Below are 69209 nucleotides of genomic sequence, written 5' to 3'. Positions count from 1 at the left end.
TTGATCCCTTTCTTGTTTGGGTGTTTTTGACGTGTTTTGTGGTCTCCGTTGGGTTTCGTTTGGTTTTCCGTGGTCATCCTAGTGGAAAAGAGTAAGTTGTGGGTTTTGGAGAACATCAGGTAGGTTTAGGGTGCTTTTTGGGAGGATATGTGGTATTTGGCATTTTGTTCTATTTTTTTGGGTTAATTCTGTTCTTTTTTGGGTGTTTTTGGCGTGTTTTGCGGTCTCTGTTGGGTTTCGTTAGGTTCTCGTTGGTCGTCAAGGTAAATGGGGGTGGATTGTGGGTTTTGGAGAAGATCAGGTTAGTTTACGGCGGTTTGGGGGGGAAATTCATAGTTTTTGGTGTTTTTTCTTCTGATCCCGTTCTTTTTTGGGGTGTTTTAGACGTGTTTTGGGTCTCCGTTGGGTTTCGTTGGGTTTTCCGTGGTCATCATGGTGGAAAAGGTAAGTTGCGGGTTTTGGAGAACATCAGGTAGGTTTGGGGGGACTTTGGGGGTGGATTCTTGGTATTTGGGGTTTTCTTCTGCTTTTTTTTCGGGTGATCCCTTTCTTTTTTGGGGTGTTTTTGACGTGTTTTGTGGTCTTTGTTGGGTTTCATTGGGTTCTCGTTTGACGTTAAGGTAAATGGGAGCGGATTGTGGGTTTTGGAGAAGATCATGTGAGTTTAGTGTGTTTTTTGGGGGGCAATGCATAGTTTTTGGTGTTTTATTTCTGATCCCGTTATTTTTTGGGGTGTTTTTGACTTTTTTTTGTGGTCTCCGTTGGGTTTCGTTGGGTTTTCCATGGTCATCATGGTGGAAAATGGTAAATTGTGGGTTTTGGAGAACATCAGGTAGGTTTAGGGTGGTTTTGGGGTGGATCTATGGAATTCGGGCCTTTATTCTGTTTTTTTGGGTGATCCTGTTCTTGTTTGCGGTGTTTTTGACGTGTTTTGGTGGTCTCCGTTTGGTTTCGCTGGGTTCTCGATGGTCGTTAAGTTAAATGGGAGTGGATGGTGGGTTTTGCAGAAGATCAGGTGAGTTTAGAGTGGTTTGGGGGTTGGATCCGTACTTTTTGGGGATTTTCTTCCAGTTTTGGGGGTGATCCCGTTCTTGTTTGGGGTGTTTTTGACATGTTTTGTGGTCTCCATTTGGTTTTGTTGGGTTTTCCATGGTCATCATGGTGGAAAAGTGTAAATTGTGGGTTTTGGAGAAGATCAGGTAGGTTTAGGGTGGTTTTGGGTTGGATCTATGGTTTTGCGGGATTTTCTTCCAGTTTTGTTGTTGATCCCTTTCTTGTTTGGGTGTTTTTGACGTGTTTTGTGGTCTCCGTTGGGTTTCGTTTGGTTTTCCGTGGTCATCCTAGTGGAAAAGAGTAAGTTGTGGGTTTTGGAGAACATCAGGTAGGTTTAGGGTGCTTTTTGGGAGGATATGTGGTATTTGGCATTTTGTTCTATTTTTTGGGTTAATTCTGTTCTTTTTTGGGTGTTTTTGGCGTGTTTTGCGGTCTCTGTTGGGTTTCGTTAGGTTCTCGTTGGTCGTCAAGGTAAATGGGGGTGGATTGTGGGTTTTGGAGAAGATCAGGTTAGTTTACGGCGGTTTGGGGGGGAAATTCATAGTTTTTGGTGTTTTTTCTTCTGATCCCGTTCTTTTTTGGGGTGTTTTAGACGTGTTTTGGGGTCTCCGTTGGGTTTCGTTGGGTTTTCCGTGGTCATCATGGTGGAAAAGCGTAAGTTGCGGGTTTTGGAGAACATCAGGTAGGTTTGGGGGGACTTTGGGGGTGGATTCTTGGTATTTGGGGTTTTCTTCTGCTTTTTTTTCGGGTGATCCCTTTCTTTTTTGGGGTGTTTTTGACGTGTTTTGTGGTCTTTGTTGGGTTTCATTGGGTTCTCGTTTGACGTTAAGGTAAATGGGAGCGGATTGTGGGTTTTGGAGAAGATCATGTGAGTTTAGTGTGTTTTTTGGGGGGCAATGCATAGTTTTTGGTGTTTTTTCTTCTGATCCCGTTATTTTTTGGGGTGTTTTTGACTTTTTTTTGTGGTCTCCGTTGGGTTTCGTTGGGTTTTCCGTGGTCATCATGGTGGAAAATGGTAAATTGTGGGTTTTGGAGAACATCAGGTAGGTTTAGGGTGGTTTTGGGGTGGATCTATGGAATTCGGTCCTTTATTCTGTTTTTTTGGGTGATCCCGTTCTTGTTTGGGGTGTTTTTGACGTGTTTTGGGGTCTCCGTTGGGTTTTGTTGGGTTTTTCGTGGTCATCATGGTGGAAATGCATAAATGGTGGGTTTTGGAGAACATCAGGTAGGTTTAGGATGGTTTTGGGGTGGATCTATGGTTTTGGGGGATTTTCTTCCAGTTTTTGGGTGATCCCATTCGTGTTTGCGGTTATTTTGACATGTTTTGGGGTCTCCGTTGGGTTTCGTTTGGTTTTCCATGGTCATCGTGGTGGAAAAGTGTAAATTGTGGGTTTTGGAGAAGATCAGGTAGGTTTAGGGTGGTTTGGGGGTGGATCTATGGTGTTGGGGGTTTTCTTTCGTTTTTGGGGGTGATCCTGTTCTTGTTTGCGATGTTTTTGACGTGTTTTGGGGGCTCTGTTGGGTTTCGTTGGGTTTTCCATGGTCATCATGGTGGAAAAGGGTAAATTGTGGGTTTTGGAGAAGATCAGGGTGCTTTAGGGTGGTTTTGGGGTGGATCTATGGAATTTGGGCCTTTATTCTGTTTTTTGGGTTGATCCTGTTCTTCTTTGCGGTGTTTCTGACGTGTTTTGGGGTCTCCGTTGGGTTTCGTTGGGTTCTCGTTGGTCGTTAATTTAAATGGGTGTGGATTGTGGGTTTTGCAGAAGATCAGGTGAGTTTAGAGTGGTTTGGGGGTTGGATCCGTGCTTTTTGGGGATTTTCTTCTAGTTTTGGGGGTGATCCCGTTTTTGTTTGGGGTGTTTTTGACGTGTTTTGGGGTCTCCGTTGGGTTTCGTTGGGTTTTCCATGGTCATCATGGTGGAAAAGTGTAAATTGTGGGTTTTGGAGAAGATCAGGTAGGTTTAGGGTGGTTTTGGGGTGGATCTATGGTGTTGGGGATTTTCTTCTAGTTTTGGGGGTGATCCCATTTTTGTTTGGGGTGTTTTTGACGTGTTTTGGGGTCTCCGTTGGGTTTCCTTTGGTTTTCCATGGTCATCGTGGTGGAAAAGGGTAAATTGTGCGTTTTGGAGAAGATCAGGGTGCTTTAGGGTGGTTTTGGGGTGGATCTATAGAATTTGGGCCTTTATTCTGTTTTTTGGGTTGATCCTGTTCTTCTTTGCGGTGTTTTTGACGTGTTTTGGGGTCTCCGTTGGGTTTCGTTGGGTGTTCCATGGTCATCATGGTGGAAAAGTGTAAATTGTGGGTTTTGGAGAAGATCAGGTAGGTTTAGGGTGGTTTTGGGTTGGATCTATGGTTTTGCGGGATTTTCTTCCAGTTTTGTTGTTGATCCCTTTCTTGTTTGGGTGTTTTTGACGTGTTTTGTGGTCTCCGTTGGGTTTCGTTTGGTTTTCCGTGGTCATCCTAGTGGAAAAGAGTAAGTTGTGGGTTTTGGAGAACATCAGGTAGGTTTAGGGTGCTTTTTGGGAGGATATGTGGTATTTGGCATTTTGTTCTATTTTTTGGGTTAATTCTGTTCTTTTTTGGGTGTTTTTGGCGTGTTTTGCGGTCTCTGTTGGGTTTCGTTAGGTTCTCGTTGGTCGTCAACGTAAATGGGGGTGGATTGTGGGTTTTGGAGAAGATCAGGTTAGTTTACGGCGGTTTGGGGGGGAAATTCATAGTTTTTGGTGTTTTTTCTTCTGATCCCGTTCTTTTTTGGGGTGTTTTAGACGTGTTTTGGGGTCTCCGTTGGGTTTCGTTGGGTTTTCCGTGGTCATCATGGTGGAAAAGGGTAAGTTGCGGGTTTTGGAGAACATCAGGTAGGTTTGGGGGGACTTTGGGGGTGGATTCTTGGTATTTGGGGTTTTCTTCTGCTTTTTTTTCGGGTGATCCCGTTCTTTTTTGGGGTGTTTTTGACGTGTTTTGTGGTCTTTGTTGGGTTTCATTGGGTTCTCGTTTGACGTTAAGGTAAATGGGAGCGGATTGTGGGTTTTGGAGAAGATCATGTGAGTTTAGTGTGTTTTTTGGGGGGCAATGCATAGTTTTTGGTGTTTTTTCTTCTGATCCCGTTATTTTTTGGGGTGTTTTTGACTTTTTTTTGTGGTCTCCGTTGGGTTTCGTTGGGTTTTCCGTGGTCATCATGGTGGAAAATGGTAAATTGTGGGTTTTGGAGAACATCAGGTAGGTTTAGGGTGGTTTTGGGGTGGATCTATGGAATTCGGTCCTTTATTCTGTTTTTTTGGGTGATCCCGTTCTTGTTTGGGGTGTTTTTGACGTGTTTTGGGGTCTCCGTTGGGTTTTGTTGGGTTTTCCGTGGTCATCATGGTGGAAATGCATAAATGGTGGGTTTTGGAGAACATCAGGTAGGTTTAGGATGGTTTTGGGGTGGATCTATGGTTTTGGGGGATTTTCTTCCAGTTTTTGGGTGATCCCATTCGTGTTTGCGGTTATTTTGACATGTTTTGGGGTCTCCGTTGGGTTTCGTTTGGTTTTCCGTGGTCATCATGGTGAAAAAGGGTAAATTGTGGATTTTGGAAAATATTAGGTAGGTTTAGGATGGTTTTGGGGTGGATCTATGGTGTTGGGGGTTTTCTTTCGTTTTTGGGGCTGATCCTGTTCCTTTCCGGGGTGTTTTTGACGTGTTTTGTGGGCTCTGTTGGGTTTCGTTGGGTTTTCCATGGTCATCATGGTGGAAAAGGGTCAATTGTGGGTTTTGGAGAACATCAGGTAGGTTTAGGGTGGTTTTGGGGTGGATCTATGGTTTTGGGGGTTTTCTTTCGTTTTTGGGTGTGATCCTGTTCTTGTTTGCGGTGTTTTTGACGTGTTTTGGGGTCTCCGTTGGGTTTCGTTGGGTTCTCGTTGGTCGTTAATTTAAATGGGTGTGGATTGTGGGTTTTGCAGAAGATCAGGTGAGTTTAGAGTGGTTTGGGGGTTGGATCCGTGCTTTTTTGAGATTTTCTTCTAGTTTTGGGGGTGATCCCGTTTTTGTTTGGGGTGTTTTTGACGTGTTTTGGGGTCTCCGTTGGGTTTCGTTTGGTTTTCCATGGTCATCATGGTGGAAAAGTGTAAATTGTGGGTTTTGGAGAAGATCAGGTAGGTTTAGGGTGGTTTTGGGGTGGATCTATGGTGTTGGGGATTTTCTTCTAGTTTTGGGGGTGATCCCATTTTTGTTTGGGGTGTTTTTGACGTGTTTTGGGGTCTCCGTTGGGTTTCGTTGGCTTCTCGTTGGTCGTTAAGTTAAATGGGTGTGGATTGTGGGTTTTGGAGAAGATCAGGTGAGTTTAGTGTGTTTTGGGGGGGGAAATTCATAGTTTTTGGTGTTTTTTCTTCTGATCCCGTTCTTTTTTGGGGTGTTTTTGACGTGTTTTGGGGTCTCCGTTGCGTTTCGTTGGCTTCTCGTTGGTCGTTAATTTAAATGGGTTTGGATTGTGGGTTTTGGAGAAGATCATGTCAGTTTAGAGTGGTTTGGGGGTTGGATCCGTGCTTTTTGGGGATTTTCTTCTAGTTTTGGGGGTGATCCTGTTCTTTTTTGGTGTGTTTTTGACATATTTTGGGGTCTCCGTTGGGTTTTGTTGGGTTTTCCGTGTTCATCGTGGTGGAAAAGGGTATTTTGTGGGTTTTCGAGAAGATCAGGTAGGTTTAGGGTGGTTTTGGGGTGGATCCATGGTGTTGGGGGTTTTCTTTCGTTTTCGGGGGTGATCCTGTTCCTTTCTGGGGTGTTTTTGACGTGTTTTGGGGTCTCTGTTGTGTTTCGTTGGGTTTTCCTTGGTCATCATGTTGGAAAAGGGTCAATTGTGGGTTTTGGAGAAGATCAGGTAGGTTTAGGGTGGTTTTGGGGTGGATCTATGGAATTTGGGCCTTTATTCTGTTTTTTGGGATGATCCTGGTCTTGTTTGCGGTGTTTTTGACGTGTTTTGGGGTCTCCGTTGGGTTTCGTTGGGTTCTCGTTGGTCGTTAAGTTAAATGGGAGTGGATGGTGGGTTTTGCAGAAGATCAGGTGAGTTTAGGGTGGTTTGGGGGTTGGATCCGTGCTTTTTGGGGATTTTCTTCCAGTTTTGGGGGTGATCCCGTTCTTGTTTGGGGTGTTTTTGTCGTTTTTTGGGGTCTCCATTGGGTTTCGTTGGGTTTTCCATGGTCATCATGGTTGAAAATGGTAAATTGTGGGTTTTGGAGAAGATCAGGTAGGTTTAGGGTGGTTTTGGGTTGGATCTATGGTTTTGGGTTATTTTCTTCCAGTTTTGTTGTTGATCCCGTTCTTGTTTGGGGTGTTTTTGACGTGTTTTGTGGTCTCCGTTGGGTTTCGTTTGGTTTTCCATGGTCATCGTGGTGGAAAAGTGTAAATTGTGGGTTTTGGAGAAGATCAGGTAGGTTTAGGGTGGTTTGGGGGTGGATCTATGGCTTTGGGGGTTTTCTTTCGTTTTTGGGGGTGATCCTGTTCTTGTTTGCGATGTTTTTGACGTGTTTTGGGGGCTCTGTTGGGTTTCGTTGGGTTTTCCATGGTCATCATGGTGGAAAAGGGTAAATTGTGGGTTTTGGAGAAGATCAGGGTGCTTTAGGGTGGTTTTGGGGTGGATCTATGGAATTTGGGCCTTTATTCTGTTTTTTGGGTTGATCCTGTTCTTCTTTGCGGTGTTTCTGACGTGTTTTGGGGTCTCCGTTGGGTTTCGTTGGGTTTTCCATGGTCATCATGGTGGAAAAGGGTAAATTGTTGGTTTTGGAGAACATCAGGTAGTTTTAGGGTGGTTTTGGGGTGGATCTATAGTTTTGAGGGGTTTACTTCCAGTTTTGGGGGTGATCCCTTTCTTTTTTGCGGTGTTTTTGACGTGTTTTGGGGTCTCCGTTGGGTTTCGTTGGCTTCTCGTTGGTCGTTAAGTTAAATGGGTGTGGATTGTGGGTTTTGGAGAAGATCAGGTGAGTTTAGTGTGTTTTGGGGGGGGAAATTCATAGTTTTTGGTGTTTTTTCTTCTGATCCCGTTCTTTTTTGGGGTGTTTTTGACGTGTTTTGGGGTCTCCGTTGCCTTTCGTTGGCTTCTCGTTGGTCGTTAATTTAAATGGGTTTGGATTGTGGGTTTTGGAGAAGATCATGTCAGTTTAGAGTGGTTTGGGGGTTGGATCCGTGCTTTTTGGGGATTTTCTTCTAGTTTTGGGGGTGATCCTGTTCTTTTTTGGTGTGTTTTTGACATATTTTGGGGTCTCCGTTGGGTTTTGTTGGGTTTTCCGTGTTCATCGTGGTGGAAAAGGGTATTTTGTGGGTTTTCGAGAAGATCAGGTAGGTTTAGGGTGGTTTTGGGGTGGATCCATGGTGTTGGGTGTTTTCTTTCGTTTTCGGGGGTGATCCTGTTCCTTTCTGGGGTGTTTTTGACGTGTTTTGGGGTCTCTGTTGTGTTTCGTTGGGTTTTCCTTGGTCATCATGTTGGAAAAGGGTCAATTGTGGGTTTTGGAGAAGATCAGGTAGGTTTAGGGTGGTTTTGGGGTGGATCTATGGAATTTGGGCCTTTATTCTGTTTTTTGGGATGATCCTGGTCTTGTTTGCGGTGTTTTTGACGTGTTTTGGGTTCTCCGTTGGGTTTCGTTGGGTTCTCGTTGGTCGTTAAGTTAAATGGGAGTGGATGGTGGGTTTTGCAGAAGATCAGGTGAGTTTAGAGTGGTTTGGGGGTTGGATCCGTACTTTTGGGGGATTTTCTTCCAGTTTTGGGGGTGATCCCGTTCTTGTTTGGGGTGTTTTTGACGTGTTTTGTGGTCTCCATTTGGTTTTGTTGGGTTTTCCATGGTCATCATGGTGGAAAAGTGTAAATTGTGGGTTTTGGAGAAGATCAGGTAGGTTTAGGGTGGTTTTGGGTTGGATCTATGGTTTTGCGGGATTTTCTTCCAGTTTTGTTGTTGATCCCTTTCTTGTTTGGGTGTTTTTGACGTGTTTTGTGGTCTCCGTTGGGTTTCGTTTGGTTTTCCGTGGTCATCCTAGTGGAAAAGAGTAAGTTGTGGGTTTTGGAGAACATCAGGTAGGTTTAGGGTGCTTTTTGGGAGGATATGTGGTATTTGGCATTTTGTTCTATTTTTTGGGTTAATTCTGTTCTTTTTTGGGTGTTTTTGGCGTGTTTTGCGGTCTCTGTTGGGTTTCGTTAGGTTCTCGTTGGTCGTCAAGGTAAATGGGAGTGGATTGTGGGTTTTGGAGAAGATCAGGTTAGTTTACAGCGGTTTGGGGGGGAAATTCATAGTTTTTGGTGTTTTTTCTTCTGATCCCGTTCTTTTTTGGGGTGTTTTAGACGTGTTTTGGGGTCTCCGTTGGGTTTCGTTGGGTTTTCCGTGGTCATCATGGTGGAAAAGGGTAAATTGTGGGTTTTGGAGAACATCAGGTAGGTTTAGGGTGGTTTTGAGGTGGATCTATAGTTTTGAGGGGTTTTCTTCCAGCTTTTGAGTGATCCCATTCGTGTTTGCGGTGATTTTGACGTGTTTTGGGGTCTCCGTTGGGTTTCGTTTGGTTTTCCGTGGTCATCATGGTGGAAAAGGGTAAGTTGCGGGTTTTGGAGAACATCAGGTAGGTTTGGGGGGACTTTGGGGGTGGATTCTTGGTATTTGGGGTTTTCTTTTCTTTTTTTGGGGTGATCCCTTTCTTTTTTGGAGTTTTTTTGATGTGTTTTGCGGTCTTTGTTTGGTTTCATTGGGTTCTCGTTTGACGTTAAGGTAAATGGGAGCGGATTGTGCGTTTTGGAGAAGATCATGTGAGTTTAGTGTGGTTTTTGGGGGGCAATTCATAGTTTTTGGTGTTTTTTCTTCTGATCCCGTTCTTTTTTGGGGTGTTTTAGACGTGTTTTGGGGTCTGCGTTGGGTTTCGTTGGGTTTTCCCTGGTCATCATGGTGGAAAAGGGTAAATTGTGGGTTTTGGAGAACATCAGGTAGGTTTAGGGTGGTTTTGAGGTGGATCTATAGTTTTGGGGGTTTTCTTTCGTTTTTGGGGGTGATCCTGTTCCTTTCTGGGGTGTTTTTGACGTGTTTTGGGATCTCCGTTGGGTTTCGCTTTGTTCTCGATGGTCGTTAAGTTAAATGGGAGTGGATGGTGGGTTTTGCAGAAGATCAGGTAAGTTTAGGGTGGTTTGGGGGTTGGATCCGTGCTTTTTGGGGATTTTCGTTCGTATTTGGTTGTGATCCCGTTCTTTTTTGGGGTGTTTTTAATTTTTTGTTTGTGGTCTCCGTTGGGTTTTGTTGGGTTTTCCCTGGTCATCATGGTGGAAAATGGTAAATTGTGGGTTTTGGAGAAGATCAGGTAGGTTTAGGGTGGTTTTGGGGTGGATCTATGGTTTTGGGGGTTTTCTTTCGTTTTTGGGTGTGATCCTGTTCTTGTTTGCGGTGTTTTTGACGTGTTTTGGGGTCTCCGTTGGGTTTCGTTGGGTTCTCGTTGGTCGTTAATTTAAATGGGTGTGGATTGTGGGTTTTGGAGAAGATCAGGTGAGTTTAGAGTGGTTTGGGGGTTGGATCCGTGCTTTTTGGGGATTTTCTTCCAGTTTTGGGGGTGATCCCGTTTTTGTTTGGGGTGTTTTTGACGTGTTTTGGGGTCTCCGTTGGGTTTCGTTTGGTTTTCCCTGGTCATCATGGTGGAAAAGGGTAAATTGTGGGTTTTGGAGAAGATCAGGGTGCTTTAGGGTGGTTTTGGGGTGGATCTATGGAACTTGGGCCTTTATTCTGTTTTTTGGGTTGATCCTGTTCTTCTTTGCGGTGTTTTTGACGTGTTTTGGAATCTCCGTTGGGTTTTGTTGGGTTTTGCGTGGTCAACATGTTGGAAAAAGGTCAATTGTGGGTTTTGGAGGAGGTCAGGGTGCTTTAGGGTGGTTTTGGGGTGGATCTATGGAATTCGGGCCTTTATTCTGTTTTTTTGGGTGATCCTGTTCTTGTTTCGGGTGTTTTTGACGTGTTTTGGGGTCTCCGTTGGGTTTCGCTGGGTTCTCAATGGTCGTTAAGTTAAATGGGAGTGGATGGTGGGTTTTGCAGAAGATCAGGTAAGTTTAGGGTGGTTTGGGGGTTGGATCCGTGCTTTTTGGGGATTTTCGTTCGTTTTTGGTTGTGATCCCGTTCTTTTTTGGGGTGTTTTTAATTTTTTGTTTGTGGTCTCCTTTGGGTTTTGTTGGGTTTTCCCTGGTCATCATGGTGGAAAACGGTAAATTGTGGGTTTTGGAGAAGATCAGGTAGGTTTAGGGTGGTTTTGGGGTGGATCTATGGTTTTGGGGGTTTTCTTTCGTTTTTGGGTGTGATCCTGTTCTTGTTTGCGGTGTTTTTGACGTGTTTTGGGGTCTCCGTTGGGTTTCATTGGGTTCTCGTTGGTCGTTAATTTAAATTGTTGTGGATTGTGGGTTTTGCAGAAGATCAGGTGAGTTTAGAGTGGTTTGGGGGTTGGATCCGTGCTTTTGGGGGATTTTCTCCCAGTTTTGGGGGTGATCCCGTTTTTGTTTGGGGTGTTTTTGACGTGTTTTGGGGTCTCCATTGGGTTTTGTTGGCTTTTCCATGGTCATCATGGTGGAAATGCATAAATGGTGGGTTTTGGAGAAGATCAGGTATGTTTAGGATGGTTTTGGGGTGGATCTATGGTTTTGGGGGATTTTCTTCCAGTTTTTGGGTGATCCCGTTCGTTTTTGCGGTGATTTTGACATGTTTTGTGGTCTCCGTTGGGTTTCGTTTGGTTTTCCATGGTCATCATGGTGGAAAAGGGTAAATGGTGGGTTTTGGAGAACATCAGGTAGGTTTAGGGTGGTTTTGAGGTGCATCTATAGTTTTGAGGGGTTTTCTTCCAGATTTGGGGGTGATCCCGTTCTTGTTTGGGGTGTTTTTGACGTGTTTTGGGGTCTCCGTTGGGTTTTGTTGGGTTCTCGTTGGTCGTTAATTTAAATGGGTGTGGATTGTGGGTTTTGGAGAAGATCAGGTGAGTTTAGTGTGGTTTTGGGGGGCAATTCATAGTTTTTGGTGTTTTTTCTTCTGATCCCGTTCTTTTTTGGGGTGTTTTAGACGTGTTTTCCTGTCTCCGTTGCGTTTCGTTGGGTGTTCCGTGGTCATCATGGTGGAAAAGGGTAAATTGTGGATTTTGGAGAACATCAGGTAGAATTAGGGTGGTTTTGAGGTGGATCTATGGTTTTGACGGGCTTTCTTCCAGTTTTTGGGTGATCCCATTTGTGTTTGCGGTGGTTTTGACGTGTTTTGGGGTCTCCGTTGTGTTTTGTTTGGTTTTCCGTGGTCATTATGGTGGAAAAGGGTATGTTGCGGGTTTTGGAGAACATCAGGTAGGTATAGGGTGATTTTTGGGGTGGATCTATGGTTTTGGGGGATTTTCTTCCAGTTTTGGGGGTGATCCCGTTCTTGTTTGGGGTGTTTTTGACGTGTTTTGGGGTCTCCGTTGGGTTTCGTTTGGTTTTCCGTGGTCATCATGGTGGAAAAGGGTAAATTGTGGGTTTTGGAAAAGATTAGGTAGGTTTAGGATGGTTTTGGGGTGGATCTATGGTGTTGGGGGTTTTCTTTCGTTTTCGGGGGTGATCCTGTTCCTTTCTGGGGTGTTTTTGACGTGTTTTGTGGTCTCTGTTGTGTTTTGTTGGGTTTTCCTTGGTCATCATGGTGGAAAATGGTAAATTGTGGGTTTTGGAGAAGATCAGGTAGGTTTAGGGTGGTTTTGGGGTGGATCTATTGCTTTGGGGGTTTTCTTTCGTTTTTGGGTGTGATCCTGTTCTTGTTTGGGGTGTTTTTGACGTGTTTTGGGGTCTCCATTTGGTTTCGTTGTGTTCTCGTTGGTCGTTAAGTTAAATGGGAGTGGATGGTGGGTTTTGCAGAAGATCAGGTGAGTTTAGAGTGGTTTGGGGGTTGGATCCGTACTTTTGGGGGATTTTCTTCCAGTTTTGGGGGTGATCCCGTTCTTGTTTGGGGTGTTTTTGACGTGTTTTGTGGTCTCCATTTGGTTTTGTTGGGTTTTCCATGGTCATCATGGTGGAAAAGTGTAAATTGTGGGTTTTGGAGAAGATCAGGTAGGTTTAGGGTGGTTTTGGGTTGGATCTATGGTTTTGCGGGATTTTCTTCCAGTTTTGTTGTTGATCCCTTTCTTGTTTGGGTGTTTTTGACGTGTTTTGTGGTCTCCGTTGGGTTTCGTTTGGTTTTCCGTGGTCATCCTAGTGGAAAAGAGTAAGTTGTGGGTTTTGGAGAACATCAGGTAGGTTTAGGGTGCTTTTTGGGAGGATATGTGGTATTTGGCATTTTGTTCTATTTTTTGGGTTAATTCTGTTCTTTTTTGGGTGTTTTTGGCGTGTTTTGCGGTCTCTGTTGGGTTTCGTTAGGTTCTCGTTGGTCGTCAACGTAAATGGGGGTGGATTGTGGGTTTTGGAGAAGATCAGGTTAGTTTACGGCGGTTTGGGGGGGAAATTCATAGTTTTTGGTGTTTTTTCTTCTGATCCCGTTCTTTTTTGGGGTGTTTTAGACGTGTTTTGGGGTCTCCGTTGGGTTTCGTTGGGTTTTCCGTGGTCATCATGGTGGAAAAGGGTAAGTTGCGGGTTTTGGAGAACATCAGGTAGGTTTGGGGGGACTTTGGGGGTGGATTCTTGGTATTTGGGGTTTTCTTCTGCTTTTTTTTCGGGTGATCCCTTTCTTTTTTGGGGTGTTTTTGACGTGTTTTGTGGTCTTTGTTGGGTTTCATTGGGTTCTCGTTTGACGTTAAGGTAAATGGGAGCGGATTGTGGGTTTTGGAGAAGATCATGTGAGTTTAGTGTGTTTTTTGGGGGGCAATGCATAGTTTTTGGTGTTTTATTTCTGATCCCGTTATTTTTTGGGGTGTTTTTGACTTTTTTTTGTGGTCTCCGTTGGGTTTCGTTGGGTTTTCCATGGTCATCATGGTGGAAAATGGTAAATTGTGGGTTTTGGAGAACATCAGGTAGGTTTAGGGTGGTTTTGGGGTGGATCTATGGAATTCGGGCCTTTATTCTGTTTTTTTGGGTGATCCTGTTCTTGTTTGCGGTGTTTTTGACGTGTTTTGGTGGTCTCCGTTTGGTTTCGCTGGGTTCTCGATGGTCGTTATGTTAAATGGGAGTGGATGGTGGGTTTTGCAGAAGATCAGGTGAGTTTAGAGTGGTTTGGGGGTTGGATCCGTACTTTTTGGGGATTTTCTTCCAGTTTTGGGGGTGATCCCGTTCTTGTTTGGGGTGTTTTTGACGTGTTTTGTGGTCTCCATTTGGTTTTGTTGGGTTTTCCATGGTCATCATGGTGGAAAAGTGTAAATTGTGGGTTTTGGAGAAGATCAGGTAGGTTTAGGGTGGTTTTGGGTTGGATCTATGGTTTTGCGGGATTTTCTTCCAGTTTTGTTGTTGATCCCTTTCTTGTTTGGGTGTTTTTGACGTGTTTTGTGGTCTCCGTTGGGTTTCGTTTGGTTTTCCGTGGTCATCCTAGTGGAAAAGAGTAAGTTGTGGGTTTTGGAGAACATCAGGTAGGTTTAGGGTGCTTTTTGGGAGGATATGTGGTATTTGGCATTTTGTTCTATTTTTTGGGTTAATTCTGTTCTTTTTTGGGTGTTTTTGGCGTGTTTTGCGGTCTCTGTTGGGTTTCGTTAGGTTCTCGTTGGTCGTCAACGTAAATGGGGGTGGATTGTGGGTTTTGGAGAAGATCAGGTTAGTTTACGGCGGTTTGGGGGGGAAATTCATAGTTTTTGGTGTTTTTTCTTCTGATCCCGTTCTTTTTTGGGGTGTTTTAGACGTGTTTTGGGGTCTCCGTTGGGTTTCGTTGGGTTTTCCGTGGTCATCATGGTGGAAAAGGGTAAGTTGCGGGTTTTGGAGAACATCAGGTAGGTTTGGGGGGACTTTGGGGGTGGATTCTTGGTATTTGGGGTTTTCTTCTGCTTTTTTTTCGGGTGATCCCGTTCTTTTTTGGGGTGTTTTTGACGTGTTTTGTGGTCTTTGTTGGGTTTCATTGGGTTCTCGTTTGACGTTAAGGTAAATGGGAGCGGATTGTGGGTTTTGGAGAAGATCATGTGAGTTTAGTGTGTTTTTTGGGGGGCAATGCATAGTTTTTGGTGTTTTATTTCTGATCCCGTTATTTTTTGGGGTGTTTTTGACTTTTTTTTGTGGTCTCCGTTGGGTTTCGTTGGGTTTTCCGTGGTCATCATGGTGGAAAATGGTAAATTGTGGGTTTTGGAGAACATCAGGTAGGTTTAGGGTGGTTTTGGGGTGGATCTATGGAATTCGGGCCTTTATTCTGTTTTTTTGGGTGATCCTGTTCTTGTTTGCGGTGTTTTTGACGTGTTTTGGTGGTCTCCGTTTGGTTTCGCTGGGTTCTCGATGGTCGTTAAGTTAAATGGGAGTGGATGGTGGGTTTTGCAGAAGATCAGGTGAGTTTAGAGTGGTTTGGGGGTTGGATCCGTACTTTTTGGGGATTTTCTTCCAGTTTTGGGGGTGATCCCGTTCTTGTTTGGGGTGTTTTTGACGTGTTTTGTGGTCTCCATTTGGTTTTGTTGGGTTTTCCATGGTCATCATGGTGGAAAAGTGTAAATTGTGGGTTTTGGAGAAGATCAGGTAGGTTTAGGGTGGTTTTGGGTTGGATCTATGGTTTTGCGGGATTTTCTTCCAGTTTTGTTGTTGATCCCTTTCTTGTTTGGGTGTTTTTGACGTGTTTTGTGGTCTCCGTTGGGTTTCGTTTGGTTTTCCGTGGTCATCCTAGTGGAAAAGAGTAAGTTGTGGGTTTTGGAGAACATCAGGTAGGTTTAGGGTGCTTTTTGGGAGGATATGTGGTATTTGGCATTTTGTTCTATTTTTTGGGTTAATTCTGTTCTTTTTTGGGTGTTTTTGGCGTGTTTTGCGGTCTCTGTTGGGTTTCGTTAGGTTCTCGTTGGTCGTCAAGGTAAATGGGGGTGGATTGTGGGTTTTGGAGAAGATCAGGTTAGTTTACGGCGGTTTGGGGGGGAAATTCATAGTTTTTGGTGTTTTTTCTTCTGATCCCGTTCTTTTTTGGGGTGTTTTAGACGTGTTTTGGGGTCTCCGTTGGGTTTCGTTGGGTTTTCCGTGGTCATCATGGTGGAAAAGGGTAAGTTGCGGGTTTTGGAGAACATCAGGTAGGTTTGGGGGGACTTTGGGGGTGGATTCTTGGTATTTGGGGTTTTCTTCTGCTTTTTTTTCGGGTGATCCCTTTCTTTTTTGGGGTGTTTTTGACGTGTTTTGTGGTCTTTGTTGGGTTTCATTGGGTTCTCGTTTGACGTTAAGGTAAATGGGAGCGGATTGTGGGTTTTGGAGAAGATCATGTGAGTTTAGTGTGTTTTTTGGGGGGCAATGCATAGTTTTTGGTGTTTTATTTCTGATCCCGTTATTTTTTGGGGTGTTTTTGACTTTTTTTTGTGGTCTCCGTTGGGTTTCGTTGGGTTTTCCATGGTCATCATGGTGGAAAATGGTAAATTGTGGGTTTTGGAGAACATCAGGTAGGTTTAGGGTGGTTTTGGGGTGGATCTATGGAATTCGGGCCTTTATTCTGTTTTTTTGGGTGATCCTGTTCTTGTTTGCGGTGTTTTTGACGTGTTTTGGTGGTCTCCGTTTGGTTTCGCTGGGTTCTCGATGGTCGTTAAGTTAAATGGGAGTGGATGGTGGGTTTTGCAGAAGATCAGGTGAGTTTAGAGTGGTTTGGGGGTTGGATCCGTACTTTTTGGGGATTTTCTTCCAGTTTTGGGGGTGATCCCGTTCTTGTTTGGGGTGTTTTTGACGTGTTTTGTGGTCTCCATTTGGTTTTGTTGGGTTTTCCATGGTCATCATGGTGGAAAAGGGTAAATTGTGGGTTTTGGAGAAGATCAGGTAGGTTTAGGGTGGTTTTGGGTTGGATCTATGGTTTTGCGGGATTTTCTTCCAGTTTTGTTGTTGATCCCTTTCTTGTTTGGGTGTTTTTGACGTGTTTTGTGGTCTCCGTTGGGTTTCGTTTGGTTTTCCGTGGTCATCCTAGTGGAAAAGAGTAAGTTGTGGGTTTTGGAGAACATCAGGTAGGTTTAGGGTGCTTTTTGGGAGGATATGTGGTATTTGGCATTTTGTTCTATTTTTTGGGTTAATTCTGTTCTTTTTTGGGTGTTTTTGGCATGTTTTGCGGTCTCTGTTGGGTTTCGTTAGGTTCTCGTTGGTCGTCAACGTAAATGGGGGTGGATTGTGGGTTTTGGAGAAGATCAGGTTAGTTTACGGCGGTTTGGGGGGGAAATTCATAGTTTTTGGTGTTTTTTCTTCTGATCCCGTTCTTTTTTGGGGTGTTTTAGACGTGTTTTGGGGTCTCCGTTGGGTTTCGTTGGGTTTTCCGTGGTCATCATGGTGGAAAAGGGTAAGTTGCGGGTTTTGGAGAACATCAGGTAGGTTTGGGGGGACTTTGGGGGTGGATTCTTGGTATTTGGGGTTTTCTTCTGCTTTTTTTTCGGGTGATCCCGTTCTTTTTTGGGGTGTTTTTGACGTGTTTTGTGGTCTTTGTTGGGTTTCATTGGGTTCTCGTTTGACGTTAAGGTAAATGGGAGCGGATTGTGGGTTTTGGAGAAGATCATGTGAGTTTAGTGTGTTTTTTGGGGGGCAATGCATAGTTTTTGGTGTTTTTTCTTCTGATCCCGTTATTTTTTGGGGTGTTTTTGACTTTTTTTTGTGGTCTCCATTGGGTTTCGTTGGGTTTTCCGTGGTCATCATGGTGGAAAATGGTAAATTGTGGGTTTTGGAGAACATCAGGTAGGTTTAGGGTGGTTTTGGGGTGGATCTATGGAATTCGGGCCTTTATTCTGTTTTTTTGGGTGATCCCGTTCTTGTTTGGGGTGTTTTTGACGTGTTTTGGGGTCTCCGTTGGGTTTTGTTGGGTTTTCCGTGGTCATCATGGTGGAAATGCATAAATGGTGGGTTTTGGAGAACATCAGGTAGGTTTAGGATGGTTTTGGGGTGGATCTATGGTTTTGGGGGATTTTCTTCCAGTTTTTGGGTGATCCCATTCGTGTTTGCGGTTATTTTGACATGTTTTGGGGTCTCCGTTGGGTTTCGTTTGGTTTTCCGTGGTCATCATGGTGAAAAAGGGTAAATTGTGGGTTTTGGAAAAGATTAGGTAGGTTTAGGATGGTTTTGGGGTGGATCTATGGTGTTGGGGGTTTTCTTTCGTTTTTGGGGCTGATCCTGTTCCTTTCCGGGGTGTTTTTGACGTGTTTTGTGGGCTCTGTTGGGTTTCGTTGGGTTTTCCATGGTCATCATGGTGGAAAAGGGTCAATTGTGGGTTTTGGAGAACATCAGGTAGGTTTAGGGTGGTTTTGGGGTGGATCTATGGTTTTGGGGGTTTTCTTTCGTTTTTGGGTGTGATCCTGTTCTTGTTTGCGGTGTTTTTGACGTGTTTTGGGGTCTCCGTTGGGTTTCGTTGGGTTCTCGTTGGTCGTTAATTTAAATGGGTGTGGATTGTGGGTTTTGCAGAAGATCAGGTGAGTTTAGAGTGGTTTGGGGGTTGGATCCGTGCTTTTTGGAGATTTTCTTCTAGTTTTGGGGGTGATCCCGTTTTTGTTTGGGGTGTTTTTGACGTGTTTTGGGGTCTCCGTTGGGTTTCGTTTGGTTTTCCATGGTCATCATGGTGGAAAAGTGTAAATTGTGGGTTTTGGAGAAGATCAGGTAGGTTTAGGGTGGTTTTGGGGTGGATCTATGGTGTTGGGGATTTTCTTCTAGTTTTGGGGGTGATCCCATTTTTGTTTGGGGTGTTTTTGACGTGTTTTGGGGTCTCCGTTGGGTTTCCTTTGGTTTTCCATGGTCATCGTGGTGGAAAAGGGTAAATTGTGCGTTTTGGAGAAGATCAGGGTGCTTTAGGGTGGTTTTGGGGTGGATCTATGGAATTTGGGCCTTTATTCTGTTTTTTGGGTTGATCCTGTTCTTCTTTGCGGTGTTTTTGACGTGTTTTGGGGTCTCCGTTGGGTTTCGTTGGGTGTTCCATGGTCATCATGGTGGAAAAGTGTAAATTGTGGGTTTTGGAGAAGATCAGGTAGGTTTAGGGTGGTTTTGGGTTGGATCTATGGTTTTGCGGGATTTTCTTCCAGTTTTGTTGTTGATCCCTTTCTTGTTTGGGTGTTTTTGACGTGTTTTGTGGTCTCCGTTGGGTTTCGTTTGGTTTTCCGTGGTCATCCTAGTGGAAAAGAGTAAGTTGTGGGTTTTGGAGAACATCAGGTAGGTTTAGGGTGCTTTTTGGGAGGATATGTGGTATTTGGCATTTTGTTCTATTTTTTGGGTTAATTCTGTTCTTTTTTGGGTGTTTTTGGCGTGTTTTGCGGTCTCTGTTGGGTTTCGTTAGGTTCTCGTTGGTCGTCAAGGTAAATGGGGGTGGATTGTGGGTTTTGGAGAAGATCAGGTTAGTTTACGGCGGTTTGGGGGGGAAATTCATAGTTTTTGGTGTTTTTTCTTCTGATCCCGTTCTTTTTTGGGGTGTTTTAGACGTGTTTTGGGGTCTCCGTTGGGTTTCGTTGGGTTTTCCGTGGTCATCATGGTGGAAAAGGGTAAGTTGCGGGTTTTGGAGAACATCAGGTAGGTTTGGGGGGACTTTGGGGGTGGATTCTTGGTATTTGGGGTTTTCTTCTGCTTTTTTTTCGGGTGATCCCTTTCTTTTTTGGGGTGTTTTTGACGTGTTTTGTGGTCTTTGTTGGGTTTCATTGGGTTCTCGTTTGACGTTAAGGTAAATGGGAGCGGATTGTGGGTTTTGGAGAAGATCATGTGAGTTTAGTGTGTTTTTTGGGGGGCAATGCATAGTTTTTGGTGTTTTTTCTTCTGATCCCGTTATTTTTTGGGGTGTTTTTGACTTTTTTTTGTGGTCTCCGTTGGGTTTCGTTGGGTTTTCCGTGGTCATCATGGTGGAAAATGGTAAATTGTGGGTTTTGGAGAACATCAGGTAGGTTTAGGGTGGTTTTGGGGTGGATCTATGGAATTCGGTCCTTTATTCTGTTTTTTTGGGTGATCCCGTTCTTGTTTGGGGTGTTTTTGACGTGTTTTGGGGTCTCCGTTGGGTTTTGTTGGGTTTTCCGTGGTCATCATGGTGGAAATGCATAAATGGTGGGTTTTGGAGAACATCAGGTAGGTTTAGGATGGTTTTGGGGTGGATCTATGGTTTTGGGGGATTTTCTTCCAGTTTTTGGGTGATCCCATTCGTGTTTGCGGTTATTTTGACATGTTTTGGGGTCTCCGTTGGGTTTCGTTTGGTTTTCCATGGTCATCATGGTGGAAAAGGGTCAATTGTGGGTTTTGGAGAACATCAGGTAGGTTTAGGGTGGTTTTGGGGTGGATCTATGGTTTTGGGGGTTTTCTTTCGTTTTTGGGTGTGATCCTGTTCTTGTTTGCGGTGTTTTTGACGTGTTTTGGGGTCTCCGTTGGGTTTCGTTGGGTTCTCGTTGGTCGTTAATTTAAATGGGTGTGGATTGTGGGTTTTGCAGAAGATCAGGTGAGTTTAGAGTGGTTTGGGGGTTGGATCCGTGCTTTTTGGAGATTTTCTTCTAGTTTTGGGGGTGATCCCGTTTTTGTTTGGGGTGTTTTTGACGTGTTTTGGGGTCTCCGTTGGGTTTCGTTTGGTTTTCCATGGTCATCATGGTGGAAAAGTGTAAATTGTGGGTTTTGGAGAAGATCAGGTAGGTTTAGGGTGGTTTTGGGGTGGATCTATGGTGTTGGGGATTTTCTTCTAGTTTTGGGGGTGATCCCATTTTTGTTTGGGGTGTTTTTGACGTGTTTTGGGGTCTCCGTTGGGTTTCCTTTGGTTTTCCATGGTCATCGTGGTGGAAAAGGGTAAATTGTGCGTTTTGGAGAAGATCAGGGTGCTTTAGGGTGGTTTTGGGGTGGATCTATGGAATTTGGGCCTTTATTCTGTTTTTTGGGTTGATCCTGTTCTTCTTTGCGGTGTTTTTGACGTGTTTTGGGGTCTCCGTTGGGTTTCGTTGGGTGTTCCATGGTCATCATGGTGGAAAAGTGTAAATTGTGGGTTTTGGAGAACATCAGGTAGGTTTAGGGTGGTTTTGGGGTGGATCTATGGCTTTGGGGGTTTTCTTTCGTTTTTGAGTGTGATCCTGTTCTTGTTTGGGGTGTTTTTGACGTGTTTTGGGGTCTCCATTGGGTTTTGTTGGGTTTTCCGTGGTCATCATGGTGGAAATGCATAAATGGTGGGTTTTGGAGAACATCAGGTATGTTTAGGATGGTTTTGGGGTGGATCTATGGTTTTGGGGGATTTTCTTCCAGTTTTTGGGTGATCGCATTCATGTTTGTGGTGATTTTGACGTGTTTTGGGGTCTCCGTTGGGTTTCGTTGGGTTTTCCGTGGTCATCATGGTGGAAAAGGGTAAATTGTGGGTTTTGGAGAACATCAGGTAGGTTTGGGGTGGTTTTGAGGTGCATCTGTAGTTTTGAGGGGTTTTCTTCCAGATTTGAGTGTGATCCCGTTATTGTTTGCGGTGTTTTTGACGTGTTTTGGGGTCTCCGTTGGGTTTCGTTGGGTTCTCGTTGGTCGTTAATTTAAATGGGTGTGGATTGTGGGTTTTGCAGAAGATCAGGTGAGTTTAGAGTGGTTTGGGGGTTGGATCCGTGCTTTTTGGGGATTTTCTTCCAGTTTTGGGGGTGATCCCGTTCTTGTTTGGGGTGTTTTTGACATGTTTTGGGGTCTCCATTGGGTTTTGTTGGGTTTTCCGTGGTCATCATGGTGGAAAAGTGTAAATTGTGGGTTTTGGAGAAGATCAGGTAGGCTTAGGGTGGTTTTGGGGTGGGTCTATGGTTTTGGGGGTTTTTCTTCCAGTTTTTGGGTGATCCTGTTCGTGTTTGCGGTGGTTTTGACGTGTTTTGAGTTCTCCGTTGGGTTTCTTTTGGTTTTCCCTTGTCATCATGGTGGAAAAGGGTAAGTTGCGGGTTTTGGAGAACATCAGGTAGGTTTGGGGGGACTTTGGGGGTGGATTCTTGGTATTTGGGGTTTTCTTCTCTTTTTTTGGGGTGATCCCTTTCTTTTTTGGGGTGTTTTAGACGTGTTTTGCGGTCTTTGTTGGGTTTCATTGGGTTCTTGTTTGACGTTAATGTAAATGGGAGCGGATTGTGGGTTTTGGAGAAGATCATGTCAGTTTAGTGTGGTTTTGGGGGGCAATTCATAGTTTTTGGTGTTTTTTCTTCTGATCCCGTTCTTTTTTGGGGTGTTTTAGACGTGTTTTGTGGTCTCTGTTGTGTTTCGTTGGGTTTTTCTTGGTCATCATGGTGGAAAAGGTTCAATTGTGGGTTTTGGAGAACATCAGGTAGGTTTGGGGTGGTTTTGGGGTGGATCTATGGAATTTGGGCCTTTATTCTGTTTTTTGGGATGATCCTGTTCTTGTTTAGGGTGTTTTTGACGTGTTTTGGGGTCTCCTTTGGGTTTCATTGGGTTCTCGTTTGTCGTTAAGGTAAATGGTAGTAGATTGTGGGTTTTAGAAAAGATCAGGTGAGTTTAGGGTGGTTTTGGGGGGAAATTCATAGTTTTTGGTGTTTTTTCTTCTGATCCGGTTCTTTTTTGGGGTGTTTTTGATGTGTTTTGGGGTCTTTGTTGTGTTTCGTTGGGTTTTCCGTGGTCATCATGGTGGAAAAGTGTAAATTGTGGGTTTTGGAGAACATCAGGTAGGTTTAGGGTGGTTTTGAGGTGGATCTATGGTTTTGGGGGTTTTCTTTCGTTTTTGCTTGTGATCCTGTTCTTGTTTGCGGTGTTTTTGACGTGTTTTGGGGTCTCTGTTGGGTTTTGTTGGGTTTTCCATGGTCACCATGGTGGAAAAGTTTAAATTGTGGGTTTTGCAGAAGATCAGGTAGGTTTAGAGTGGTTTTGGGGTTGATCTATGGTTTTGGGGGTTTTCTTTCATTTTTGGTGGTGATCCCATTCTTGTTTGGTGTGTTTTTGACGTGTTTTGGCGTCTCCGTTGGGTTTTAGTGTGGTTCTTGTTGGTCATCATGTTGAAAAAGGGTAAACTGTGGGTTTTGGAGAACATCAGGTAGCTTAGGGGGCCTTTTGGGGTGGATCTATGGCTTTTTTGGTTTTCTTTCCTTTTTGGTGTGATCCTGTTTATTTTTGTGCTGTTATTGACGTGTTTTGGGGTCTCCGTTGGGTTTTGTTGGGTTTCCATTGGATTTTCTCGTGGTTGGGAGTGGATTGTACATTTAGGAGAACATCAGGTAGGTTTAAGGGTTTGGGGGGGTTAAATCACGTTTTTTCTTCTGATCCAGTTTACTTTTGGGGTGTTTTTGACGTGTTTTGGGGTTTCCGTTGTGTTTCGTTGAGATCCTAATGGATTTTATGGTGGTTGGGAGTGGACTTTGGGATTTGGAGAACATCACGTAAGTTTAGGGTGGTTTTCGGATTGGATCCGTGCTTTTTCGGGATTTTCTTCCAGTTTTGGGGGTGATGTCGTTTTTCTTAGGGGTGTTTTTGACGTGTTTTGGGGTCTCCATTGGGTTTCGTTGGGTTTTCCGTGGTCATCGTGATGGAAAAGGGTAAATTGTGGAATTTGGAGAACATCAGGTAGGTTTACGGTGGTTTTTGGGTGGATCTATGGTTTCTGGGGGTTTTCTTTTTTTGTTTTTTTTTTTTTTTTTTTTTTTTTTTTCTCCCAAGAACCATATAAATTACATGCAAAACATTGTACATAGAGATTAATATCAAAATGCAATACACATCACGTGCACTTTAAGCTGGACTCTAGTATATGGCAAACACACCAGGGTACATATTGCTTTGAAACCACCATTTTTTTTTAATGTCATGCATACCACATAATATTCAGTCTTTTGTTTTGTATTTCTCTGATTTTATACAAATATACCAGTGCTTATTATACTATTTACTGGAAAAGAATAAAAAAATCAGATCTGTGTGCCCTCTTCAAATCAAAATTTTGTTCTGAGAGCACTGGATAAATATATATACACACACCAACAAGTGTCATAAGCTTTGCCTTTGCTGAAGGAAGATGAATAGTACAAAGAAAGTCTGTCTAGTTTGTTTTACAGACTTGTCTTTCTCAGTACGGAACAAACTGACCTCCCTGGTCTAACTTTGCAGTTGCCTATTCTGCCTTTGTCCTGCAGAGAAGAGCAAGAAAGGAACAAATCTATTTTTGCACCCCAAAAACGCATTAGAGGAGGATTATCACACCCACCTAAGGGTACTTCCTTGTTTGTTTATAAAGCACAAAGCATTTCTCTTGGACAGTCTCTGTTGCTGGCCTCTTTTGTGCCTTCCATTTATAATAAAGATATTAAGATGCTTACCTCTTGCTTGTGTTTTTTTTTTTTTTTTATTTGTTTGTTTGTTTGTTTTTGTTTTTTTTTAAAGAACAGTGGAAGTGGAGAGTCGGATGACAAGCAAGAACAAACACTAGAAACTCCTTGTTCTGCCCCTGCTTTTTAATCACCCAGCATCACCCCGGCTGCAAAACAGCCTCTGCTGATTTACCTGCTTGTTAAAGCACCCCACAGGCTGCAAGTGCGGTGTGCTAGGTGTCAAGTTATATTTAACGGTGCACACGTAACCATTCATCTTCCCACAGTCGAAGCACAGAACAGCCTCTTGCTAACACAACTCATCCCTGCTGCTGCAAGAAACCCTAAGGCCTGCAGGAAAACCTCAAGCTAAGAGTTCCAAAGCAAAAGCAGAAAACGCATCATTTGTACTCTTTCTATTTGAGGGAATTCTAGCTGCTAAATGCTGCCTACATCTGAGGGCACGTTCTGAGGCTGCCGGGAAGGACACTCAACACCCACTGACAGCAGGAGTGCAAAGATGCCAGCCAAGAAGGCAAAGGTTAGAGCTGAACGCTGCCTCAGCTTCCTCCAGCAGCCAGCTGGGGGTCACCTTTCACCACGCTCTCTGAGACTCGGAGCACCGAGTTACCGCAGCCGCCACGTACAGCTGCTCCTTGCTGGCCCAAACTATTTGAAGAGTCTTCAGACTTCAGGGACCTGTTTTACGACAGCCTCAAGATCAAATTCATCTGTTCCTGAAGGCGCTGATCGTCCTGCTGTTTCTGTAGCTGTCAAAGAACAATCCTGAACTGAGGCACTCGTCTGATCAAACAGTGCTTCGGCACAGATTTCTCTTTAGCTTGACACATCAAGGTGAAGAGGAATCGATTCTTGCAAGCAACCTCTCAAGCAGGGATCTAATAAGGTGACCAAAACGACAGATCTGTTGTGCAGATCTGAGCACGTCACTCTGCAGGGAATCACTTTCAAGCCTAAGATGTTTCACCCATCTCCCTGCCCCAGAGCGACACAAGGAAAGCTCTTAAGCAATTGCTAGCCTCTCCTCAGTGCTCACGAGTCCCAAATCACTAATTTTACAATATATAAACCATGGCAGCTGGCACCTAGTTGGCACACGGTGACACTGCACACGTTGGCAGTGCTGTCAGGAGCTGGAAAGTCAGGGGTGAGGGGGTTAAGGGAAAACCACACATCAGTTTAGCAACTTGGCTCCCGTAGGATACTTCCTACGGCAGGAGTTTTAGCAAAGTCCCTCCCTCAGAGGGACCTGCTGGCTAATTAAAACGGGACTTCTGCTGGAGCAGTCAGAAGGCAGCAGGGTATCAGGAGATATCCAGTGGGCATCACCGTCAGCCTGTGGCAGTTTGGGGTCCAGGTATCAGTGGTTATGCGTGGTTTTCTCTGCTTCACTTTCTCCAAAGCTGTGAAAAAATAGTTCTTTTACAGCACTGTACAGTCACACGTTACGGATGGAACCAGCTGCATCAACTTCCAGTACGACGGTGTTGGAAAAAAGGTGCCTTTGGTGGTCAGGAGCACAACAGCTCTGGTGAGGTGTTATTTAAGTGTGTTCTTACATCTGAGTTTCCTCATAGCAGTATGTAGCTGAGGGGGTCCAGGTTTCCCAGGTAAGATTGATGTTTTTTCTCCTACCAAGCACCAGCTCAGTATACAAAGCTCTGTTAATAACACCCAAGCGTGTAGATGTTAAACTGAAACTGCTTTTAAACCTATTTGTTGTTACGAAAATAGCTTAATACACCATCTTCACAGGGTAAAAATTCACATGGAAGGACAAAAAAACCCAGAAGCGCTTCCTGAGCTTCAGTTTACCAACAGCACCATCGGATTTAGATCCTGGCCTGGCAGCCAGGATGCAGGGTCTGTAAGCATTGCTGCGATGTGCAAGTGCCAAGGCAGGTTTCTGGCCTGCCCTGAATAAAATACCTTTTTTTTTTAATACAAACAGCGTGCCAGGTACGCTGTAATGCCAATGTGCCAGCTCAATAGAGGATGTCAAACAACAGAGGCGTTTATCCTAATTTCTGGCATGAAAACACTTTTAACAGCATTCTTTTCATGAAGAAAACCCTCTCTATCTTCTCCAATGCTCCAGGATCTGCTGCAGCTGCAGCAGCCGCGCTGGTACAACCCACATCTTTGCCAAATCTTTTCAATAATTGTGCTTTACCTCGGCAATGTTGAGGTCACTCCTCTTCCTCCTCCAGCTGAGCAAGCAGCTCGCTGGCTCTGCCACACCGCAGGTGCGGAAGCGAAAGCTGGGAACACAGGAGTCAAACTCTCAGTGCTCACAAAGCCACCAGGGCAGAGGGCTGACACAGAGGCACCCCGGATCCGCTCTCCCTCCCCGCTGCGAGGCTCGCAGCAGCCCCAACCCGAAGCACACACAATGCTTCGCATGGTGATGTCACCGCTGATTCTGAGTCCCCACGTGAGGATCTGCTTCACCACTCTCAACGTTGGTGTTGGTTTTTGATTTTTGTTTTTTTTTTTTTTTTTTCTTTTAATCATTCTCAGCTTATGGGAAACCATCAGGTAAACCACAGATCGCTAGGGAAGAAGGCCCACACGAGGGAAGTCCGTGCTTTTCTTCCAGGCAGTGGCACGTGCTTTAACACGCCGCGTTCGACAAAGCAGCTCTCCCCGTTTTGCTCAGTGGCAACAGGCACGACTGCAACGCACACAGGTGTAGGCAGCACCTGCAGGTCCCAAACCCTTAACCCGTTTTTAGAGAGCACCAATTTTTTAAGTAGTGCTTTTCCCTTAATCCATGACCCCTTCTTTCCTTTATTTCTATCGGGTGGCTCTCCTCCATTTTCCTCCTCAGTGTCTGAGCAGACACTGGGAATCGTTTCCGGAGGAAGGGCACGGCTGAAGCTCCTCCATCTACTCTCCGAGAAAAGAGAGTATGTTAAAGAATACATCTTTCCTTTCTTTTCCCTTTTTTAAATACAATTTCTGAAATCAACGCTGCGGCCTGGCAGCAAATACCTACGGGACTAAAGGTGATTCCTCATCCTCACTGTAACGTTGTAGTTAACCTCCCAACGAACCCATCTCCCCAGGAAGCGGCCATTTGAGATGGGAAGGGGCAGAGCAAGAGGAAGCTCTCCTTAGCCTAGCTCTTCCCCCAACACCACCTCGCCACCCAGCACCAAATTCAACTCACCTGCTCCGCCCGATCACTCGAACGGGCGTCCGACGCTGGCACACGCCGCAGCGGTGGTTCTGACGTGCCTTAAATCACCTCTCCGCAGAATATCTCGGGTCTGTACGCTCAAATAACGCAGTATTTGAGAAATAACGCCCAGAGCTCACACTCTGAGTGCAGCCCAACAGCACCGAAGCACCGGTAGGCTAAACATTCCAAACCTGGCAACAAGGCTGACCCAAGCAACAGCACGGAACCCTTCTGCACCTTCAGCGTGGACATCAGCGTAAGGAAACACAGACCTCCTCGATCCAAATTTTAAGCGAGAAACGCAAAAGGTCACCCAACCGGCTTGTTTTCAGCAAGCTAAAGGAGAAATTAAGGCGACAACCGGGTGCATCCAGAGTTAGTCAGATCCTGAAGGCAGTTCCTTGGGGGAACGGAGGAGCAACGCGCCAGATGAGGGCTGCCTTACAGCGCACCCCTTAGAAGCACTGCTACGGAAGGAAGGCAGAAGGCTGGAACTCGAAAGAACTCGCAAGGCGCCCGTTAAGGGGGAAATCTTTCATTTTTTTCTCAGCAGAACCTCCCCTCTCCCTCCCCCCTCGCCCCCCCCATGAAGGCAGACCGGGGACTCTTTGCTTCCTTAGGGAGAGGGCAGGGACGGGGCAGGGTGGTGGGACAGATGGCCAGAGGTTCGGATGGACGGACAGACAGCCGGACAGAGGGCCCAGCAAGGCCTGACGAAGGGCTCAGGAGCGGGAGGGAAGGGCAGGGCGAGGGGAAAGGCAGAGAAGTACAAATCTCTTTTTCCTTGTGATAACTTTTCTTGACCAAAAAACACGATTGTGAATGAGGCAAAATGAAAGATGTAACATGGGGACGTGCGGATACTCACGATGATGCAGCCTTCTATCCGCATGTTCGCTGTGCTGCTGGGATAGCAGCTGCGGGAGCCTGGCAGCAGAGGGCAGTGAAGCCAAGCAGCTGGGATCCGTCTCTGGGGAAGGGGGCACTGAGAAAGCGCTTGCAAACGGGGCACAAGCCCTCAGCCTCTGGAGGCGGCGCCTGTCAGGCGTGAAGGAAAGGGATCCCTTCTGGGAAGATGCTGTGGGCTTGCTGAGGCTCGAAGAACAGACGGTGCTGGCTGCTACCAGCGTGCTGCAGCAGCGGCAAGACAGAGCCGTGGTGGTTTTCCTCAGCTGGGCAGCTGAGCTCCAGCACAAGCGCTCTCTCCCTGCCCCTCCTCCAACGCCAAGGGGAGAAAAGAGGCTGGCAAGGGCTCAAGGGCTGCCAGAAGGACAGGGAGATCACTCCACAAGGAGCGTCACGGGCAAAGCAGGCTCAGCACAGCCTGTTCCAGTCCAGCCCGGGGCCTGCTCCTGCGGGGGCTCTCCACAGGCCGCGGCCTCCACCAGGCCACAGCCACCTGCTCCACCGGGGGCTCCTCCACCCGCAGGGGGGCTGCAGCGTGGAGATCTGCTCCACGGGGGACCCATGGGCTGCAGGGGGACAGCCTGCTCCACCAGGGGCCTCTCCCTGCACAGGCCGCAGGGGAACTGCTGCTGTGAGCCTGGAGCACCTCCTGCCTCCTGCTGCACGGACCTTGGGGACTGCACAGAGCTTTCTCACTCCTCCCTGAGCCAGACGCTGCTGGGCAGCAGCTTTTGTTCCCTTTCTTAGATGCAAGATCTTCTTAAATTCATCAGCGTAAGGAAACACAGACCTCCTCGATCCAAATTTTAAGCGAGAAACGCAAAAGGTCACCCAACCGGCTTGTTTTCAGCAAGCTAAAGGAGAAATTAAGGCGACAACCGGGTGCATCCAGAGTTAGTCAGATCCTGAAGGCAGTTCCTTGGGGGAACGGAGGAGCAACGCGCCAGATGAGGGCTGCCTTACAGCGCACCCCTTAGAGGCACTGCTACGGAAGGAAGGCAGAAGGCTGGAACTCGAAAGAACTAGCAAGGCGCCCGTTAAGGGGGAAATCTTTCATTTTTTTCTCAGCAGAACCTCCCCTCTCCCTCCCCCCCCCCCCCCCCCCCCATGAAGGCAGACCGGGGACTCTTTGCTTCCTTAGGGAGAGGGCAGGGACGGGGCAGGGTGGTGGGACAGATGGCCAGAGGTTCGGATGGACGGACAGACAGCCGGACAGAGGGCCCAGCAAGGCCTGACGAAGGGCTCAGGAGCGGGAGGGAAGGGCAGGGCGAGGGGAAAGGCAGAGAAGTACAAATCTCTTTTTCCTTGTGATAACTTTTCTTGACCAAAAAACACGACTGTGAATGAGGCAAAATGAAAGATGTAACATGGGGACGTGCGGATACTCACGATGATGCAGCCTTCTATCCGCATGTTCACCTGCTCATAGAGCCACACCTGGATCCTCGACCTCTGCAGAACGAAGGAGGAGAGTAAGTCGGGCCACAAACACTGAGCACTTTTGTTCTCTCATGTGTTCAGAAATACCTGCTAGCCACAGCCACGACAGCTCCCAAACGCTCCGAGGAGCAACTCTCAGGGGCAGTTCCAATGTGCAATCTGACATTTGAGCGTTATACCATCGGGTGAATACTACACGTTTGGTGAAGAACACGTTTCCAGTCACAAGGGAACACCCCTGCATGCCCGGCTACACGAGGGGGAAATGCCGGGCTCCTTGTGCCCACCAGCACACCGCACAGCTCTCCATCCCCCACAAACCCGTCCCGGGACACAGCCAGGAGCCGAAAACTCACCGAGGGGAATCCCCAGACCCTCCCCACTCCCCCCACACTCCCCAAATCCCCATCCCCGCCCCCTCCCCGCGGTACTCACGTTCTGCAGGTAGCGGAAGATGAGGTTCTGGGGCGCTGCGTTAAGGGCTCAGCACGGGGACGACAGTTCCGGGCTCGGGACAAGGCCCCAAACCCCACAGCGAGGCCTCAGGGCCCCGCGACAAGGCCTCAAGGCCCGGGCCGAGCCCCCTGAGGTCCGAGCCGCCCCCCACCCACCTCCCCGGCACCCCCCAGCCGCAGGAAGGATACGATGGGCTGCACCATCACCTTCTGCACCTTCTGGCCCTGCCCGCGGTACGCCATGGCTGCTGCCGCCTCGCCGCTCCCGCTCCCAGCACCGCAGCCAGAAGAGGCGAAGGCTGATGGTAGAACAGGGCTTCTTGGGGTGAAGGGAAAGCGAGGGCAGGTGGGCGCAGTCTCTGAGCTCTCCTCCTCCTGATTTGGCTTTTTCTCCCCCATTTCTGAGCCGCCAGAAGTCCCCGTGAAGTCCTTCGGCACGATGAAGGCCTGCGTGAGCTCCAGCAGCAGTTTCGTCGGCGGAGGTTTTCCCTGGTGGGGCCGGGGCGTCACAGCACACACACACACACACACACACACAGAGACGCGTGGTTTTGTCCAAACATTAAGTATTTACAACAAATTCGACAAGCGCTTTTCCTCTGCCAGCAGCAAATGCCTGAGGGCCCCCACAGCTTCACAAATCATAGCGGGAAGTGCCTACCGTGCCGCGAAAAGTTCGGAAAATAATTCAAAATTGATCTGCTAGGGGAAAAAAAACGATGGCTGGTGGCAGGGTACACAATACACCCGAATCTCAGCTCTGTCCTCCGCAGGGTCAGTGCCCACGCCCAAGTGCGATGCTGATGGCACCCGAACATTTGCTGTAGCAGGCAGCAGAGCCAGCAGCTCAGGGGAGCAAGTTTTAAAACCAAGAGGCACTTAAACAACCCTTCATCGACCCTGTGACTGTGGCAGAGTCCCGACTGCTCGCCCCGGAGTCCTCACACAGGCAAAAAGCACCAACCAAAGCCTGGGGGAACTTTGGTATAGCACAAGAGAAGGGAGTGGGGGTAGTGGAGCCGCATGGCAGAGCTGCTGCTTTTCACCATTTGATCCTCCCTGATAATTGAAAGGAAGGCTGGGTGGGCTGACCCCCACCCCCATTCCTGGCAGCAAGTTTGGTCCACAACACACTGGAATAACGATTCTGCTCCCTCCCACCCCTACAGCTTCATCATCTGACACGGGTACAGTCAAAACAATGGCATACACGAGTAAAAGTCAAGAGTTGACATAGTAACTCCAGGATTTGGCTATCAACTGTCCGAGAAATCAGAACACCGAAGCTTCACAATGTGCCCAACATCGAGTTGTGCCAAGGGCGGAGGAAGGAAGAAGCTTTACATTTAAGCCTTCAGAGCATCGCTCCATCAGAAGATCGATTTGCAGCCACCATGGCGTGCCAATGGAGATCTTTCTGTGCCAAAAGAAGTGCTTTGTCCTCTCGATATCGAAGGTAACCACCTATAGTTACAGAACGGATGCACAAGACCTTAACTCTGACCAGCAGGGAAATTTAGGACAACTGAGCGCAGATTCTGCCAATTTCTACCACTTCGGACTGTGCTTTAAGTCTCATTGCAAAGCCTCAGTTAGAAAAAGGATCACCTCGGGGTATCCAACAAGAAGAATAGTTTTAATTTTTATTTTTTTTTTTTAATTATACCCTAGGACTACGCAGTTCAACTGTCAATCATCTCAGAGAGTTCAAGGAGGAGGTCATCCTCGTCCTTCCCTGGGTCTAAGTCGATTTCAGCTTCCAGTCTGCCTCCTGAGATTTCCCAAAGTAGCTTCTCAAAATCTTCATCCGCAGATAAGGGCACGTTCCCTGTGGAACTCAGCCAGCGTGTCCGTGCCTCTTCTGGCTGGGAAGAAGCTGAGGTCGAGGTCTCGAGATCCATCTCCATCTGCTCCTCAAATCGTTCCGGGCTTCCAAGACGCACTTCAGGTCTTGGGAGAGCAAGAAAGAACAATCAGGATATGCCATTTCTTAACGGGAAATCCTTTTCCTGCAAACCGGCTCTTAAAACTGTAGGCAAGCCCTCCTATGCTTCAATCTTACACAGGGATTGTTATCAATCAACCCAGGGCTACATTTAGAGCCCGATGTGTTACCAGGTACATTTTTCAGTCTGGGGGTTTATCTGTGAAGCCAGGGCACCTGGAGTTGAGGTGGCATTCTTGAGGACCAAAAGGCAGAGGACACTACTCATCATCTATCACCTCACGAGGAAGTAGAACTTCACCTCATCCTCGTTCAGGTATTCAGACAACCCAAGAAGTCACCGGAAAGCTGTGCTGACTTGCAGCATTTCAAGAAAGCCTAATTAAGCAATCCTGCTAGCTGCTAGAAAGTGGTTTCAGGTGACTTATTCCTTTGATGGATTTTGGCTTCAATTATCTCAGAACCCTCATTTTTTCCCACATGTGACAGAACTTATGTTTCCCTGGGGATATACACTGATTAAGAAAAAGAACAAGTTGGGGTTGTCACCTGTTTTGGGGATTTTCTTCAAGTCTGATGGCTGGGACGTGCTCCGGCACGTCTGAAACACCCTAGAAAGCAGCAAAACAGTATTTATGACACATGGGTAAAAGATTCCTTAATAGCTTTTTCCTCCACACTGCTTCTCCTCTGGCATTGCGGAGCCGTGGCCAAAATACAAAACCAAGGTGCTCCTGAAGAAAGTTCACATTCACCTGGAGGTTACTCACGATCTGGTGTCTTTTAAGAACATGGCATTAATGGACAAAATCCCCCACACCAGAGAAATCACAGCATCAGAGTACCGGTTAAAGAGTGCCATTCATCTCATAAATACAGAAGGGTTCTACAAGCATCCTGGAGACAGCTACTGGATTTCTAAGGAAACAGAAGGCCTGCAGAACGTTTGAGTTTTCCACCTTTTCAAACAGAGGAGGGTAGAAATTTAACAAGGGATCCATCGCTGCATTAGCCCCTGGCCTTACCATGGCTGCTTTTCTGGCTGGAGGTCCCATCATGTCAGCATCAAAGGCAGTCTGTAGTTCCACAGCTGCTATGGCAGACGGGTAACTCCCAGGTGCCTTACGTTTCAGTGCCTTCTTCTTGGGGAAAGTGACTTTCCCACGCGAAGGCTTCGCAGATGTCATAAAGTTGGCTAGAGTAAAAGGAAGAGAGAACTGATACAGTCTTGCTCTGCCTCAGGAAAAATCCAGGTTCTCTTAATCATTTCCACAGTCCTTCTACACACTTAAATGCATTTGGCCAGCACAATTACACCGCCATTGCCTGGATTCTCAGGAATCTTTTCCACATAGTAAACTCTGTCTACCAACAAGCCATACAAAGGAACAAAGAAACCGAAGAGCTACAGTAAATAATAATCCAGGACAAGGGAAACCTCAGACACATAGCAATCCTAAGTGCAAGCTAGGTTCACAAATATAGACAGCTTTTATATTTAAAGTCCTGCTCCCGCTAGGAAAGGAAAAAGCAGCAGTTATAGTAGGACAAGAGTGTATGCAACTCTTGTACCAGCTTCCTCTCCCTTGCAGTGATGTCCCACAGTTAAGTTGTTCTACAAAGTCCACATTTGTAGTGGCATTTTCTAGTCTCCCGTTCCTTACCTAACATCTGGCTGGCAGGAAAAGAAGCAAACTAAGAAAAAGAAAGTACACCCTTCGCTTCGTAGCACTGCGTGGCAAAATGCACCCAGCCAGAGTTACAGCATGAGAATTGTCATCTTCTGTCTGTATTTCAGAAGACAACCTAAGTAACTCTTAACCTTCAACACTTACTTTTAGCTTCCTGGCCCTGAAATTGAGCTGCCACTTTCCCTGCTGGTTCAGTATTAAAGAAGCCAGCAGTAGATTTGACAGCAGCTTCCTCCTGCCGAAGCTTCTCTTGTTGTTCTCTCTGTTGCCACTTCTCCCACCGTCTCTCTTCAAAGCTCTTCTCTGGACATTTACGAGTTCCACTCTGCTGAGTGGGCTAGAAGGAAAGAAAAGTAGTGCATGAGTAGGACAAAAAAAATAAATAAAATCCGTGGAGATTTCGTTAAGAAAATCTGATCAGCAATCCCTCCAAAATGGTCTTGATGTGGAACAGCATATTAATCTCGTTCAGGTTACTGTTGGTTTTTTTGTTTGTTTGTTTGTTTGTTTTCCCATAAAATTCTGCCTGTAACAAGAGCCATGCTTTACTATGGACGCAGTCTCACATATCTGCAATATCCACTACGGCAAGCTTCTTTAAACAGCTAGGGTGTTCTGCTGTACATCTATTTATCACATTCTTTTTAAGCAGCAGAAAGTCATGCAAGTTCCCCTATACAGTATCCACTGACAGATTGATTTCCTTGAACACAGAACTCTGGCCTTCTGTATTAAATCCTTCATGTCTGACAGATCAAGTCAGTAAGAACAAAAAGAATTCCCTCCACGTTAACTGTGTAGATTTCAGCTGGTGCTAACAGGGTTTCTTTCTTGCTGTGGTATAAACAGACTGATTCCAAGTTTGAGGATTACAGAGTTGTCTGGAAATGCTGCTGGCGATAGGATTTAGACTGCACTGCAGCTCCTACCAGCTGCTGAAGGGTAAGAACACACTCAAGAGGGTGGCACACGGTGAGTAACAAAACTTGTCAGAATTATCAGAAATTGTACGAATGTATGTGTGTCTTCACAGAGGACTCACCTGTACATCAGGTCCAGAGGAAAGTTTAGGAAAAGGCCGGTTCAATTCCACTGCCTTCTTTTCTTCTTTTTCAGGTGCTTTAAAAAAAGACAAAAAAAAGTGTTGTCAACGGCAGAAATAAAGAAAGCTGGGTACTTGTTTCCTTTGTGCATTTATTTCCTTGTGTCCCATGAGAGAGAGAGAGAAAGGCTACAATGTGCAAGCCATTCAGCATTTATCCATGAAGCAGATCCTGAGCAAACTGAACTTGCTCAATATGGGAAGCACCTCACTGGGGCAGGCATTAAAGCATCTTATTACCTGTTAGTTTTGTGCTCCATAAAGATTTCTGCTCTGCTGGGGCAGGTCCGGGTTGTGCTGAGGGAGCTGGCACATCTCCTTCACTCTGCTGCATCCGCAGAGCTTTCTCACGCTTTATTTCTTCCAAGGTTTTAACACGCACTTCTCCTTCTGGCTTGACTTTTCCTGCCGGCTCCTTCGCCTGCCCTTTGCTGGGCCCGGACAGAGCGAGCTGCTTCTTGGACTCACCCTGAATTTTGCTCTTGCTATGGCATTCTCCTGCTTTTTTCTTCTCTTCTACCAAGCGATTATTCTTTTTTTCAGACAAGGCTTCAGAGAAAGTTTGCATGCGACCTGCACGAGCAGCTCTTGCCCCTGCGCTGGAATCTTCAGTTTTACCGTGCCCTTCAGCCTCGGCTTTGGCTTGAGGTTCGCGTCTCTGAAGAGCTTTCTCACGACGGATTTCCTCCAGTGTTTTCACATGGATCTCTCCCATCGGCTTAGCAGCCTTCCCTGTCATCATCAAGAAATGAGGAGAAGCACCAACATTTAAAGAGAGTCCAGCAATATTTTAAGTCTCCAAAATTTGTCAGAGCACTAAGGAAAACTCATCTTGAGCGTTCCCAATAATGCATCTTAGAACAATATCCTTAGAACAACATTCTCCTCCTCCTCTGAGCCACTTGTATTTTGAAGACCAGCCCTATCCAGAGAGAACTGCTACACAGAAATGCTGCTTTACTTTATTACTTTTTCAGACTGCATTTCAAATTCCTGCTCCTGGCAGTGGTTCTATTCTAATTGTACGTAACGGTTCACAGAAGCAGCTAAAAACCTCGACAAGGCACAAGTAGAAAATAAACACACACCTAGAGCCAGAGTTCTGATAGTGGCTGTCAGAAGAGCTTCAGCACTCAACCAAGAGGCGTCAGTTCTTTGTTTTCGTTTAAATTAGTTTGTAGGGATGTATGAAAGCAGTCCAAGTTCGTGGAAAGGACGGAGGAGAAAGCATATTTAAGATCTAGCTGTTACCTCTCTCAGTACTGGTCTGTTTAGGAGGTAATCCCAGCCTGTCCTTCAGAGACTTGGGAACTCGAACTGCAAAACAGAAAAAGAACGAATTAGGGAGGCTGCATAATGTCAACTTCAGGTTCACATTTCAAAACAAGACAGGAAAGGTAACTTTGAATCCCAGTGATTACGACCTCAGCCAACATGCAAAAAGAAACATCACTGGAAAAGGACAAACAGAAAGACTAAAAACGAAACCCAGGAATCCAATCCAGATGCCCGTTTAGTACCTGTCTCTCTCTTGGGTGCTTTGTCAGCATTTCCCGGAGCCTCTACCTTCTTCCCCAGCCTTTCAGCAAGGCTGCGCTTCACTGGAAGGCTGCCTACATCATCTTCAGAGAAAACAAGGAATATTGTAAGAACTTTTCTTTGCAGGAAGGTTTGAGAACAGTCAACAATAAGCTTCTCTTTTTCAAGCATATTTTCATAGAATTGCCTTTCAGCTGCTAAATGATTTTTTTTTTTTTTTTCCATTTCTGCCGTCAACACAGATCTCCACTGCAATGTATTTTCCTTTCATACATCACAAATACTCTTTAATGCAGTCATATATAGAAGGCAGCACCTACGTAACAGCTCGTAAAAAGTTCTCACCCGCGGAGGCTTTCCGTTTTCCTTGTCTATCAGCAAGATCTACTCGAACCACAGGTTCCTCCCCTAAAACAAAAGGGAATTTTTTTTTCTATTTCACAGAAACCAGTAGCCAACAGAAATATTATCCTGTTAGCCCATGTCCAAAAAACCCTAGTCAGACACTGTTTTGACAGCTAGACCACACAAACTCATATTTTAACTATAATTAACATGGAAAAAAAATATTAATAGTCTCAGTGCTTGCTTCAAATTCCAGCTGAGATAGTAGAGAGTGAATCTGAGTCTGCTTGACACCTATACTTTGTGCAGAACAAAGCTGCATAAGCAAGCAGAATATTCTTAGGTGCAAATGCTGAGAAATATTCCTTTCTAAGGTGAATGTCTACGAGTAAAAGTACTTCCACACTTTTTTCCCTTTAAAAGGCATTTGCACAGCTCTAAACAATTTATACACAAACACCTGTCATACTGTGTCCACACCTGCCACTGTACGCCTCTTTAATGCTTCAGAAATTGCTTCTTATATAGCACTGGCTTCTACAGCTCGCTCTTCTCGTTACTCTTCTGTTTTTCAGTTACCCCCCTATTGGCATACTGACACTTTTTTTTTTCTCCTGCCACTGCACTTAACCTGAGCACCAAATCTTTCCAGTACAACCAGGGACTTTAAGCATAAAAGCACGTTTTGAACAGAAGGCAGCACCAGAAGGCTAACATGGGTGAATTGTTTTAATTATTGCTTAACCCTCCAGTTTAGGAGTAATGAAATCAAAACAAAAGCATTCATTATTACCTTTCTTGGAAGACACTGTCACAGTTCTCACCACTGTCCGGACATTTTCCTCTTCTGGAGCAGGAAAAATCATAGAATCAACGGGACGAAGAGAAGATCTTGAAGAACCTTCTGTTCAGAGCAACCAAAACATAAGGAAGTTTACCCAACATAAAAAACTATCACAAAGAACAAAAAACTTTAAATGATTTGTTACTGTCAAAAATACAGCAAGCAGAGCATGTAAAGAAGAGAGGTGACTAATTTGCCTCTGGTTGCCCTTTGGACTCCCATTTAGAATACCAGCTGGCTGAGAATCAGGTTGCTTTATGCCCCCAGCTAAAAATGGAAGTCTGTCCCTCAAGCAGCTCCCAGTCACCATCACCTGCCGTGAACAGGATAAGAAAGTAGGCAATATTAACTCACCACCGTGTCTCTTATTTTTTTCCTTCATCTTCTGCCATTTGATTTCCTCAAGTGTTTTTATTCCAAAATTCAGATTGCCCTCTGAAAACAGGAAACAGTTCATGAGACAGGCTTAGAGGCACTCACTGAGGACCACAGGTCCTCAGGCTTCTTAGCGCTCAGGAACTTTCTGAAGTATTTCGAATAAAGCCTGTCAACACTCCTCACAAGTGAAAGAGCCATAGAACCAATGGCATTTTGCCCCTCCTTTCATCCTTCAGGGTTCAAAATGTAGTTTTAATTTTAATCCATTTACACAATATTAGATCCCTCTATCGTTAGATATGGCTTATCAGCAGTGGTTGCAAGGCTGCACGTGCAGCCATTTAAACTCCATGCTGTGGCCCTGTTTTGTTCTCCAAAAGTAAAGAAAAGGAGTTCACCTTTCTGACCCAATGGGCACATGATGGTATTAATGGCAGAAATGAGATCATGGAAATAACCGACTCCATTCAGCACCCCTACATTTTGTTGTGTTTTTACACCACGCTGCTTTTGACTTAACTGTCAAGTTCTTCTGATTTATCCTACTAAGGTGCTGGCATACCTTGTTTAGTAGTAATAGAACTGCCTTTCCGAGTGGAAATCACCCGTAACCCATTTTTGCCTTCCGCAGCTGGATGCTGGACGGGCGTTTTAGTTTCTTCTCCTTCCTCAGAAAGTTGGTCTGAAGGGGAAAAATCGATTCAGTTATGCATAGACCAGGTTGGTCATGATTACGTAGCTCATGCAGTGACACTTCAGCCCATGGTTCATACAAAAAACTTTGTTGCTGTTTTGTTTTTTTTTGTTTGTTTGTTTGTTTGTTTGTTTGTTTTTAAACAGCTACACTGACCTGATGAACTCCTAAGTAGAATACACTAGGACAAAACATCTAGGACTCTAGATTCTCTCTGCAGCTTTAACTACTACACAACACATTGCTCTTCAGACAGAAAAAAGAAATTTCCTTCCTAGTTTCACATAGAACTTTACACAAAAGACCAGCTAAAGCCAGGAGTGGTTCTAAGCTTTCCTCCAACGTTTCAGCTTCTGTCCACTGACTGCCAGACAAAGCCGCCAGTGACCTGGCCAGACTGCCTGCCCTATCGCTAGTCAGACCTCAGGTCATCTGTGATTTATACACTCATTTACAGCACAGATTCCTTCCAAGAACCAAAGATTTAACACATTCATTTACAGCACAAATTCCTTCAAGAACCAAAGATTTAACACATTCATTTACAGCACAAATTCCTTCAAGAAACAAAGATTTACACAATCATTTACAGCACAAATTCCTTCCAAGAACCAAAACATGCTCACCATCATCATCTTCATCATCATCTGCAGCATTGATTACAACTGGAGGGTGTGTAGGGCTTGGGACATTTTCAGAGTTTTCCACTTTCGTCACCCCCTTAGCTGTGGAGAGGGATTTGACTGGACAGAAAGTTTGTTTTGCTGCAGTGACATCTGAGCCACTTTCAGATCATCGTCCGCGCACTCAGGCGGACTTGGCAGTGTAGCTAGAGGAAGAGGAGGATCATCGGTAATATGGCAGTTTAAAACTTTGACCACAATGCAAAGAGATGGTAGCAAAGGCAGATAACCCGCACAGACAACGAATTCAGCATCTCCTTTTGCCCATCCCATCACTGCTTACACCGTGAACAATGATTTCCCTTCCAACAACAACACATCTCCCTACCACCCAGCAAAAGAGGAAACAACAGGAAGCAAACTGCAAGGCAAACATCACACAAAGCAAAGAGAAGCTGAGCACGAAAGCAGAAAACAAACACCAGCAGTACACTCGGTGCAGTACACCTATGACTGCAGACCTTTTCCTGCCCTCACAAATGAACAGTTACCTGACGCCCCCTACAGGATTGGCACCCACTAAGTAATACTCAAAATTAATTCTTCAGCGCTTAAAGAAAAAGGACCTAAACTCACTCTTGCTTGGTGGTAAGAATTGTCCATCGATGTAACGTCCCTTTGCATGATGAAAAGCACAGTTGGCTTTCTGACAGCCTCCCGGCTGGTTCTCCCAGTAGCAAGGAATCTCACTGCGCTTTTTCTGAAGACAGAAAGAAAGAAAAGCTCGTGATAACATGCACCTGAGGCTTGCAAAGAGATGCACAGCTCCAGATCGTGACAGCTGTCACAACACAGTGCTGAAACAGCATTCCAAAGGTCAGTTTCTCAGTTAAGTGTAGTATTTCTGGGCATATTCACAAAGTTTGCATAAGCTGTAACCACTATGCACATTTAGTTTGGTCATCACTCAGTTTGAGAAGACAGGCACTCTCAGACATCACTTGAGGGTGGCTTAAACTAATACACCTAGGATTATACTAGGATTATTCAGAGGGAAAAAGAACATCTGAAATTGCCTAGGTTAACCCTGTCTAGAACTACTTCTTGGAGACTTAGTTCTGCTGCACCTTTAACTTTCCCCACTTCCTACCCCAGGCAGCTACAACAGCGTTATCTGAAGGACTGTGGGTCAGAAGACACCTGATAGTTCATTATCAAGCCTGCTCCCATGAGGATAGAACAGCCTGTTTATTACCCCCCTGCTCCAGCACGTTTTAGCAGTCTATTTAACAGCTATTCTGCATCTCTTGAGAAAACTGTCAGCATCTAATAAAAAAAAATAAACAAATATCTTGCTAAGACATACCTAAGGCATTGATTTTATTTCCCTCTGCTTCCTCCCACCCCCTCTCTTGGTAACAGAAACCAGTATGATTTTGAAGCAAACAAATCTATCCTGCAAAAGCGCAATCAGTACACCTACGGCACTGAAAAATGCTTTTGTGGATTTATTTTGAGAACACATTGTTAGGCACTCACGTCAATTTCCATGTGTCTGAATCGGCAGACATTCCTGAAACAACGACCCTCCTGCCACAGCTTGCAGACCGTCTCATTGCCCAGAGCAGCTTCGCAGTGGCGGTAGGCACATTTGTCTCCCTGGAACCAAAAGGAAACCAACAAGGAAAATAGAGTACAGCCTCAAAAATGGCCATGCTGCTGCCTAATGGTGCTACAACTGAATTCACAATCTATCTGGTTCTCAAGTTAACCAAAGACCAGTGTGCTTCCTCCTCCTAATCTACTCCTTCCTGAAAAAAGGGGAGAAAAAAGCAAAGCAAAGGAAAGCCAGCCATACCTTGCTACAGGTAGAATAGAAATAGAAGTAGCAATCGTCTCCTTGTTTAGACATGCCGACGAGTTCTGCTAACAAGCTCGGGTTCTCTCCACAGGGACTTCCTCTGCTCTTGGAGAGAGCTGTCTTCACCCTTGCTTGGGCTGAAAGTCTTCTACTGGCTTGTGATCAGTGAAATCTTCTTTTTAAAAGTAACCCGAAAGAAAGTAACAAGTGAAAAATAATGAGGAACAAACATTTTTCCAGCTTTCTTCAGTTAATCAAATCAAGTTATCAGTCTCTCAAAGAGAGCAAAGCCTTGAAATCAGCTGTTACATGAACTAACTAAATATTAAAGTTCTGTAAAGCTGCCAGGAGCTTTGTCAGCAAGCGTTCTCTTCCACATCCTCAATAATATGACCTGGAGCACATCTGGAAGCCTGAAAACGGAGTCACTCCTTAAAAAACCACCTGATGATACATGCAAGTCAATAATCAACTATGGCTACAAATAACTTCTCTAGAACACAGTTAGGACGCATTAAACAGCACGTTCCAGGCCCTGTGGGTCTTCGATTTCACCTACCTGGACAACCTCAGCAAAGTTATCGATCTTCAAAGGCTTCCAGTTAACTGCTCCTGTAGGCCGAACCAAGACTGAATCCGTGAATTAATAATAAAGGGGTAGGAAGAATTTTCCTCCTCACTTTGCCAAGGGAACCTCTCATCCACAATTCAAACATAGGATGCGCTTTTAAACAGCTTATAACTAAGAGAGGAAGCAAGTCCATTTGAATGCTCTCTCAGACTGGATGCAGCCACGGTTAGTTAGCTCTTCAAAAAAATAAAAAACAAAAACCAAAACAAAACAAAAACAAAAAAAAAAAAAACAGCGCATTTAGAGATGAACTCGTGATTCAAAGTGGCTGCAAAAATGAGGCTCCATCTTCCACAGCCGGACAATTTAACTTTTTTTTTTTTTTTTTTTTTTAATTTAAAATTCAGCATGTTCCAATCTCTGGTCTTCAAGATTTCTTCACCTATTAAGAAAACACAAAAACCTTTCCCCGTCTTTATTACCTGTACAGCAAAAAACATACCAGTGCATCTAAATCCACTGATGTGCATACGCATACACACATCTGTGTTTATACACACACGAGGAGGGAGTGAGAGAAAGTTAGCGAGAGCGACAGTGAAAATCAGAATTTTTGCCTTTTCGACACAGAGAGCGCGTAAAAATTCTCTCATTTTGAGGGAACTAGAAAAAAATGGAGGCTCTGCAAAAGATTTTGATGAGTATGCCTTCGAGGCCGATGCTTTGTAACATGAGGGATCTGGGGGCCAGCACACAAATATGCATACGGATGTACATGCATACAGGATAAACATATCTATACACACAAGCGTGCACAGTAGATGTTGTATGATCTCCATATCGAGAACAACTCGTAGCCCTGATCAGACATGTAGAGTTGCAATCAATTAACAGCAGCAAGACAGCAGATCAAGGGTACAGCAAGCTTTGAGAGGCAGGGGAATGCTCACTTTGCCAGTGGCACGGCTGCATGATACCAAGGATTTTGAATTACTTTGATTTTTTGGAAGCAATTTGGTTTTTCTTTCTGCGCTGTAGCTGTGGTGGTTTTACCGTGCTGGGCAGCTAAACCCCACAACCGCTCTCTCACTCCCCCTCCTTTAGATGAGGAGGGGGAGAAGTAAAGCAAAGAACAACTCACGGGTTGAGATAAGGATAATTTAATTAAAGGGAAAAAATTATAATAATTAAATAAAGACTACCATGAACTAAACAATTTAACTAAGGGGAAATAAAAAGGGAAAGGGGAAAAGGAAAAATAAAAAGAAGGGAGGAAAACAAACAAACAAAATAAATGAAGGCTATATGGAAGTGCAGAGGAAAGAAATTACTCTCTACTTCCCACAAATGAGCCATGATTGACCACGTCCTTGAAGCAAGGCCTCAACGCACGCAGCCGGTGTTCGAGAGGAGGACCGACGTTTTCCCAACGAGAGCCCACCCCTCCCCTCTTCTTCCTGTTTCCACCTTTTATTGCTGAGTGGGACATCACATGGTATGGAATATCCCTTTGATTGGTTTAGGTCAGCTGCCCTAGTGATGTTTCTCTCCTCACCTTTTTGCCCACCCCCTAGGAGGGTTAGAGAAAGGCCCAATGCTGTGCCACTGCTGCTCAGCAGTACACACAACACTGGGGTGATAACACTGCTGTTCCAGCTACAAGTACAGAGTACGGCACTGTATGGGCTGCTGCAGGGAAAGTAAACATTCCAGCCAGACCCAGTACAGTAGCAAATACCACAGGTTTGCCATCACGTGCTGTTCCCTAATCCATATATCCATCATCAGCCATTGCTGCAGGATCATGAAAGGTTAGAGAAGACGACTTAGGTCCAATTTAACAGCCAATGAGTTTTCGATGAGCAGAGCTGCAACAGATTTTATTTCGCCACAAGCATTTTTTTTTCTTTTTTTCTGATATGAAGTCAGAAATTTTGATTTTTTTTTTTTTTTAAAGACACTAAATGTCACAAAACCTGCAACCAGACCAGATAAAGTTCAATTCAGAGTGATTCTGAATCCTTTCATTAAAACGCTGCACATTTCTGTGCAAATTATTTCTGACTCTTCTGGACAAAAGTGGATGAAATAGTTCTTACAAATTAATAATAAAAGGTTGGAAGCTTTTACTCACACAAACACTAGTGAATTTTCCAGGAAATATTGTTTTGGCAGGGAATTTTCCCAAATCTAAAATAAAGAGAGGAAAAGTTGGGTTCTCATATTAGTTACTGCTTTTGACTGCTGGACAAAGGGAATAAAAACAGTAGTTAAGTGCAAGGTTTCCTTCTCTTCTTTAGTATGGGTAGGAATCGTCACTTCGGACCTTTAGCACCTTCAGAAACACACCCAGTGCCATGCAGGTTCCTCTGCAGCTACTTCTAACAATTACTGGTGCTCCTTAGCATGGAAGTTTGACTCAAAACACTCTCCAGATTTAGCTCTTTTGACTGCCCAAGGAGCTCATCATTTTGCTTGTTGCCTTCCATTTTCCTGAACACACCGGGAACGCTGTTCAGAATCTGAATGGATCTGGTCTAAGGAATGGGAAGAAAGCAAAACCAACGATACCTTGCAGTATTCCAAATTCCAAAAAAGCAGTCTCATTTTAAAAAGGACCTCAAAAGCTTTTTTTTTTTTTAAACTGACATCTGCCAACATAGCAATCCAAGCGCTAAACCAACTGAAGTTGCCCCTGAAAGCCTGAATAAAAATGAGTAACTCTGGTGCACTCAGCAGGTCTGTAATAGAAGTTGGTAAGGGTTTTAGATTTCTTTTTTTTTTGCTCCAGGGTGCTGGTAAAATTTTTGCATTAAGAGATTTTGAACCTTTTGTACCAAAGAATTAGAGATGCGCTACAGTGCCAGTAGCTGGGGGTCTGGAAATACACACCAACAAGTGTCATAAGCTTTGCCTTTGCTGAAGGAAGATGAATAGTACAAAGAAAATCTGTCTAGTTTGTTTTACAGGCTTGTCTTTCTCAGTACGGAACAAACTGACCTCCCTGGTCTAACTTTGCAGTGCCTATTCTGCCTTTGTCCTGCAGAGAAGAGCAAGAAAGGAACAAATCTATTTTTGCACCCCAAAAACGCATTAGAGGAGGATTATCACACCCACCTAAGGGTACTTCCTTGTTTGTTTATAAAGCACAAAGCATTTCTCTTGGACAGTCTCTGTTGCTGGCCTCTTTTGTGCCTTCCATTTATAATAAAGATATTAAGATGCTTACCCCTTGCTTGTTTTTTTTTTTTTTTATTTGTTTGTTTGTTTGTTTTTGTTTTTTTTAAAGAACAGTGGAAGTGGAGAGTCGGATGACAAGCAAGAACAAACACTAGAAACTCCTTGTTCTGCCCCTGCTTTTTAATCACCCAGCATCACCCCGGCTGCAAAACAGCCTCTGCTGATTTACCTGCTTGTTAAAGCACCCCACAGGCTGCAAGTGCGGTGTGCTAGGTGTCAAGTTATATTTAACGGTGCACACGTAACCATTCATCTTCCCACAGTCGAAGCACAGAACAGCCTCTTGCTAACACAACTCATCCCTGCTGCTGCAAGAAACCCTAAGGCCTGCAGGAAAACCTCAAGCTAAGAGTTCCAAAGCAAAAGCAGAAAACGCATCATTTGTACTCTTTCTATTTGAGGGAATTCTAGCTGCTAAATGCTGCCTACATCTGAGGGCACGTTCTGAGGCTGCCGGGAAGGACACTCAACACCCACTGACAGCAGGAGTGCAAAGATGCCAGCCAAGAAGGCAAAGGTTAGAGCTGAACGCTGCCTCAGCTTCCTCCAGCAGCCAGCTGGGGGTCACCTTTCACCACGCTCTCTGAGACTCGGAGCACCGAGTTACCGCAGCCGCCACGTACAGCTGCTCCTTGCTGGCCCAAACTATTTGAAGAGTCTTCAGACTTCAGGGACCTGTTTTACGACAGCCTCAAGATCAAATTCATCTGTTCCTGAAGGCGCTGATCGTCCTGCTGTTTCTGTAGCTGTCAAAGAACAATCCTGAACTGAGGCACTCGTCTGATCAAACAGTGCTTCGGCACAGATTTCTCTTTAGCTTGACACATCAAGGTGAAGAGGAATCGATTCTTGCAAGCAACCTCTCAAGCAGGGATCTAATAAGGTGACCAAAACGACAGATCTGTTGTGCAGATCTGAGCACGTCACTCTGCAGGGAATCACTTTCAAGCCTAAGATGTTTCACCCATCTCCCTGCCCCAGAGCGACACAAGGAAAGCTCTTAAGCAATTGCTAGCCTCTCCTCAGTGCTCACGAGTCCCAAATCACTAATTTTACAATATATAAACCATGGCAGCTGGCACCTAGTTGGCACACGGTGACACTGCACACGTTGGCAGTGCTGTCAGGAGCTGGAAAGTCAGGGGTGAGGGGGTTAAGGGAAAACCACACATCAGTTTAGCAACTTGGCTCCCGTAGGATACTTCCTACGGCAGGAGTTTTAGCAAAGTCCCTCCCTCAGAGGGACCTGCTGGCTAATTAAAACAGGACTTCTGCTGGAGCAGTCAGAAGGCAGCAGGGTATCAGGAGATATCCAGTGGGCATCACCGTCAGCCTGTGGCAGTTTGGGGTCCAGGTATCAGTGGTTATGCGTGGTTTTCTCTGCTTCACTTTCTCCAAAGCTGTGAAAAAATAGTTCTTTTACAGCACTGTACAGTCACACGTTACGGATGGAACCAGCTGCATCAACTTCCAGTACGACGGTGTTGGAAAAAGGTGCCTTTGGTGGTCAGGAGCACAACAGCTCTGGTGAGGTGTTATTTAAGTGTGTTCTTACATCTGAGTTTCCTCATAGCAGTATGTAGCTGAGGGGGTCCAGGTTTCCCAGGTAAGATTGATGTTTTTTCTCCTACCAAGCACCAGCTCAGTATACAAAGCTCTGTTAATAACACCCAAGCGTGTAGATGTTAAACTGAAACTGCTTTTAAACCTATTTGTTGTTACGAAAATAGCTTAATACACCATCTTCACAGGGTAAAAATTCACATGGAAGGACAAAAAAACCCAGAAGCGCTTCCTGAGCTTCAGTTTACCAACAGCACCATCGGATTTAGATCCTGGCCTGGCAGCCAGGATGCAGGGTCTGTAAGCATTGCTGCGATGTGCAAGTGCCAAGGCAGGTTTCTGGCCTGCCCTGAATAAAATACCTTTTTTTTTTAATACAAACAGCGTGCCAGGTACGCTGTAATGCCAATGTGCCAGCTCAATAGAGGATGTCAAACAACAGAGGCGTTTATCCTAATTTCTGGCATGAAAACACTTTTAACAGCATTCTTTTCATGAAGAAAACCCTCTCTATCTTCTCCAATGCTCCAGGATCTGCTGCAGCTGCAGCAGCCGCGCTGGTACAACCCACATCTTTGCCAAATCTTTTCAATAATTGTGCTTTACCTCGGCAATGTTGAGGTCACTCCTCTTCCTCCTCCAGCTGAGCAAGCAGCTCGCTGGCTCTGCCACACCGCAGGTGCGGAAGCGAAAGCTGGGAACACAGGAGTCAAACTCTCAGTGCTCACAAAGCCACCAGGGCAGAGGGCTGACACAGAGGCACCCCGGATCCGCTCTCCCTCCCCGCTGCGAGGCTCGCAGCAGCCCCAACCCGAAGCACACACAATGCTTCGCATGGTGATGTCACCGCTGATTCTGAGTCCCCACGTGAGGATCTGCTTCACCACTCTCAACGTTGGTGTTGGTTTTTGATTTTTGTTTTTTTTTTTTTTTTTTCTTTTAATCATTCTCAGCTTATGGGAAACCATCAGGTAAACCACAGATCGCTAGGGAAGAAGGCCCACACGAGGGAAGTCCGTGCTTTTCTTCCAGGCAGTGGCACGTGCTTTAACACGCCGCGTTCGACAAAGCAGCTCTCCCCGTTTTGCTCAGTGGCAACAGGCACGACTGCAACGCACACAGGTGTAGGCAGCACCTGCAGGTCCCAAACCCTTAACCCGTTTTTAGAGAGCACCAATTTTTTAAGTAGTGCTTTTCCCTTAATCCATGACCCCTTCTTTCCTTTATTTCTATCGGGTGGCTCTCCTCCATTTTCCTCCTCAGTGTCTGAGCAGACACTGGGAATCGTTTCCGGAGGAAGGGCACGGCTGAAGCTCCTCCATCTACTCTCCGAGAAAAGAGAGTATGTTAAAGAATACATCTTTCCTTTCTTTTCCCTTTTTTAAATACAATTTCTGAAATCAACGCTGCGGCCTGGCAGCAAATACCTACGGGACTAAAGGTGATTCCTCATCCTCACTGTAACGTTGTAGTTAACCTCCCAACGAACCCATCTCCCCAGGAAGCGGCCATTTGAGATGGGAAGGGGCAGAGCAAGAGGAAGCTCTCCTTAGCCTAGCTCTTCCCCCAACACCACCTCGCCACCCAGCACCAAATTCAACTCACCTGCTCCGCCCGATCACTCGAACGGGCGTCCGACGCTGGCACACGCCGCAGCGGTGGTTCTGACGTGCCTTAAATCACCTCTCCGCAGAATATCTCGGGTCTGTACGCTCAAATAACGCAGTATTTGAGAAATAACGCCCAGAGCTCACACTCTGAGTGCAGCCCAACAGCACCGAAGCACCGGTAGGCTAAACATTCCAAACCTGGCAACAAGGCTGACCCAAGCAACAGCACGGAACCCTTCTGCACCTTCAGCGTGGACATCAGCGTAAGGAAACACAGACCTCCTCGATCCAAATTTTAAGCGAGAAACGCAAAAGGTCACCCAACCGGCTTGTTTTCAGCAAGCTAAAGGAGAAATTAAGGCGACAACCGGGTGCATCCAGAGTTAGTCAGATCCTGAAGGCAGTTCCTTGGGGGAACGGAGGAGCAACGCGCCAGATGAGGGCTGCCTTACAGCGCACCCCTTAGAGGCACTGCTACGGAAGGAAGGCAGAAGGTTGGAACTCGAAAGAACTCGCAAGGCGCCCGTTAAGGGGGAAATCTTTCATTTATTTCTCAGCAGAACCTCCCCTCTCCCTCCCCCCTCGCCCCCCCCATGAAGGCAGACCGGGGACTCTTTGCTTCCTTAGGGAGAGGGCAGGGACGGGGCAGGGTGGTGGGACAGATGGCCAGAGGTTCGGATGGACGGACAGACAGCCGGACAGAGGGCCCAGCAAGGCCTGACGAAGGGCTCAGGAGCGGGAGGGAAGGGCAGGGCGAGGGGAAAGGCAGAGAAGTACAAATCTCTTTTTCCTTGTGATAACTTTTCTTGACCAAAAAACACGATTGTGAATGAGGCAAAATGAAAGATGTAACATGGGGACGTGCGGATACTCACGATGATGCAGCCTTCTATCCGCATGTTCACCTGCTCATAGAGCCACACCTGGATCCTCGACCTCTGCAGAACGAAGGAGGAGAGTAAGTCGGGCCACAAACACTGAGCACTTTTGTTCTCTCATGTGTTCAGAAATACCTGCTAGCCACAGCCACGACAGCTCCCAAACGCTCCGAGGAGCAACTCTCAGGGGCAGTTCCAATGTGCAATCTGACATTTGAGCGTTATACCATCGGGTGAATACTACACGTTTGGTGAAGAACACGTTTCCAGTCACAAGGGAACACCCCTGCATGCCCGGCTACACGAGGGGGAAATGCCGGGCTCCTTGTGCCCACCAGCACACCGCACAGCTCTCCATCCCCCACAAACCCGTCCCGGGACACAGCCAGGAGCCGAAAACTCACCGAGGGGAATCCCCAGACCCTCCCCACTCCCCCCACACTCCCCAAATCCCCATCCCCGCCCCCTCCCCGCGGTACTCACGTTCTGCAGGTAGCGGAAGATGAGGTTCTGGGGCGCTGCGTTAAGGGCTCAGCACGGGGACGACAGTTCCGGGCTCGGGACAAGGCCCCAAACCCCACAGCGAGGCCTCAGGGCCCCGCGACAAGGCCTCAAGGCCCGGGCCGAGCCCCCTGAGGTCCGAGCCGCCCCCCACCCACCTCCCCGGCACCCCCCAGCCGCAGGAAGGATACGATGGGCTGCACCATCACCTTCTGCACCTTCTGGCCCTGCCCGCGGTACGCCATGGCTGCTGCCGCCTCGCCGCTCCCGCTCCCAGCACCGCAGCCAGAAGAGGCGAAGGCTGATGGTAGAACAGGGCTTCTTGGGGTGAAGGGAAAGCGAGGGCAGGTGGGCGCAGTCTCTGAGCTCTCCTCCTCCTGATTTGGCTTTTTCTCCCCCATTTCTGAGCCGCCAGAAGTCCCCGTGAAGTCCTTCGGCACGATGAAGGCCTGCGTGAGCTCCAGCAGCAGTTTCGTCGGCGGAGGTTTTCCCTGGTGGGGCCGGGGCGTCACAGCACACACACACACACACACACACACAGAGACGCGTGGTTTTGTCCAAACATTAAGTATTTACAACAAATTCGACAAGCGCTTTTCCTCTGCCAGCAGCAAATGCCTGAGGGCCCCCACAGCTTCACAAATCATAGCGGGAAGTGCCTACCGTGCCGCGAAAAGTTCGGAAAATAATTCAAAATTGATCTGCTAGGGGAAAAAAAACGATGGCTGGTGGCAGGGTACACAATACACCCGAATCTCAGCTCTGTCCTCCGCAGGGTCAGTGCCCACGCCCAAGTGCGATGCTGATGGCACCCGAACATTTGCTGTAGCAGGCAGCAGAGCCAGCAGCTCAGGGGAGCAAGTTTTAAAACCAAGAGGCACTTAAACAACCCTTCATCGACCCTGTGACTGCGGCAGAGTCCCGACTGCTCGCCCCGGAGTCCTCACACAGGCAAAAAGCACCAACCAAAGCCTGGGGGAACTTTGGTATAGCACAAGAGAAGGGAGTGGGGGTAGTGGAGCCGCATGGCAGAGCTGCTGCTTTTCACCATTTGATCCTCCCTGATAATTGAAAGGAAGGCTGGGTGGGCTGACCCCCACCCCCATTCCTGGCAGCAAGTTTGGTCCACAACACACTGGAACAACGATTCTGCTCCCTCCCACCCCTACAGCTTCATCATCTGACACGGGTACAGTCAAAACAATGGCATACACGAGTAAAAGTCAAGAGTTGACATAGTAACTCCAGGATTTGGCTATCAACTGTCCGAGAAATCAGAACACCGAAGCTTCACAATGTGCCCAACATCGAGTTGTGCCAAGGGCGGAGGAAGGAAGAAGCTTTACATTTAAGCCTTCAGAGCATCGCTCCATCAGAAGATCGATTTGCAGCCACCATGGCGTGCCAATGGAGATCTTTCTGTGCCAAAAGAAGTGCTTTGTCCTCTCGATATCGAAGGTAACCACCTATAGTTACAGAATGGATGCACAAGACCTTAACTCTGACCAGCAGGGAAATTTAGGACAACTGAGGGCAGATCCTGCCAATTTCTACCACTTCGGACTGTGCTTTAAGTCTCATTGCAAAGCCTCAGTTAGAAAAAGGATCACCTCGGGGTATCCAACAAGAAGAACAGTTTTAATTTTTTTTTTTTTTTAATTATACCCTAGGACTACGCAGTTCAACTGTCAATCATCTCGGAGAGTTCAAGGAGGAGGTCATCCTCGTCCTTCCCTGGGTCTAAGTCGATTTCGGCTTCCAGTCTGCCTCCTGAGATTTCCCAAAGTAGCTTCTCAAAATCTTCATCCGCAGATAAGGGCACGTTCCCTGTGGAACTCAGCCAGCGTGTCCGTGCCTCTTCTGGCTGGGAAGAAGCTGAGGTCGAGGTCTCGAGATCCATCTCCATCTGCTCCTCAAATCTTTCAGGGCTTCCAAGACGCACTTCAGGTCTTGGGAGAGCAAGAAAGAACAATCAGGATATGCCATTTCTTAACGGGAAATCCTTTTCCTGCAAACCGGCTCTTAAAACTGTAGGCAAGCCCTCCTATGCTTCAATCTTACACAGGGATTGTTATCAATCAACCCAGGGCTACATTTAGAGCCCGATGTGTTACCAGGTACATTTTTCAGTCTGGGGGTTTATCTGTGAAGCCAGGGCACCTGGAGTTGAGGTGGCATTCTTGAGGACCAAAAGGCAGAGGACACTACTCATCATCTATCACCTCACGAGGAAGTAGAACTTCACCTCATCCTCGTTCAGGTATTCAGACAACCCAAGAAGTCACCGGAAAGCTGTGCTGACTTGCAGCATTTCAAGAAAGCCTAATTAAGCAATCCTGCTAGCTGCTAGAAAGTGGTTTCAGGTGACTTATTCCTTTGATGGATTTTGGCTTCAATTATCTCAGAACCCTCATTTTTTCCCACATGTGACAGAACTTATGTTTCCCTGGGGATATACACTGATTAAGAAAAAGAACAAGTTGGGGTTGTCACCTGTTTTGGGGATTTTCTTCAAGTCTGATGGCTGGGACGTGCTCCGGCACGTCTGAAACACCCTAGAAAGCAGCAAAACAGTATTTATGACACATGGGTAAAAGATTCCTTAATAGCTTTTTCCTCCACACTGCTTCTCCTCTGGCATTGCGGAGCCGTGGCCAAAATACAAAACCAAGGTGCTCCTGAAGAAAGTTCACATTCACCTGGAGGTTACTCACGATCTGGTGTCTTTTAAGAACATGGCATTAATGGACAAAATCCCCCACACCAGAGAAATCACAGCATCAGAGTACCGGTTAAAGAGTGCCATTCATCTCATAAATACAGAAGGGTTCTACAAGCATCCTGGAGACAGCTACTGGATTTCTAAGGAAACAGAAGGCCTGCAGAACGTTTGAGTTTTCCACCTTTTCAAACAGAGGAGGGTAGAAATTTAACAAGGGATCCATCGCTGCATTAGCCCCTGGCCTTACCATGGCTGCTTTTCTGGCTGGAGGTCCCATCATGTCAGCATCAAAGGCAGTCTGTAGTTCCACAGCTGCTATGGCAGACGGGTAACTCCCAGGTGCCTTACGTTTCAGTGCCTTCTTCTTGGGGAAAGTGACTTTCCCACGCGAAGGCTTCGCAGATGTCATAAAGTTGGCTAGAGTAAAAGGAAGAGAGAACTGATACAGTCTTGCTCTGCCTCAGGAAAAATCCAGGTTCTCTTAATCATTTCCACAGTCCTTCTACACACTTAAATGCATTTGGCCAGCACAATTACACCGCCATTGCCTGGATTCTCAGGAATCTTTTCCACATAGTAAACTCTGTCTACCAACAAGCCATACAAAGGAACAAAGAAACCGAAGAGCTACAGTAAATAATAATCCAGGACAAGGGAAACCTCAGACACATAGCAATCCTAAGTGCAAGCTAGGTTCACAAATATAGACAGCTTTTATATTTAAAGTCCCGCTCCCGCTAGGAAAGGAAAAAGCAGCAGTTATAGTAGGACAAGAGTGTATGCAACTCTTGTACCAGCTTCCTCTCCCTTGCAGTGATGTCCCACAGTTAAGTTGTTCTACAAAGTCCACATTTGTAGTGGCATTTTCTAGTCTCCCGTTCCTTACCTAACATCTGGCTGGCAGGAAAAGAAGCAAACTAAGAAAAAGAAAGTACACCCTTCGCTTCGTAGCACTGCGTGGCAAAATGCACCCAGCCAGAGTTACAGCATGAGAATTGTCATCTTCTGTCTGTATTTCAGAAGACAACCTAAGTAACTCTTAACCTTCAACACTTACTTTTAGCTTCCTGGCCCTGAAATTGAGCTGCCACTTTCCCTGCTGGTTCAGTATTAAAGAAGCCAGCAGTAGATTTGACAGCAGCTTCCTCCTGCCGAAGCTTCTCTTGTTGTTCTCTCTGTTGCCACTTCTCCCACCGTCTCTCTTCAAAGCTCTTCTCTGGACATTTACGAGTTCCACTCTGCTGAGTGGGCTAGAAGGAAAGAAAAGTAGTGCATGAATAGGACAAAAAAAATAAATAAAATCCGTGGAGATTTCGTTAAGAAAATCTGATCAGCAATCCCTCCAAAATGGTCTTGATGTGGAACAGCATATTAATCTCGTTCAGGTTACTGTTGGTTTTTTTGTTTGTTTGTTTGTTTGTTTTCCCATAAAATTCTGCCTGTAACAAGAGCCATGCTTTACTATGGACGCAGTCTCACATATCTGCAATATCCACTATGGCAAGCTTCTTTAAAAAGCTAGGGTGTTCTGCTGTACATCTATTTATCACATTCTTTTTAAGCAGCAGAAAGTCATGCAAGTTCCCCTATACAGTATCCACTGACAGATTGATTTCCTTGAACACAGAACTCTGGCCTTCTGTATTAAATCCTTCATGTCTGACAGATCAAGTCAGTAAGAACAAAAAGAATTCCCTCCACGTTAACTGTGTAGATTTCAGCTGGTGCTAACAGGGTTTCTTTCTTGCTGTGGTATAAACAGACTGATTCCAAGTTTGAGGATTACAGAGTTGTCTGGAAATGCTGCTGGCGATAGGATTTAGACTGCACTGCAGCTCCTACCAGCTGCTGAAGGGTAAGAACACACTCAAGAGGGTGGCACACGGTGAGTAACAAAACTTGTCAGAATTATCAGAAATTGTACGAATGTATGTGTGTCTTCACAGAGGACTCACCTGTACATCAGGTCCAGAGGAAAGTTTAGGAAAAGGCCGGTTCAATTCCACTGCCTTCTTTTCTTCTTTTTCAGGTGCTTTAAAAAAAGACAAAAAAAAGTGTTGTCAACGGCAGAAATAAAGAAAGCTGGGTACTTGTTTCCTTTGTGCATTTATTTCCTTGTGTCCCATGAGAGAGAGAGAGAAAGGCTACAATGTGCAAGCCATTCAGCATTTATCCATGAAGCAGATCCTGAGCAAACTGAACTTGCTCAATATGGGAAGCACCTCACTGGGGCAGGCATTAAAGCATCTTATTACCTGTTAGTTTTGTGCTCCATAAAGATTTCTGCTCTGCTGGGGCAGGTCCGGGTTGTGCTGAGGGAGCTGGCACATCTCCTTCACTCTGCTGCATCCGCAGAGCTTTCTCACGCTTTATTTCTTCCAAGGTTTTAACACGCACTTCTCCTTCTGGCTTGACTTTTCCTGCCGGCTCCTTCGCCTGCCCTTTGCTGGGCCCGGACAGAGCGAGCTGCTTCTTGGACTCACCCTGAATTTTGCTCTTGCTATGGCATTCTCCTGCTTTTTTCTTCTCTTCTACCAAGCGATTATTCTTTTTTTCAGACAAGGCTTCAGAGAAAGTTTGCATGCGACCTGCACGAGCAGCTCTTGCCCCTGCGCTGGAATCTTCAGTTTTACCGTGCCCTTCAGCCTCGGCTTTGGCTTGAGGTTCGCGTCTCTGAAGAGCTTTCTCACGACGGATTTCCTCCAGTGTTTTCACATGGATCTCTCCCATCGGCTTAGCAGCCTTCCCTGTCATCATCAAGAAATGAGGAGAAGCACCAACATTTAAAGAGAGTCCAGCAATATTTTAAGTCTCCAAAATTTGTCAGAGCACTAAGGAAAACTCATCTTGAGCGTTCCCAATAATGCATCTTAGAACAATATCCTTAGAACAACATTCTCCTCCTCCTCTGAGCCACTTGTATTTTGAAGACCAGCCCTATCCAGAGAGAACTGCTACACAGAAATGCTGCTTTACTTTATTACTTTTTCAGACTGCATTTCAAATTCCTGCTCCTGGCAGTGGTTCTATTCTAATTGTACGTAACGGTTCACAGAAGCAGCTAAAAACCTCGACAAGGCACAAGTAGAAAATAAACACACACCTAGAGCCAGAGTTCTGATAGTGGCTGTCAGAAGAGCTTCAGCACTCAACCAAGAGGCGTCAGTTCTTTGTTTTCGTTTAAATTAGTTTGTAGGGATGTATGAAAGCAGTCCAAGTTCGTGGAAAGGACGGAGGAGAAAGCATATTTAAGATCTAGCTGTTACCTCTCTCAGTACTGGTCTGTTTAGGAGGTAATCCCAGCCTGTCCTTCAGAGACTTGGGAACTCGAACTGCAAAACAGAAAAAGAACGAATTAGGGAGGCTGCATAATGTCAACTTCAGGTTCACATTTCAAAACAAGACAGGAAAGGTAACTTTGAATCCCAGTGATTACGACCTCAGCCAACATGCAAAAAGAAACATCACTGGAAAAGGACAAACAGAAAGACTAAAAACGAAACCCAGGAATCCAATCCAGATGCCCGTTTAGTACCTGTCTCTCTCTTGGGTGCTTTGTCAGCATTTCCCGGAGCCTCTACCTTCTTCCCCAGCCTTTCAGCAAGGCTGCGCTTCACTGGAAGGCTGCCTACATCATCTTCAGAGAAAACAAGGAATATTGTAAGAACTTTTCTTTGCAGGAAGGTTTGAGAACAGTCAACAATAAGCTTCTCTTTTTCAAGCATATTTTCATAGAATTGCCTTTCAGCTGCTAAATGATTTTTTTTTTTTTTTTCCATTTCTGCCGTCAACACAGATCTCCACTGCAATGTATTTTCCCTTCATACATCACAAATACTCTTTAATGCAGTCATATATAGAAGGCAGCACCTACGTAACAGCTCGTAAAAAGTTCTCACCCGCGGAGGCTTTCCGTTTTCCTTGTCTATCAGCAAGATCTACTCGAACCACAGGTTCCTCCCCTAAAACAAAAGGGAATTTTTTTTTCTATTTCACAGAAACCAGTAGCCAACAGAAATATTATCCTGTTAGCCCATGTCCAAAAAACCCTAGTCAGACACTGTTTTGACAGCTAGACCACACAAACTCATATTTTAACTATAATTAACATGGAAAAAAATATTAATAGTCTCAGTGCTTGCTTCAAATTCCAGCTGAGATAGTAGAGAGTGAATCTGAGTCTGCTTGACACCTATACTTTGTGCAGAACAAAGCTGCATAAGCAAGCAGAATATTCTTAGGTGCAAATGCTGAGAAATATTCCTTTCTAAGGTGAATGTCTACGAGTAAAAGTACTTCCACACTTTTTTCCCTTTAAAAGGCATTTGCACAGCTCTAAACAATTTATACACAAACACCTGTCATACTGTGTCCACACCTGCCACTGTACGCCTCTTTAATGCTTCAGAAATTGCTTCTTATATAGCACTGGCTTCTACAGCTCGCTCTTCTCGTTACTCTTCTGTTTTTCAGTTACCCCCCTATTGGCATACTGACACTTTTTTTTTTCTCCTGCCACTGCACTTAACCTGAGCACCAAATCTTTCCAGTACAACCAGGGACTTTAAGCATAAAAGCACGTTTTGAACAGAAGGCAGCACCAGAAGGCTAACATGGGTGAATTGTTTTAATTATTGCTTAACCCTCCAGTTTAGGAGTAATGAAATCAAAACAAAAGCATTCATTATTACCTTTCTTGGAAGACACTGTCACAGTTCTCACCACTGTCCGGACATTTTCCTCTTCTGGAGCAGGAAAAATCATAGAATCAACGGGACGAAGAGAAGATCTTGAAGAACCTTCTGTTCAGAGCAACCAAAACATAAGGAAGTTTACCCAACATAAAAAACTATCACAAAGAACAAAAAACTTTAAATGATTTGTTACTGTCAAAAATACAGCAAGCAGAGCATGTAAAGAAGAGAGGTGACTAATTTGCCTCTGGTTGCCCTTTGGACTCCCATTTAGAATACCAGCTGGCTGAGAATCAGGTTGCTTTATGCCCCCAGCTAAAAATGGAAGTCTGTCCCTCAAGCAGCTCCCAGTCACCATCACCTGCCGTGAACAGGATAAGAAAGTAGGCAATATTAACTCACCACCGTGTCTCTTATTTTTTTCCTTCATCTTCTGCCATTTGATTTCCTCAAGTGTTTTTATTCCAAAATTCAGATTGCCCTCTGAAAACAGGAAACAGTTCATGAGACAGGCTTAGAGGCACTCACTGAGGACCACAGGTCCTCAGGCTTCTTAGCGCTCAGGAACTTTCTGAAGTATTTCGAATAAAGCCTGTCAACACTCCTCACAAGTGAAAGAGCCATAGAACCAATGGCATTTTGCCCCTCCTTTCATCCTTCAGGGTTCAAAATGTAGTTTTAATTTTAATCCATTTACACAATATTAGATCCCTCTATCGTTAGATATGGCTTATCAGCAGTGGTTGCAAGGCTGCACGTGCAGCCATTTAAACTCCATGCTGTGGCCCTGTTTTGTTCTCCAAAAGTAAAGAAAAGGAGTTCACCTTTCTGACCCAATGGGCACATGATGGTATTAATGGCAGAAATGAGATCATGGAAATAACCGACTCCATTCAGCACCCCTACATTTTGTTGTGTTTTTACACCACGCTGCTTTTGACTTAACTGTCAAGTTCTTCTGATTTATCCTACTAAGGTGCTGGCATACCTTGTTTAGTAGTAATAGAACTGCCTTTCCGAGTGGAAATCACCCGTAACCCATTTTTGCCTTCCGCAGCTGGATGCTGGACGGGCGTTTTAGTTTCTTCTCCTTCCTCAGAAAGTTGGTCTGAAGGGGAAAAATCGATTCAGTTATGCATAGACCAGGTTGGTCATGATTACGTAGCTCATGCAGTGACACTTCAGCCCATGGTTCATACAAAAAACTTTGTTGCTGTTTTGTTTTTTTTTGTTTGTTTGTTTGTTTGTTTGTTTGTTTTTAAACAGCTACACTGACCTGATGAACTCCTAAGTAGAATACACTAGGACAAAACATCTAGGACTCTAGATTCTCTCTGCAGCTTTAACTACTACACAACACATTGCTCTTCAGACAGAAAAAAGAAATTTCCTTCCTAGTTTCACATAGAACTTTACACAAAAGACCAGCTAAAGCCAGGAGTGGTTCTAAGCTTTCCTCCAACGTTTCAGCTTCTGTCCACTGACTGCCAGACAAAGCCGCCAGTGACCTGGCCAGACTGCCTGCCCTATCGCTAGTCAGACCTCAGGTCATCTGTGATTTATACACTCATTTACAGCACAGATTCCTTCCAAGAACCAAAGATTTAACACATTCATTTACAGCACAAATTCCTTCAAGAACCAAAGATTTAACACATTCATTTACAGCACAAATTCCTTCAAGAAACAAAGATTTACACAATCATTTACAGCACAAATTCCTTCCAAGAACCAAAACATGCTCACCATCATCATCTTCATCATCATCTGCAGCATTGATTACAACTGGAGGGTGTGTAGGGCTTGGGACATTTTCAGAGTTTTCCACTTTCGTCACCCCCTTAGCTGTGGAGAGGGATTTGACTGGACAGAAAGTTTGTTTTGCTGCAGTGACATCTGAGCCACTTTCAGATCATCGTCCGCGCACTCAGGCGGACTTGGCAGTGTAGCTAGAGGAAGAGGAGGATCATCGGTAATATGGCAGTTTAAAACTTTGACCACAATGCAAAGAGATGGTAGCAAAGGCAGATAACCCGCACAGACAACGAATTCAGCATCTCCTTTTGCCCATCCCATCACTGCTTACACCGTGAACAATGATTTCCCTTCCAACAACAACACATCTCCCTACCACCCAGCAAAAGAGGAAACAACAGGAAGCAAACTGCAAGGCAAACATCACACAAAGCAAAGAGAAGCTGAGCACGAAAGCAGAAAACAAACACCAGCAGTACACTCGGTGCAGTACACCTATGACTGCAGACCTTTTCCTGCCCTCACAAATGAACAGTTACCTGACGCCCCCTACAGGATTGGCACCCACTAAGTAATACTCAAAATTAATTCTTCAGCGCTTAAAGAAAAAGGACCTAAACTCACTCTTGCTTGGTGGTAAGAATTGTCCATCGATGTAACGTCCCTTTGCATGATGAAAAGCACAGTTGGCTTTCTGACAGCCTCCCGGCTGGTTCTCCCAGTAGCAAGGAATCTCACTGCGCTTTTTCTGAAGACAGAAAGAAAGAAAAGCTCGTGATAACATGCACCTGAGGCTTGCAAAGAGATGCACAGCTCCAGATCGTGACAGCTGTCACAACACAGTGCTGAAACAGCATTCCAAAGGTCAGTTTCTCAGTTAAGTGTAGTATTTCTGGGCATATTCACAAAGTTTGCATAAGCTGTAACCACTATGCACATTTAGTTTGGTCATCACTCAGTTTGAGAAGACAGGCACTCTCAGACATCACTTGAGGGTGGCTTAAACTAATACACCTAGGATTATACTAGGATTATTCAGAGGGAAAAAGAACATCTGAAATTGCCTAGGTTAACCCTGTCTAGAACTACTTCTTGGAGACTTAGTTCTGCTGCACCTTTAACTTTCCCCACTTCCTACCCCAGGCAGCTACAACAGCGTTATCTGAAGGACTGTGGGTCAGAAGACACCTGATAGTTCATTATCAAGCCTGCTCCCATGAGGATAGAACAGCCTGTTTATTACCCCCCTGCTCCAGCACGTTTTAGCAGTCTATTTAACAGCTATTCTGCATCTCTTGAGAAAACTGTCAGCATCTAATAAAAAAAAATAAACAAATATCTTGCTAAGACATACCTAAGGCATTGATTTTATTTCCCTCTGCTTCCTCCCACCCCCTCTCTTGGTAACAGAAACCAGTATGATTTTGAAGCAAACAAATCTATCCTGCAAAAGCGCAATCAGTACACCTACGGCACTGAAAAATGCTTTTGTGGATTTATTTTGAGAACACATTGTTAGGCACTCACGTCAATTTCCATGTGTCTGAATCGGCAGACATTCCTGAAACAACGACCCTCCTGCCACAGCTTGCAGACCGTCTCATTGCCCAGAGCAGCTTCGCAGTGGCGGTAGGCACATTTGTCTCCCTGGAACCAAAAGGAAACCAACAAGGAAAATAGAGTACAGCCTCAAAAATGGCCATGCTGCTGCCTAATGGTGCTACAACTGAATTCACAATCTATCTGGTTCTCAAGTTAACCAAAGACCAGTGTGCTTCCTCCTCCTAATCTACTCCTTCCTGAAAAAAGGGGAGAAAAAAGCAAAGCAAAGGAAAGCCAGCCATACCTTGCTACAGGTAGAATAGAAATAGAAGTAGCAATCGTCTCCTTGTTTAGACATGCCGACGAGTTCTGCTAACAAGCTCGGGTTCTCTCCACAGGGACTTCCTCTGCTCTTGGAGAGAGCTGTCTTCACCCTTGCTTGGGCTGAAAGTCTTCTACTGGCTTGTGATCAGTGAAATCTTCTTTTTAAAAGTAACCCGAAAGAAAGTAACAAGTGAAAAATAATGAGGAACAAACGTTTTTCCAGCTTTCTTCAGTTAATCAAATCAAGTTATCAGTCTCTCAAAGAGAGCAAAGCCTTGAAATCAGCTGTTACATGAACTAACTAAATATTAAAGTTCTGTAAAGCTGCCAGGAGCTTTGTCAGCAAGCGTTCTCTTCCACATCCTCAATAATATGACCTGGAGCACATCTGGAAGCCTGAAAACGGAGTCACTCCTTAAAAAACCACCTGATGATACATGCAAGTCAATAATCAACTATGGCTACAAATAACTTCTCTAGAACACAGTTAGGACGCATTAAACAGCACGTTCCAGGCCCTGTGGGTCTTCGATTTCACCTACCTGGACAACCTCAGCAAAGTTATCGATCTTCAAAGGCTTCCAGTTAACTGCTCCTGTAGGCCGAACCAAGACTGAATCCGTGAATTAATAATAAAGGGGTAGGAAGAATTTTCCTCCTCACTTTGCCAAGGGAACCTCTCATCCACAATTCAAACATAGGATGCGCTTTTAAACAGCTTATAACTAAGAGAGGAAGCAAGTCCATTTGAATGCTCTCTCAGACTGGATGCAGCCACGGTTAGTTAGCTCTTCAAAAAAATAAAAAACAAAAACCAAAACAAAACAAAAACAAAAAAAAACCAGCGCATTTAGAGATGAACTCGTGATTCAAAGTGGCTGCAAAAATGAGGCTCCATCTTCCACAGCCGGACAATTTAACTTTTTTTTTTTTTTTTTTTTTAATTTAAAATTCAGCATGTTCCAATCTCTGGTCTTCAAGATTTCTTCACCTATTAAGAAAACACAAAAACCTTTCCCCGTCTTTATTACCTGTACAGCAAAAAACATACCAGTGCATCTAAATCCACAGATGTGCATACGCATACACACATCTGTGTTTATACACACACGAGGAGGGAGTGAGAGAAAGTTAGCGAGAGCGACAGTGAAAATCAGAATTTTTGCCTTTTCGACACAGAGAACGCGTAAAAATTCTCTCATTTTGAGGGAACTAGAAAAAAATGGAGGCTCTGCAAAAGATTTTGATGAGTATGCCTTCGAGGCCGATGCTTTGTAACATGAGGGATCTGGGGGCCAGCACACAAATATGCATACGGATGTACATGCATACAGGATAAACATATCTATACACACAAGCGTGCACAGTAGATGTTGTATGATCTCCATATCGAGAACAACTCGTAGCCCTGATCAGACATGTAGAGTTGCAATCAATTAACAGCAGCAAGACAGCAGATCAAGGGTACAGCAAGCTTTGAGAGGCAGGGGAATGCTCACTTTGCCAGTGGCACGGCTGCATGATACCAAGGATTTTGAATTACTTTGATTTTTTGGAAGCAATTTGGTTTTTCTTTCTGCGCTGTAGCTGTGGTGGTTTTACCGTGCTGGGCAGCTAAACCCCACAACCGCTCTCTCACTCCCCCTCCTTTAGATGAGGAGGGGGAGAAGTAAAGCAAAGAACAACTCACGGGTTGAGATAAGGATAATTTAATTAAAGGGAAAAAATTATAATAATTAAATAAAGACTACCATGAACTAAACAATTTAACTAAGGGGAAATAAAAAGGGAAAGGGGAAAAGGGAGGGGAAAAGGAAAAATAAAAAGAAGGGAGGAAAACAAACAAACAAAATAAATGAAGGCTATATGGAAGTGCAGAGGAAAGAAATTACTCTCTACTTCCCACAAATGAGCCATGATTGACCACGTCCTTGAAGCAAGGCCTCAACGCACGCAGCCGGTGTTCGAGAGGAGGACCGACGTTTTCCCAACGAGAGCCCACCCCTCCCCTCTTCTTCCTGTTTCCACCTTTTATTGCTGAGTGGGACATCACATGGTATGGAATATCCCTTTGATTGGTTTAGGTCAGCTGCCCTAGTGATGTTTCTCTCCTCACCTTTTTGCCCACCCCCTAGGAGTGTTAGAGAAAGGCCCAATGCTGTGCCACTGCTGCTCAGCAGTACACACAACACTGGGGTGATAACACTGCTGTTCCAGCTACAAGTACAGAGTACGGCACTGTATGGGCTGCTGCAGGGAAAGTAAACATTCCAGCCAGACCCAGTACAGTAGCAAATACCACAGGTTTGCCATCACGTGCTGTTCCCTAATCCATATATCCATCATCAGCCATTGCTGCAGGATCATGAAAGGTTAGAGAAGACGACTTAGGTCCAATTTAACAGCCAATGAGTTTTCGATGAGCAGAGCTGCAACAGATTTTATTTCGCCACAAGCATTTTTTTTTCTTTTTTTCTGATATGAAGTCAGAAATTTTGATTTTTTTTTTTTTTTAAAGACACTAAATGTCACAAAACCTGCAACCAGACCAGATAAAGTTCAATTCAGAGTGATTCTGAATCCTTTCATTAAAACGCTGCACATTTCTGTGCAAATTATTTCTGACTCTTCTGGACAAAAGTGGATGAAATAGTTCTTACAAATTAATAATAAAAGGTTGGAAGCTTTTACTCACACAAACACTAGTGAATTTTCCAGGAAATATTGTTTTGGCAGGGAATTTTCCCAAATCTAAAATAAAGAGAGGAAAAGTTGGGTTCTCATATTAGTTACTGCTTTTGACTGCTGGACAAAGGGAATAAAAACAGTAGTTAAGTGCAAGGTTTCCTTCTCTTCTTTAGTATGGATAGGAATCGTCACTTCGGACCTTTAGCACCTTCAGAAACACACCCAGTGCCATGCAGGTTCCTCTGCAGCTACTTCTAACAATTACTGGTGCTCCTTAGCATGGAAGTTTGACTCAAAACACTCTCCAGATTTAGCTCTTTTGACTGCCCAAGGAGCTCATCATTTTGCTTGTTGCCTTCCATTTTCCTGAACACACCGGGAACGCTGTTCAGAATCTGAATGGATCTGGTCTAAGGAATGGGAAGAAAGCAAAACCAACGATACCTTGCAGTATTCCAAATTCCAAAAAAGCAGTCTCATTTTAAAAAGGACCTCAAAAGCTTTTTTTTTTTTTAAACTGACATCTGCCAACATAGCAATCCAAGCGCTAAACCAACTGAAGTTGCCCCTGAAAGCCTGAATAAAAATGAGTAACTCTGGTGCACTCAGCAGGTCTGTAATAGAAGTTGGTAAGGGTTTTAGATTTCTTTTTTTTTTGCTCCAGGGTGCTGGTAAAATTTTTGCATTAAGAGATTTTGAACCTTTTGTACCAAAGAATTAGAGATGCGCTACAGTGCCAGTAGCTGGGGGTCTGGAAATACACACCAACAAGTGTCATAAGCTTTGCCTTTGCTGAAGGAAGATGAATAGTACAAAGAAAATCTGTCTAGTTTGTTTTACAGGCTTGTCTTTCTCAGTACGGAACAAACTGACCTCCCTGGTCTAACTTTGCAGTGCCTATTCTGCCTTTGTCCTGCAGAGAAGAGCAAGAAAGGAACAAATCTATTTTTGCACCCCAAAAACGCATTAGAGGAGGATTATCACACCCACCTAAGGGTACTTCCTTGTTTGTTTATAAAGCACAAAGCATTTCTCTTGGACAGTCTCTGTTGCTGGCCTCTTTTGTGCCTTCCATTTATAATAAAGATATTAAGATGCTTACCCCTTGCTTGTTTTTTTTTTTTTTTATTTGTTTGTTTGTTTGTTTTTGTTTTTTTTAAAGAACAGTGGAAGTGGAGAGTCGGATGACAAGCAAGAACAAACACTAGAAACTCCTTGTTCTGCCCCTGCTTTTTAATCACCCAGCATCACCCCGGCTGCAAAACAGCCTCTGCTGATTTACCTGCTTGTTAAAGCACCCCACAGGCTGCAAGTGCGGTGTGCTAGGTGTCAAGTTATATTTAACGGTGCACACGTAACCATTCATCTTCCCACAGTCGAAGCACAGAACAGCCTCTTGCTAACACAACTCATCCCTGCTGCTGCAAGAAACCTCATGGCCTGCAGGAAAACCTCAAGCTAAGAGTTCCAAAGCAAAAGCAGAAAACGCATCATTTGTACTCTTTCTATTTGAGGGAATTCTAGCTGCTAAATGCTGCCTACATCTGAGGGCACGTTCTGAGGCTGCCGGGAAGGACACTCAACACCCACTGACAGCAGGAGTGCAAAGATGCCAGCCAAGAAGGCAAAGGTTAGAGCTGAACGCTGCCTCAGCTTCCTCCAGCAGCCAGCTGGGGGTCACCTTTCACCACGCTCTCTGAGACTCGGAGCCCCGAGTTACCGCAGCCGCCACGTACAGCTGCTCCTTGCTGGCCCAAACTATTTGAACAGTCTTCAGACTTCAGGGACCTGTTTTACGACAGCCTCAAGATCAAATTCATCTGTTCCTGAAGGCGCTGATCGTCCTGCTGTTTCTGTAGCTGTCAAAGAACAATCCTGAACTGAGGCACTCGTCTGATCAAACAGTGCTTCGGCACAGATTTGTCTTTAGCTTGACACATCAAGGTGAAGAGGAATCGATTCTTGCAAGCAACCTCTCAAGCAGGGATCTAATAAGGTGACCAAAACGACAGATCTGTTGTGCAGATCTGAGCACGTCACTCTGCAGGGAATCACTTTCAAGCCTAAGATGTTTCACCCATCTCCCTGCCCCAGAGCGACACAAGGAAAGCTCTTAAGCAATTGCTAGCCTCTCCTCAGTGCTCACGAGTCCCAAATCACTAATTTTACAATATATAAACCATGGCAGCTGGCACCTAGATGGCACACGGTGACACTGCACACGTTGGCAGTGCTGTCAGGAGCTGGAAAGTCAGGGGTGAGGGGGTTAAGGGAAAACCACACATCAGTTTAGCAACTTGGCTCCCGTAGGATACTTCCTACGGCAGGAGTTTTAGCAAAGTCCCTCCCTCAGAGGGACCTGCTGGCTAATTAAAACGGGACTTCTGCTGGAGCAGTCAGAAGGCAGCAGGGTATCAGGAGATATCCAGTGGGCATCACCGTCAGCCTGTGGCAGTTTGGGGTCCAGGTATCAGTGGTTATGCGTGGTTTTCTCTGCTTCACTTTCTCCAAAGCTGTGAAAAAATAGTTCTTTTACAGCACTGTACAGTCACACGTTACGGATGGAACCAGCTGCATCAACTTCCAGTACGACGGTGTTGGAAAAAAGGTGCCTTTGGTGGTCAGGAGCACAACAGCTCTGGTGAGGTGTTATTTAAGTGTGTTCTTACATCTGAGTTTCCTCATAGCAGTATGTAGCTGAGGGGGTCCAGGTTTCCCAGGTAAGATTGATGTTTTTTCTCCTACCAAGCACCAGCTCAGTATACAAAGCTCTGTTAATAACACCCAAGCGTGTAGATGTTAAACTGAAACTGCTTTTAAACCTATTTGTTGTTACGAAAATAGCTTAATACACCATCTTCACAGGGTAAAAATTCACATGGAAGGACAAAAAAACCCAGAAGCGCTTCCTGAGCTTCAGTTTACCAACAGCACCATCGGATTTAGATCCTGGCCTGGCAGCCAGGATGCAGGGTCTGTAAGCATTGCTGCGATGTGCAAGTGCCAAGGCAGGTTTCTGGCCTGCCCTGAATAAAATACCTTTTTTTTTTAATACAAACAGCGTGCCAGGTACGCTGTAATGCCAATGTGCCAGCTCAATAGAGGATGTCAAACAACAGAGGCGTTTATCCTAATTTCTGGCATGAAAACACTTTTAACAGCATTCTTTTCATGAAGAAAACCCTCTCTATCTTCTCCAATGCTCCAGGATCTGCTGCAGCTGCAGCAGCCGCGCTGGTACAACCCACATCTTTGCCAAATCTTTTCAATAATTGTGCTTTACCTCGGCAATGTTGAGGTCACTCCTCTTCCTCCTCCAGCTGAGCAAGCAGCTCGCTGACTCTGCCACACCGCAGGTGCGGAAGCGAAAGCTGGGAACACAGGAGTCAAACTCTCAGTGCTCACAAAGCCACCAGGGCAGAGGGCTGACACAGAGGCACCCCGGATCCGCTCTCCCTCCCCGCTGCGAGGCTCGCAGCAGCCCCAACCCGAAGCACACACAATGCTTCGCATGGTGATGTCACCGCTGATTCTGAGTCCCCACGTGAGGATCTGCTTCACCACTCTCAACGTTGGTGTTGGTTTTTGATTTTTGTTTTTTTTTTTTTTTCTTTTAAACATTCTCAGCTTATGGGAAACCATCAGGTAAACCACAGATCGCTAGGGAAGAAGGCCCACACGAGGGAAGTCCGTGCTTTTCTTCCAGGCAGTGGCACGTGCTTTAACACGCCGCGTTCGACAAAGCAGCTCTCCCCGTTTTGCTCAGTGGCAACAGGCACGACTGCAACGCACACAGGTGTAGGCAGCACCTGCAGGTCCCAAACCCTTAACCCGTTTTTAGAGAGCACCAATTTTTTAAGTAGTGCTTTTCCCTTAATCCATGACCCCTTCTTTCCTTTATTTCTATCGGGTGGCTCTCCTCCATTTTCCTCCTCAGTGTCTGAGCAGACACTGGGAATCGTTTCCGGAGGAAGGGCACGGCTGAAGCTCCTCCATCTACTCTCCGAGAAAAGAGAGTATGTTAAAGAATACATCTTTCCTTTCTTTTCCCTTTTTTAAATACAATTTCTGAAATCAACGCTGCGGCCTGGCAGCAAATACCTAAGGGACTAAAGGTGATTCCTCATCCTCACTGTAACGTTGTAGTTAACCTCCCAACGAACCCATCTCCCCAGGAAGCGGCCATTTGAGATGGGAAGGGGCAGAGCAAGAGGAAGCTCTCCTTAGCCTAGCTCTTCCCCCAACATCACCTCGCCACCCAGCACCAAATTCAATTCACCTGCTCCGCCCGATCACTCGAACGGGCGTCCGACGCTGGCACACGCCGCAGCGGTGGTTCTGACGTGCCTTAAATCACCTCTCCGCAGAGTATCTCGGGTCTGTACGCTCAAATAACGCAGTATTTGAGAAATAACGCCCAGAGCTCACACTCTGAGTGCAGCCCAACAGCACCGAAGCACCGGTAGGCTAAACATTCCAAACCTGGCAACAAGGCTGACCCAAGCAACAGCACGGAACCCTTCTGCACCTTCAGCGTGGACATCAGCGTAAGGAAACACAGACCTCCTCGATCCAAATTTTAAGCGAGAAACGCAAAAGGTCACCCAACCGGCTTGTTTTCAGCAAGCTAAAGGAGAAATTAAGGCGACAACCGGGTGCATCCAGAGTTAGTCAGATCCTGAAGGCAGTTCCTTGGGGGAACGGAGGAGCAACGCGCCAGATGAGGGCTGCCTTACAGCGCACCCCTTGGAGGCACTGCTACGGAAGGAAGGCAGAAGGTTGGAACTCGAAAGAACTCGCAAGGCGCCCGTTAAGGGGGAAATCTTTCATTTTTTTCTCAGCAGAACCTCCCCTCTCCCCCCTACCCCCCCCATGAAGGCAGCCCGGGGACTCTTTGCTTCCTTAGGGAGAGGGCAGGGACGGGGCAGGGTGGTGGGACAGATGGCCAGAGGGTCAGATGCACGGACAGACAGACAGCCGGACAGAGGGCCCAGCAAGGCCTGACGAAGGGTTCAGGAGCGGGAGGGAAGGGCAGGGCGAGGGGAAGGGCGGCCCCGGGCCTGACAGGAGACCTTGGGCCTAACCCCGGGCAGCAGCTCCGCGTTTCACAGGGCCCAGAAGGGGCTGGTACAGGGGGAGGGAACACCCCAGCCCCCAGCCCTGCCTCCAGGCCCTGCGCCCTTCACCCCCCCCCCTCCCCTAAGGGCACCCCGACCCACAGGGCCCGCGACACGGCCTGCTCCCCCTCAGGGCAGCAGAGGGGAGCCCGGCCGGGCAGGAGGCCTTTCCCCTGCCCCCCGCTGGTCTATGAAGGGCTCTAGTTACCGGCGAGCAGGGATTTTTACTGATACTGGCCGGACAACAAAGACTACTTATTAGAGAAGTACAATTCTTTTTTTCCTTGTGATAACTTTTCTTGACCAAAAAACACGATTGTGAATGAGGGAAAATGAAAGATGTAACATGGGAACGTGCGGATACTCACGATGATGCAGCCTTCTATCCGCATGTTCGCTGCGCTGCTGGGATAGCAGCTGCGGGAGCCTGGCAGCAGAGGGCAGTGAAGCCAAGCAGCTGGGATCCGTCTCTGGGGAAGGGGGCACTGAGAAAGCGCTTGCAAACGGGGCACAAGCCCTCAGCCTCTGGAGGCGGCGCCTGTCAGGCGTGAAGGAAAGGGATCCCTTCACGGAAGATGCTGTGGGCTTGCTGAGGCTCGAAGAACAGACGGTGCTGGCTGCTACCAGCGTGCTGCAGCAGCGGCAAGACAGAGCCGTGGTGGTTTTCCTCATCTGGGCAGCCGAGCTCCAGCACAAGCGCTCTCTCCCTGCCCCTCCTCCAACGCCAAGGGGAGAAAAGAGGCTGGCAAGGGCTCAAGGGCTGCCAGAAGGACAGGGAGATCACTCCACAAGGAGCGTCACGGGCAAAGCAGGCTCAGCACAGCCTGTTCCAGTCCAGCCCGGGGCCTGCTCCTGCGGGGGCTCTCCACAGGCCGCGGCCTCCTCCAGGCCACAGCCACCTGCTCCACCGGGGGCTCCTCCACCCGCAGGGGGGCTGCAGCGTGGAGATCTGCTCCACGGGGGACCCATGGGCTGCAGGGGGACAGCCTGCTCCACCAGGGGCACAGCCTGCTCCACCAGGGGCCTCTCCCTGCACAGGCCGCAGGGGAACTGCTGCTGTGAGCCTGGAGCACCTCCTGCCTCCTGCTGCACGGACCTTGGGGACTGCACAGAGCTTTCTCACTCCTCCCTGAGCCAGACGCTGCTGGGCAGCAGCTTTTGTTCCCTTTCTTAGATGCAAGATCTTCTTAAATTCAGTCCAGCCAAGTAGGAAAAGTAAATGTGGACAGCTGTATCTTGGCAAAGAAGATAGTAGGGAGCAAGGAGGTTCAGCAGTCAAGGTGGAAGGTGATGCCATGAGGCTTACAGGCTAGTAATGTTCTAGTGAAACCCAGCCTTCCTAAAGAAACCTGCCTGACTACTTGATGTGAATAACAGACTCTGTTCAGCTCTTTCCTAACATAGAAACGGTGCTGACTGCTTCTTCAGAGTAACAGAAGTTCGTGATACTACTGAAGTAGTTGTGGTTCAGATGTAGATCTGATTTCTCGTAAGCACACTGAATTCACAACTGTTGATCCTCCAGAGGAGGCTTTGCAATTGAACACCTGGAGAATAGGTAAATTTCCCGCTGTTGTTCTCCTCTCCTCTTGTTTTGTTTTGTTTTGTTTTGTTTTGTTTTGTTCCTAGTAGCATAGGCTTAAGACTCTGAAGAAACAGGCTGCTTTTTTTCATTTCCAGCAC

The 69209-nt window shown here is 45.9% G+C and overlaps 2 protein-coding genes and 2 pseudogenes across 4 annotated transcripts; all 4 read right to left on the bottom strand.

Annotated features, from left to right (window-relative positions):
- Positions 1–28389: 28389 nt before the first annotated feature.
- Positions 28390–29825, bottom strand: LOC311428748 (uncharacterized protein; the record flags this gene model as incomplete). The annotated part of the gene is made up of 4 exons (XM_084540052.1): positions 29489–29825; positions 29280–29306; positions 28794–28856; positions 28390–28416 (listed from the first exon to the last, which is right to left on the bottom strand). Exons 1-4 carry the CDS (start codon positions 29696–29698, stop codon positions 28390–28392), a joined length of 327 nt encoding a protein of 108 aa, XP_084396178.1. The 5' UTR covers positions 29699–29825.
- A 681-nt stretch (positions 29826–30506) lies between these two features.
- On the bottom strand, positions 30507–32567 carry LOC311428747 (zinc finger CCCH domain-containing protein 11A-like). Its single transcript, XM_084540051.1, has 3 exons — positions 32270–32567; positions 31794–31855; positions 30507–31249 (listed from the first exon to the last, which is right to left on the bottom strand). The coding sequence occupies exons 1-3, from the start codon at positions 32429–32431 to the stop codon at positions 30982–30984; spliced, it is 492 nt and encodes a 163-aa protein (XP_084396177.1). The 5' UTR covers positions 32432–32567; the 3' UTR covers positions 30507–30981.
- A 3966-nt stretch (positions 32568–36533) lies between these two features.
- LOC311428746 (zinc finger CCCH domain-containing protein 11A-like) lies at positions 36534–42338 on the bottom strand (annotated as a pseudogene). The gene is made up of 9 exons: positions 42238–42338; positions 40881–40933; positions 40319–40496; positions 40000–40119; positions 39097–39220; positions 38464–38666; positions 37706–37825; positions 37120–37200; positions 36534–36825 (listed from the first exon to the last, which is right to left on the bottom strand). The product of its transcript is annotated as a zinc finger CCCH domain-containing protein 11A-like (transcript).
- Positions 42339–49235: 6897 nt separating this feature from the next.
- LOC311428750 (zinc finger CCCH domain-containing protein 11A-like) lies at positions 49236–68013 on the bottom strand (annotated as a pseudogene). Its single transcript has 18 exons — positions 67895–68013; positions 62417–62472; positions 60264–60316; positions 59702–59879; positions 59383–59502; positions 58480–58603; positions 57847–58049; positions 57089–57208; positions 56503–56583; positions 56132–56208; positions 54942–55107; positions 54673–54738; positions 53662–54153; positions 53362–53438; positions 52464–52656; positions 51654–51823; positions 51178–51239; positions 49236–50633 (listed from the first exon to the last, which is right to left on the bottom strand). The product of its transcript is annotated as a zinc finger CCCH domain-containing protein 11A-like (transcript).
- Between the last annotated feature and the right edge of the window lie 1196 nt (positions 68014–69209).

The sequence above is a fragment of the Aythya ferina genome (assembly GCF_964211825.1).
Source record: "Aythya ferina genome assembly, contig: HAP1_SCAFFOLD_132, whole genome shotgun sequence".
Classification (NCBI taxonomy): Eukaryota; Metazoa; Chordata; class Aves; order Anseriformes; family Anatidae; genus Aythya; species Aythya ferina.
This window is presented reverse-complemented; position numbering and strand designations above follow the sequence as displayed.

Excerpts from the sequence above, each read along its gene's own strand:
- LOC311428747 (XM_084540051.1), bottom strand. The coding sequence starts at position 32,431 with ATGACATCTGCGAAGCCTTCGCGTGGGAAAGTCACTTTCCCCAAGAAG. Across the intron at positions 31,856-32,269 it reads CAGCCAGAAAAGCAGCCATG|GGTGTTTCAGACGTGCCGGA; the intron begins GTAAGGCCAGGG and ends GCTGCTTTCTAG. Across the intron at positions 31,250-31,793 it reads GAAGAAAATCCCCAAAACAG|ACCTGAAGTGCGTCTTGGAA; the intron begins GTGACAACCCCA and ends TGCTCTCCCAAG.